Source organism: Zalophus californianus, chromosome 2 (genome assembly GCF_009762305.2).
Source record: "Zalophus californianus isolate mZalCal1 chromosome 2, mZalCal1.pri.v2, whole genome shotgun sequence".
NCBI lineage: Eukaryota > Metazoa > Chordata > Mammalia > Carnivora > Otariidae > Zalophus > Zalophus californianus.
This window is the reverse complement of record NC_045596.1, coordinates 58,862,740-58,934,440: the sequence shown is the minus strand read 5'-3', so window position 1 is coordinate 58,934,440 and position 71,701 is coordinate 58,862,740. Positions and strand designations below refer to the sequence as shown.

Here is a 71,701-nt window from a genome sequence, read left to right as displayed (position 1 = left end):
CACCCTCCTACTGTTCCCCCAGCTTGTGCTCTCTTGCTCTCTCTGTCAAATAAATAAATAAAATCTTAAAAAAAAAAAACAATTGAAACCATTCTAAAATGTTGGCCAAGTGGTAGTGGCAGTGACAGAAATCAAAGCCTTGTAAAAATAAGACCTGGCAACTTTGCATCTCTTAGATTTTTTCATTTCCCAAAACTGGCTCATTCTGTCAACTACATGTTGACAGATTTTTAGAAACATGGACAAAAGAGAGTCCATCTTTTTCAAAACACTTTTTAATATTAACTCTCATGGTTAATGAAATTTCTTAGCAAAGAAAGTATCTTAGCTACGCAAGGGGTCAGGGGACACAGCAGAGAGGTGATGGAATATTTTAGGGACAGACAGCCAAGGGCTTGGAAGACTTAAAGACCACTGAAACAAATATGGCTTGATTGTCTAGGACCAAACACTCGATCTTAGATAAGAAAAACTAGACCCGGGGTGCCTGGGTAGCTCAGTCGGTTAAGCATCTGACTCTTGATTTCAGCTTGAGTCATGGTCTCAGGGTAGTGGGATCGAGCCCTGAGTCCAGCTCTGCACTGAGCATGGAGCCTGCTTAGGATTCTCTCTCCCTCTGCCCCTCCCTTGCCCCCCACTCACTCATGCTCTCTCTTGAAAAAAAAAAAATGTGAGAGAAAAATAATTATAACTTCCTCATAGCGTGGTTGGTTAACTTCCTCATAGGGTGATTGGTTGTGAGCATGATGTAAGGCAAGGTAAGCGAAAGTTCTTTTTACATTGCTATATCCTACAGAATGTTAGTTATTAATGTACTCTAGTGCTCTATGGTTCAGCTACTCTCTGGATTAAATCTCCCTTTATAAATTATGTGGAAAACAAATGCTATTTAAAATGTTTCTATAGAGGAAAGTGCATAGTGTTTCAAGATAGGCTACAGTAGGTCAGGAACTAACTCCCCCAGCTGTGGTGTTGACAGCCAGCCATCTGGCCAACAGAAATATTTCTTCACTGTCTCCCCTCCCTTTCCCAGCTGTAGGGATCGCTGCTTCCCAAAAAGCAATGTCTGTCCGTTCTCCCTCTTTGGTGGGCCCTTGTCCTGTGTTTACCATATTATCCTCCCTATTTTCATAACTTCCATTAAAACTGTCATGAAAGTTTCATAACTCTCTATTCTCTAGTTATTTCATGCATATGAGATTTGTTTCTTCCGTTATTCTAAACCACTGGGAGGCCAAGACCCACCTTCGCATCTGTAGATCAGAGTATCCAGCACAAGTCTAGGCACAAAACTTGTGCTTGGCAAATGCTAAGTAAAGAACAGGAGGGCATTTTTCAGGTGATGAGAATGCTATCATAAAGCCAGAAGGTGAAATGGCCTTGTTGCCTTTAATGGGTATTATCTAGATTATAATGAGCACATTGAGAAAGAAGGAAAGGCAGAAAGATGCAAACCACAGGGATGAGTGGAAAGAACTAACTAAAAGATCTATGAGCAATAGTCAATCCTGAAGGCACTTGAGAAGCAAGTCACTTGATGACAATTTTTAGTATTAGCAATTTCTCAAGAAACAAAGAAGTGCCATTTGTCAGAAGCTTATAAAAAGAAAATCTTTTAAAAAATGGGAAAAGAAGATGAAATTGAGAAGGAAAATCATTTTCAGGAGAGTGACTGTAGGTTAATGGCATACTGAATAAATCTATAGAATTAGATAGTTCAGGCTGCCAGGTAGGTGTCTAACTCATCTTGTCATTTGCACCACCTACAATAGATAGATAATCACCTCTGCCTTCCTTATTGTGAATTGCATTGACTCTGCTAAAATATTAAATCATGATTATAAAAATCAAATATTTTTAACACATACTATATCCCAAATCCATTTCACCTGCTTTAAATAGATTATTATATTTAATTATTGCATTAATGTAATGATTTAGGAGCTACTGGGGAAACCAACTCAGAAGTGTTAAATAACTTGCCCACTGAATTACTGAATTACACTGGCTTACACTGCTCACAAGTGGTGGGTCCAAGGGTTAAACTCAACAATCACTATTCTTAAGCAGCTCTCTTAACCACTTAACACCTCTTAACGGTAATACCCCCCAATATGAAGAAAGCTTATTCACTTGGGGTGGTCTAATTCTGTGTATTTTCATGTGAAAAAAAATACCCCTTCCTCCAAACTAATGTATATGTTGTCCTCTGTCCCAGTGTCATGATGATCATCACTTATACTTTCAACCCCCAACTATCTGTTGGCCCTTCCTTCTTTCCCAATTTTCCGCACTGTATCCAGCCGAAAACATTGCACAATGGTTCATTGGCTCATTAGTGGTCTGTGGTTAATTTCGGTTAGACATCAGTGGGAGTCAGATAGCAAGAGGTCTGGCAAGTGAAGGGGTTGGGTTAGTTTGGTTCTACTTTGTCTTTCTCTGAGACCCATAATTCATGATCCAGAATAGTGATTAATCTTCGGCCTGGCTTGTTGGCCATGATTGTCTTTGAGGCCGAGCATGAGGCTGAGGTCAGAGAGTGTGGCTTTTCCTCTTTCAGGGCAGATGTGGGAGGGAGCTCCAAAAAGACGGGGGTGGGGGGAGGCAATGGCTGGTGTGTGCTTAGTGTGCACCAGTCTAGCTACTTTACATAAATTATTTCTGATCTTCACAGTAACCTTTTGAGATGGGAAGCATTCTGATGATTTTAGTAGGAAACCGGGTGGCCTTCATTGTAGAAAAATGCCCACATTCACGCTGCTTTAAATGACAGAACAAGAATTCATTTCAGGTTCACCTGAAATGAAAGTCTGCTCTCTGCACTCCAAGGGCTGGGAGTTTACCTGGGGCAAGGAGTTATGGGATTATAAGCTCCTTGCACATACTTTCTGATAATGAAACTATCCTTTTGTGAGTGATCACTAGGTGCCAGGCTCTTTGCTGAGCACCTTCCGTGTGTTATCTAATTAATTCCTCACAACTCTATGAAATATGTACTGTTGTTCCTTCTAATTTACAGAGAAGGAACAAGAGTCTTAGGAAGATTAAGAAGTTTACCTGGGATTGGACACCAGGATATCTGGTCACAGACATCTTACTCCCATCTCTCAAGGGCCCTTTATAGGCCTAGCACAAACTAGATGGTTTTTTTTTACCACCTTGTCACCGTTTCTCTCGAAGGTATATGTCGTTGTGTGTATATAAGTATTTATGTAGTGCTTATTAAATGTCAGGCACTGTTTAAACCTTGGGTGGGGATTCCTTAGTTTAATCTTCACAACAATCCTGGGAAGTAGCTATCACTATCGTCCCTGTTTTACAGATGAGGAAAATCAGGCACGGTGTGGGTCAATCATTTGCCCAATGTCACACAGCTATCAAGTGGCAGGGTTCTCTGCAGAGACCATGCTTCCATGCTCACTGAGCTCAGCTGCCCGTTATCATTCATACTGTTGCCAGAGCTCTGTTCCTAACACTTGGATCCAGTCTTGTCCATCCCCATCTTAAAGACCGGCAATTTCCCATTATTTATGACACAAATTCAAAAACATTTTGCTCAGCACTCAAGGCTCTTCGCAATTCGGCTCTCTCTTGCCATTCTGCCTTCATTTCTCCTTTTGATTAGCTTGCTCCATCTACTCTAGATCAATTGCCACCCTTAAACTAGCCTGGCCAATCGTATTCAATGACTCATGATTTTCTTCTCAGACTGGGAGTTTCTTCTTTGCTTTTCAAAATCCAAATCAATCTTCAAATTCTCTTAATAACTCTCTTCTCACTAAGCTTTCCTTGTCTCCTCTTCACAGAGCGATACTTTTTGCCTTCTGGACTTACATACCCCTACATACTATCATGTCTTTCACTCTGTCCTGCTATTATTCTGTGGTGTTTGTTCTTCTCCCATTCAGATGAGACCCTGGATCCCTTTAAGTCAAGGGCTGTGTCTTATTACCATCCCCTAACAGTTCCTTGTATTTCGTGCAGATCGTTGGCATTTGTGAACACTGCTGAATGAGTAAATGTATGTGTAAGTGAATGGAAGTGTTGAACATGTTTTAAGCTTTGAGGGAAAAACAGTAGAACTTTTAAGTGCTGTGGAACTAGATGAACTTTCAGAGTTAATCAAAATTATTTCTGTGTTGCATGCATTTTTCAGATAAGAGTACAGCAATATTTTCTGGTTTCCATAGAACCAGCACATCAGAGTTGCTAACTTGTTCAACAAGACTTTGATGCAAAGGTTGTTCCTTAGTTGGAGAGATGAATAAAGTTGGTCTTCTGATGTTAGGTGGAGATAGAGAGCACTGTTTTTTCAAACTTTTTTTTTAAATATAACTCAAGAAGTTGATACTACATTTTAACCCCATGATTTTTTGTTACCCTCCTTTCTAGCTGCCTTACTACCAGTGTAGGATTTATCTTTGGATCCAATTTAAGAGTAGCAGAGGCAAATGCTTTCTGTTAATGCTTTAAGCCATAACTAACTCTTACCACTCTTAGGAAACACCCTATATATTTCCTGGCTCCTTGCCTTTGCTCTGTCCAAGTGTTCATTTCCCTGCCATGTCCTCACCCATCATCTCACGCCCAAATTCTTAGTCACAGAGGTCCATCTAAAATGTTCCACTCTCCATAAACTGTCTAGAGAAAAATTAATCTACCCCTCTCCCACCAAAACATGGTGTTTTTGCAATTATAATAACATTAATCATGTTTTCTTACTTCTCTCCTAGTGGCTTGTGAGCTGATTGCAAGTGAGGATCCTGGCATTTAGTGTCATGTTACCCCACTTTCTCCAAGCTGTCCTAGCTTCCATCCAGCTCTCTTAGCATGCCAAACTCTTCCCAATGTTAGGGCTTTAGAGTTTTGAGTTTCTCTGCCTGTGTGTTAGACACCTAGGGGAAACCACAATTTCTTTTCTCTTTTACTCAGAATATGCCTACTAAGTAAGAGACTACATTTCTTACTTGGCTTTCATCTAGGTGTGGCCATATTACAAAACCATCTGGCACCAACAGGATATGAGTGTAAGTAATTATCTCCAACATATAGAGAAGGCACTGATATTATCATTATCCCACTTCACAGGGAAGATATAGTCTCACAGAGGTTCAGTAACTCCGTTAATTAAAGGCTTATACTTTCAAGGTGAGACTTTTCTATGCTCATGTATCATGTATCTGTTGTGAGTTTGGTTTGCAAGAGTTGTAGGATATCTGTAATTGCCATCCAGGTCCTAGTGAATGATGACCACACCAAGGCAGGCCAGTTAGTTCCATGATAGCCTATCTGAATACCTGAACATCCAGCCAAACTTCCTGTACAAGCGAAACGTTCCAGTCATCTGTTTAAAGAAGTTCTTCAAGATGGCCATCTCCCCTTCCTTCCTGCTGGCTGGAAGCAACTGTAGAAGTCACAAGGAGGATGACGGAACTGCCCTTCTCAGCCTGGATCCCTAGATGACTTTACAGAGCAGAGTTTGACTGCCAACGCTGGACTGTTATGTGAAAGAGAAATAAACTTTTGTTTTGTTTAGCCATTAAATTTTAGAATCTATGTATTAACCATTACCGCCAACTAATATGCCCCAGAACCCAGAATACCAGTAGTAAATCCTACTGGTATTTCAGGTCTCTGCTTAAATACTCCTTTCTCAAAGAGGTCTTTCCCAGCCTCTCAATAAACAGTTTTCCCTTATATGTCCTATCTTTTGATCCAGCTCTTTTCTAGTAGAAAGATCAGTGTCATCTAGAGCCCTTTTTATTGATGTGGATTGTTGATCTCAGTGATATTGAGATATGATATTTAATGATATTCGCTGTGGGTTTTTCATAGATGGCTTTTATGATATTGAGGTATGTGCCCTCTATCCCTATACTCTGAAGAGTTTTGATCAAGAAAGGATGCTGTACTTTGTCAAATGCTTTTTCTGCATCTATTGAGAGGATCATATGACTCTTGTTCTTTCTTTTGTTAATGTATTGTATCACGTTGATTGATTTGCGGATGTTGAACCAACCTTGCAGCCCAGGGATAAATCCCACTTGGTCGTGGTGAATAATCCTTTTAATGTACTGTTGGATCCTATTGGCTAGTATTTTGGTGAGAATTTTGGCATCCATGTTCATCAAGGATATTGGTCTGTAATTCTCCTTTTGGATGGGGTCTTTGTCTGGTTTTGGGATCAAGGTAATGGTGGCCTCATAAAATGAGTTTGGACATTTTCCTTCCATTTCTATTTTTTGGAACAGTTTCAGAAGAATAGGTATTAAATCTTCTTTAAATGTTTGATAAAATCCCCCTGGGAAGCCATCTGGCCCTGGGCTTTTGTTTGTTGGGAGATTTTTGATGACTGCTTCAATTTCCTTAGGGGTTATAGGTCTGTTCAGGTTTTCTATTTCTTCCTGATTCAGTTTTGGTAGTTGATACATCTCTAGGAATGCACCCGTATCTTCCAGGTTATCTAATTTGCTGGCATAGAGTTGCTCATAATATGTTCTTATAATTGTTTGTATTTCTTGGGTGTTGGTTGTGATCTGTCCTCTTTCATTCATGATTTTGTTGATTTGGGTCATTTCTCTTTTCTTTTTGATAAGTCTGGCCAGCGGTTTATCAATCTTATTAATTCTTTCAAAGAACCAGCTCCTAGTTTCGTTGATCTGTTCTACTGTTCTTTTGGTTCCTGTTTCATTGATTTCTGCTCTGATCTTTATTATTTCTCTTCTCCTGCTGGGTTTAGGCTTTATTTGCTGTTCTTTCTCTAGCTCCTTTAGGTGTAGCGTTAGGTTGTGTATTTGAGACCTTTCTTGTTTCTTGAGAAAGGCTTGTATTGCTATATACTTTCCTCTCAGGACTGCCTTTGCTGTATCCCAAAGATTTTGAACAGTTGTGTGTTCATTTTCATTGGTTTCCATGAATTTTTCAAATTCTTCTTTAATTTCCTGGTTGACCCATTCATTCTTTAGTAGGATGCTCTTTAGCCTCCATGTATTTGAGTTCTTTCTGACTTTTCTCTTGTGATTGAGTTCTAGTTTCAAAGCACTGTGGTCTGAAAATATGCAGGGAATAATCCCAATCTTTTGGTATCATTTGAGACCTGATTTGTGACCTAGGATGTGATCCATTCTGGAGAATGTTCCATGGGCACTAGAGAAGAATGTGTATTCCGTTGCTTTGGGGTGGAATGTTCTGAATATGTCTGTGAAGTCCATTTGGTCCAGTGTGTCATTTAAAGTCTTTATTTCCTTGTTGATCTTTTGCTTAGATGATCTGTCCATTTCAGTCAGGGGGGTGTTAAAGTCCCCCACTATTATTGTATTGTTGTCAATGTGTTTCTTTGCTTTTGTTATTAATTGCCTTATAAAAGTGGCTGCTCCCATGTTAGGGGCATAGATATTTACAATTGTTAGATCTTCTTGTTGGATAGACCCTTTAAGTAAGATATAGTGTCCTTCTGCATCTCTTATTACAGTCTTTGTTTTAAAATCTAATTTGTCTGATATAAGAATTGCCGCCCCAGCTTTCTTTTGGTGTCCATTAGCATGGTAAATTGTTTTCCACCCCCTCACTTTCAATGTGGGGGTGTCTTTGGGTCTAAAATGAGTCTCTTGCAGACAGCATATTGATGGGTCTTGTTTTTTAATCCAATCTGATAGCCTGTGTCTTTTGATTGGGGCATTTAGCCCATTTACATTCAGGGTAACTATTGAAAGATAGGAATTTAGTGCCATTGTATTGCCTGTAAGGTGACTGTGACTGTAAATTGTCTGTGTTCCTTTCTGATCTATGCTGCTTTTAGGCTCTCTCTTTGCTTAGAGGACCCCTTTCAATATTTCTTGTAGGGCTGGTTTCGTGTTTGCAAATTCCTTTAGTTTTTGTTTGTCCTGGAAGGTTTTTACCTCTCCTTCTATTTTCAATGACAGCCTTGCTGGATATAGTATTCTTGGCTGCATATTTTTCTCGTTTAGTGCTCTAAAGATATCATGCCAGTCCTTTCTGGCCTGCCAGGTCTCTGTGGATAGGTCTGTTGCCAATCTTATGTTTCTACCATTGTAGGTTACATATCTCCTCTCACGAGCTGCTTTCAGGATTTTCTCTTTGTCTCTGAGACTCGTAAGTTTTACTATTAGATGTCGGGGTGTTGACCTATTTTTATTGATTTTGAGGGGGGTTCTCTGTGCCTCCTGGATTTTGATGCCTGTTTCCTTCCCCACATTAGGGAAGTTCTCTGCTATAATTTGCTCCAATATACCTTCTGCCCCCCTCTCTCTTTCTTCTTCCTCTGGGATCCCAATTATTCTGTTTCGTCTTATCATATCGCTTATCTCTCGAATTCTGCCCTTGTGATCCTGTAGTTGTTTTTCTCTCTTTTTCTCAGCCTCTTTATTTTCCATCATTTGGTCTTCTATATCGCTGATTCTCTCTTCTGCCTCATTTATCCTAGCAGTTAGTGCCCCCATTTTTTATTGCACCTCATTAATAGCCTTTTTGATTTCGACTTGGTTAGATTTTAGTTCTTTTATTTCTCCAGAAAGGGTTTCTCTAATAACTTCCACGCTTTTTTCAAGCCCAGCTAGTATCTTTAAAGTCATAATTCTGAAGTCTAGGTCCGACATCGTACTAATGTCCGTATTGAGTAGGTCCCTGGCAGACGGTACTACTTCTTGTTCTTTTTGCTGAGGTGATTTTTTTCGTCTTGTCATTTTGTTCAGAGGAGAACAGATAAATGAGAGAACAAAATGCTAACAGGTTAACAACGTCCCCAGCAAATATACTCTATACAAATCAGAAAAGACCTGAAACCAGGGGAAAAGAAAGGGAAAGAAAGAAAAAAGAAAGAGAAAGAAAAGAAAAAGAAAAAGATAAAAACAAACAAAAACGGAACAAAACAACAACAAAAAAACCAGAATATGATCAAATATGATCAGGCTAGTGCCTAGATCAGTGCCACACACTAGATTTTGGGTGTATTTGGTCTGTTAGAAGAAAGTGCCTCCCAAAATTGTAAAGGAAGAAAGACTTATATATGTACAAAATAAGGGTTGATACAATGAAGGGATGGAAGATGACTGTAAAGATGAAACTTATAAAAGCTTTTATAAACAGAATTGTTAAGAAGTTGTTTGAAAGAAGAAAGAAGAAGATTTAAAAAAAAGAAAAAAGAAAAGGAAAAAAATGGGAGAGACTGTGAGCAGGCAGGAGACTAGAACAAAGCCATACACTAGTGATTTAGGGTATATTTTGATCTGTTAGAAGAAACTGTATCTCAAAATTTTAAAGAGAGAAGAACATATATATATGCCAAAAATAAGGGTAACTACTATGAAGGGATAAAATATGACTCTAAAAATGAAAAATAAAAAATGTTTTTTTTAAAAAAGGGATTGATAAGATGTTGGTTGAAAAAGGGAAAAAGAAAAATTCAAAAAAAACAAAACAAAAAACAGTTAAAAAAATTAACTTTGAAAAACTAATGAATCATGGTAAAAAAGCCATGAATTCTATGTTCAGTATTCTCCTAGTGCTGGAGTTCTCCCGTTCTCCTTCATCGGTAAACTTGGTCTTGGCTTGCTGGCTGTTCGCGCTGATCTTCTGGGGGAGGGGCCTGTTGCCGTGGTTCCCAAATGTCTTTGCCGGAGGCGGAATTGCCCCACCCTTGTGGGTCCGGGCTAAGCAAGCTGCTCGGGTTTGCTCTCAGGAGCTTGTGTTCTCTGCAAGCTCTCGGTACAGCTTTGGAGGACCAGGGTGAAAATGGTGGCCTCCCACTCTCTGCCCGGAGGAGCTGAGAACTCGGGGCCCTGCTCCTCAGTGCGCCCCCAGAGAAAAGCAGTCAATCACTCCCGTCTCCCTGGTCTCCGGCCGCACTCCGTGCTCACCCGGCCTGTGACCGAGCGTTTCTATCTCTGGCACCCGACCCTGTGTGGAGTCTCCAAACCCAGCAGATCCCTGCGGAGCGCTCCCGCGCCGCTCCTCCCGGGGGAGGGAGGGGAGTCTCCCCGGCTCTGCCGCTTGCTGTGTCCCTGCTGGAGGCACAGTGGCCCGACTGGCCCGCGGATCACAGTTTATGGCCACCCCGAGCTGCGAGCCCGCCTCTCGGCTCTGTCTCTGCATCCGGCTTCCCCGCTCCGATACTGGGGAACTCTGCCGCACTCAGGCACCCCCGGTCTTTCTGTGACCCCGAGGGTCCTGAGACCACATTGTCCCGCGAGGGTTCCATCCCCCGCTTAGCCACTGGAGCGACGTCCCTCCGCGGAGCCGACTTCTAAAAGTTCCAATTTTGTGCTCCCTGGCTCTAGCACTTGCCAGAAGCGGCCGATGGAGGCCCCCTCCCCCGCCGTCTATCCTCCCGAATTTCGCCTCAGATTCACTTCTCCGCACGTCCTACCTTCCAGAAAGTGGTCGTTTCTCTGTTCAGAGAGTTGTTGCTACTCTCTTCTTCAATCTCCTGTTGAGTTTGTAGGTGTTCAGAATGGTTTGATCCCTATTCAGCTGAATTCCTGAGACCAGACGAAATCCAGGTCTCCTACTCCTCTGCCATCTTGCTCCGTCCCCCAAAACAGGATCTTTTCTGGGAATTTGTTAATCTCCGTTCTGGTAATGATCTGAATTTGGATGGTTTTAATTATAACAACTCAAGAAAGAGTCCATAGATTTTATTAGTATCCATGATCCAAGTTGTCCCTTGTTAGGATGTCTCTTTATGTAAGTGCATGATGTCTGAGATACATAAGGAGAGGAAACAGGAAAGGAACAAATCCCGCTGCAGTGGTAAAATGTAAAACCAGGTTGGTGAAACACATCACCCAGCGAAGTTGTTGCCCCTTGTCCTCTGATGATTCTCTGCTAGTTCTTGACAAGAGAGAAGTTACTCACAAATAATCTCTTTACTCTGTCAGTGACCAATAATCTCTTTTCTCTTCTTTCTAGGTGGTACCAGTTTACCCTTCAAACCCTTCAAAGACATTTTTTAGGTAAGCCGAGTGTGTACTCTGAATAAGTGTGAACTTTGAGGTCACCAAGGCAAGTTTCTTGAGTGTTGCTGTTTGGATGGGCTGCTGGGTTGATGTGCACTTGATCTTTGCCAAAAGGCTGAGAAGCGATGCTGCTGCTGGGTTGATCTGGATTCACATATAGCTACTTTAAGTGCTTGAGCCCGAGTTACCACTGAAGGCATCAGTATGAGGGGACCTTCTTCATATATAACCCGAAGAGAAAGAATCACCTCTGTAGATTCAGAACCGTCTGACTCCTTCTTCACTGTAACCCATCCTCAGATAGAACCAGGAGTAGTCATAATTATTCTGTTATTGATCTGGACCTCATCTAGTTACTTCTCCAACTTTGCTTTGGAAATGTATCACTTCTGAAAACCTCGCAAATGTATACTCTGTTGTGCTTGGCATCATATGGTAGTGTGACCCTTTTGACTTGAAAAGAAAGAGGAGAGGCTTTGTGAATTAAGTTACCTACTGAACAATCATATCACTGCAAATTATAATGTCTAGATAGCACGTTGCAATGGATTAAATCCAAAAGTACTGTAAACATTCTAAAACACTCTAAACCAGTATTTTAAAAATCATTGCAAGTGGAGTCTGCCTTAGGCTAAATTTTGTATTCAGTATGCACTGAGTCTTTCTTTTGCTTCCTAACTGCATTCTCTCTCTCCTTCTGGTGGATGATGATAACATCCTTTTATGTTAAAGAGTTATATAAACATCCTCCCATCAGGGCCAAGGGCCTTTCTCTGTAAATATGTCAGATCAAAGTTAGTACAAACTCATTTGACCATTTCCTGCTGCATTGTTCCAAGTTCACTTGCCCCAAATGCTGGTCTATCCTCTTGGGGAAGTCCATGTTTTATCATGCTCCTTCTGATCTTCAGGGATGGGACCTTTATAGCTTGTTCCAGGTGCAGAGGCAGTGACAGGGCCCAGTGTAGGTGTACCTCAGAATTATCTGCCCTAGGGAAAGAAACAGGGAGAATTCACCACCAGTATCCTCCAGGACCCACTGGTGGCAATGAGAGAGTTAACCATCTCTCACTTCTGGGTGCCCCCATGTCATAAAAGTTCCAGGGTGTAAAGCAAGAGACATGCTGTGTAGCTGAGTCCAAGTATTGTTGGGTAATACCGACTCAGAGCTGTTTACTGCATGAATGCCTGGGTAGAGGGTGAGCCCAGAGGATGTGAGACAGGGCACAACCAAGTAAAATAATTACAAATAGTAATAAGTAATACAAAAGTCTATGGACTGTGTGGGAATGTTTTGTCTTGGTGCAGAAAACAAAACGTAAGCATTCTGGCTGCATTTTTCTGGCAGAAACGTGATTGATTTGTCGGGGAACAGAATATATGCAAGGAAGTCAATTGAGCATAGAGCTGGGCAAGATTCCTCCAGCTCAATGTCCTGACTGTTCTCACATTCTACCTCTTGGTACCCCTGAACAGCTGCCTTTGTTCCCAGTTTGTTGGTCTCTGAGAATGTGGCCAAGCAAAGTAGGTTGTGGTTTTACTGATAAAGTTTCTTATTCTCCTAATCTGGTGGCTCACAATGAGTCAATATGTGCTTTGGCTGGGCCTTTAGGTAATACTGCTGCCACTCTGACAGACTACAGCTGCCCGCACTTTGGTTGGCTTGGATCAGTGTCTGGGTTGCTCCTCTGCTCACTAGTGGTAAAGGGAGGTCAGCCAAGTTCATCATGGGTCAGAAGTAAGGCCCGAGACAGCATTGTTTGATGGGGGGAAGCTAAGAGAAGCCAGAGGAATAGGAGGAGAAAGGAGTGGCCCTCTTCCTGAGAAATAGCACACTCAGATGTGGGCTGGGGTTCTAACCGTGACTGTGCCAAACAGGATGAGGAAGGGCTGGTTACGTGATGAACTGGATTTCCCAATGGCACCTTGATGGGCCAACCTTTATCATAGTTTTGTGTTCTAGTGCAGATGTCTGCTGCTCATCAGAGTCAAGGTCGGGTATGCTAGTTGGTCTTTAAGGGAACCTCCAAGTAGTGCTCCTTACAACTTCCTGGATTATGAGTCTTGATTCAATTAAGGTAAGAAAAAATAAGTTAGATAAAAGACCAAAATACCACCCTTACTACTAATAAAGCTGATATTAAAGTTCACAGTTTATATCTATGGGTAGATGAACTCCTTAATGCTGAACCCCAGAATTAGGCAGATTTATCTATGTAGTCACAAGTCAGGTCGGAAAATTACGGACATCCCCTGTGGGGTAAGCTACTTTCACACATGACAGAGAACAGAGCAGATCACTTACCATAGGTGTGCAGGTGGCTCCCATGAGGAAGGTAAGAGGAAGATGTTATGTTATGCAGATCCACTTGGTTTATTACAAACTCATCCATCTAAATAATCCTTTTTTTTTTTTTTTTGAGAGAGAGAGAGAGAGAGTGCGTGCAAGCAGAGGGAGCAGGGACAGAAGGAGAGGGAGGTAGAGAATCTTAAGCAGGGTCCACAAAGGTGCCCCTCCATCTAAATAACCTTAATCTTCCTCTCAGAAGCAGAGAGACCAGATTAATAAACTTTTTAATACACCGTCTTTTTCCATAGGTAGATATATCATGAGGGAGTAGAAGCAGGTAAGTTTACGGGTAAAATGCCTGCTTTTCCTAAGTGGTACAACCAGCAGGTCAACTTGCACACCCCTCCCCCCTCCCCATCTCTTCTTTGTGGGTAGGCTTGCTGCCGGATCCTTTACCTTCACACTATGGGTCATTCTGCCGCTGTAGATTTTGACTTCCCCGGGTCAATACTGAGACTGATAAAGAAAGATGACAAAGAAACTAAAATGTATGAAGAAAGTCTTTTTATACCCATTTATTTACCCAACAGAGAAAGAAAGCTTCAAAGATAATAAGATACATGCTATTTCAATGATTCTAAGACTCGTATTTGATTACGTTTTAACATCTCTGAAGTCATGATATACTTACCAGTAATGGGGACCACAGATTATTTGACTGATATTTCTCCTTCTAAATGGTATGTAAAATAATGATGACTTACAATCTGTAGTGTCTAAGAATGAATAAGTAGCTAATAAATGATGAACCTCAAATTTGTCACTTGGGTTGTGTGATTTCAAATTTCAGAATATTTTTTGGCCCACACTTTTCCCCCGAAATAGCCAGGCAATTAAGGCAACACACGTGTTTCATGTTCTATGCAAATGATTTCCTTCCTTCCCCACATCATTTCACATATTGTTATGCAGTTTGGCATTCAGTCTTGTTTGACCACATCTGTACAGAATTATGCTCCCGGGGGAGCCAAATTCCTTCTTTTGTGAACGGAGACTTCTCAATGAGTTTTATGAAGTGGACTGATGAAACATGTTCATTATCACAAGTTGAACTAACGGTGATTGAATGTTCCAGCAGCTGGGCCTTGTTAGAAGAATAAACTGGGGCTGACACTCTATGTAAACTCAAGTGGAATGTGAAGGAAAAGGCTAGGGAACTTTTCTTATTGCTCAAGACTCTTCCCTTTTGCAATCAAGAAATGTGGGAAATAACTGTAGTGATTATTTCATAGCTGATTTCTCAAGCAATGCTTTGAAATTTTTTCAATTAAATAAATCTCAAGTGTCTCCTCTGTGCAAAGCATGAACTGGTTGCTTCAGGAGATAAGACACGCCATCTGCCATTGAGAGTCTAACATGACACAAAAAGGGACTGCACTCATGACTAATAGGAGAATGAGAGGGTCAGACAGGTGATATGGGGTTTTGAAGAAGGAAGAAATCACGTATGTATAAGAGAATCAAGAGAAGCATCATTGAAGCAATGGCAGAGCTTCAAAAACTTGGGTGAAATTTTCTCAACTAGAGATGTGATTGAGACTTCTGGTCTCCAATAATCTAGGTCATCTGGAGTCCCACTCTCACAGGAAACAAATAAAAAGGGTAGATAAGATATTTTTTAAAGCTCTTTTAAAAGCTGCAAAGCCAAAGCAATAAAGAATTATTAGTTCAAGATTTGAAGAAAATCAGGAAATCAGATAACTAAGTTGGAGTATAAAAGGGCCCTTTGTCCCTAAGGAGATTCCCTCATTCCCCCAAATCTGAACTCTAATTTTGATGACCCATATATAATGGCCAGTTTAATAGAAGACAGCCATCAATGAGTTCGTAATGCAGGAGACTGCACAGATAGTCTAAAGAAGACCCAGGTGTAAGCCAGCCCTCAAACATATTTCACGCTGAATGGCTAAGTCCAGGTAATATTAAACTTCAAACTTTAAGATTTGAGGTAGTCCTGGCCCGACAGAGATTTGGAACACAAATCAACATGGGGAAAGGCAATGAACAGCACGTGGGCATACACCATCTTCAAATTCAATATACTTTGTTTGCTGCTGGTAAGGATAGGACCACATTGATGCAGACACTGACATTACTAACATTGTGTAAGGGTGTGTGTGTGTGTGTGTGTGTGTGTGTGTGTGTGTGTGTGTTGATTACGCTATAAATTACCACATTTTAAAACTGGTATCTTTAATGACAAAGAATCTTCCTGCATTTGTGATTTTCTCAAATTATGATACTGGGTGAATATTTAAGTAAAGAATATCCAGCTCAATATTTTACCTGGACTACATGTCTTTCTTGCCCACCAGATATTCACATGACTTGCTCCCACATTTTATTTGGTTTCTTGTTCAATTGTCCTCTCCTCAAAAAAATCTTTCTGGGCCATCCTAGCAATTTCCTTGACCACTTATTTTTTTCCTTGTCCTATCTAATTTTTCTGATATAAATCTCGGAATATATAATAATATAACCTGATATTATGTGATATAATTGTTTGTTATTGTTTTGTATCCCACACTATGATATAAGCTCCGTGAAGACAGAGCTTTACTGCATCCTTGGTTTCTGAAAATAAGCCAGGATATGGAGGCACTCAACACGTATCTGTTGAATTATTAAGTGAATGAATGGATGAACACCAGTATGCCAGGCTCTTAGATTACCTGGAAAGGGGTTTACACTTACTAACAGGCTTAAAGATAGCTTGGCCCAAGACAATGAAAGATTCTCCTTACTCTCCATTTTCTAGAATCTGGCCTTGGAAACTGGTTAAATTTAAATAAACAGTTCTTTGTTCATTCCAAATAACAAGATTTTTTTTTTTTAAGAGAGCACGTGTTGTGGGGGAGGAGTAGAGGGAGAGGGAGAGAGAATCTTAAGCAGACTCCAAGCTCAGTGCAGAGCCTGATGCCTAATGGAGCCCGATGTGGGGCTCGAAGTGGGGCTCGATCTCATGACTCTGAGATCATGTGACCTGAGCTGAAATCAAGAGTTGGACACTTAACCAAATGAGCTACCCATGTGTCCCTACATAAGAGGATTATTAAATCTCTTATCCCATTGTATCTGCTTCTGCAGATAGTAACAGTGCTTACATCATAAGATTGTTGTGGAAATTAAATAACTTAAAGAAAAAAGTGTTTTAAGGTGGCTGGCATATAATAAGTGCTCAATAAGTACTATCTGTTGCCATTAATATTATTGTTACTACTTTAGAGTTTCCTTCTTAACCATTAATGAATTATTCTTATTCTCCGTATCCTGCATTCATTAATGTTACTATAATATTTACTGTGTCTGATATAGGCGGTTCTGTCCTCACTTTACACAGAGGTGTAGGGCCCAAAATGACTGTTTAAGAAACTTGTGCATATTGGAACCAGAATCATGCAAATGCAAGAACTGCCAGTACATTAGGCTAATACTTGTGATAGCATTTCCTTTTTTGCCAGAATTGTGAGTCAAAAGAATATATTCCTGTGCTGTACCCATTTTACTCTTCATTGTCTACATGCTACACTTGTTTTTGTGTCAGTATAATTGGGAAAGAGCTTTTTATGGTGTCTGCTTTTTTTTTTTTTGCCTTTGCTATATTACATAAAGATAAAATGATCTTTTTACTTCTCTTCTTTCATTTCTGATTTTATTTGGTTTCTCTTTTTTTCTTGATGAGTCTGGCTGAAGGTTTATCAATTTTGTTTATTTAATTTTTTTGTATTTGCATTCCTTTTTAAAATTTTTTTAAATTTAATTTTATTATGTTATGTTAATCACCATACATTACATCATTAGTTTTTTTCTTTAAATTTTTTATTGTTATGTTAATCACCATACATTACATCATTAGTTTTTGATGTAGTGTTCCATGATTCATTGTTTGCATATAACACCCAGTTCTCCATTCAGTACGTGCCCTCTTTAATACCCATCACCGGGCTAACCCAACCCCCCACCCCCTCCCCTCTAGAACCCTCAGTTTGTTTCTCAGAGGCCATAGTCTCTCATGGTTCATCTCCTCCTCTGACTTCCACCCCCTTCATTTTTCCCTTCCTACTATCTTCTTCTTCTTCTTCTTCTTCTTTTTTTTTTTAACATGTAATGTATTATTTGTTTCAGAGGTACAGGTCCGTGATTCATCAGTCTTACACAATTCACAGCACTCACCATGGCACATACCCTCCCCAATGTCTATCACCCAGCCACCCCATCCCTCCCACTCCCCACCACTCCAGCAACCCTCAGTTTATTTCATGACATTAAGAATTCCTCATATCAGTGAGGTCATATGATACATGTCTTTCTCTGATTGACTTATTTCACTCAGCATAACACCCTCTAGTTCCATTCAGGTCGTCGCAACTTCTTCCTAGTAATGTCACCAAAGGCAAGGGAAGCAAGGGCAAAAATGAACTATTGGGACTTCATCAAGATAAAAAGCTTTTGCACAGCAAAAGAAACAGTCCACAAGACCAAAAGACAACCAACAGAATGGGAGAAGATATTTGCAAATGACATATCTGATAAAGGTTAGTATCCAAAATCTATAAAGAACTTACCAAATTCAACACCCAAAGAACAAATAATCCAATCAAGAAATGGGCAGAAGACATGAACATTTTTCCAAAGAAGACATCCAAATGGCCAACACACACATGAAAAAGTGCTCAACATCGCTTGGCATCAGGGAAATCCAAATCGAAACCTCAATGAGATACCACCTCACACCAATAAGAATGGCTAAAATTAACAAGTCAGGAAATGACAGATGTTGGCTAGGAGGCAGAGAAAGGGGAACCCTCCTACACTGTTGGTGGGAATGCAAACTGGTGCAGCCACTCTGGAAAACAGTATGGAGGTTCCTCAAACAGTTGAAAATAGAGCTACTGTACGACCCAGCAATTGCACTACTGGATATTTTCCCCAAAGATACAAATGTAGTGATCTGAAGGGCTATGTGCACCCCAATGTTTATAGCAGCAATGTGCACAATAGCCAAACTATGGAAAGAGCCAAGGTGTCCATCAACAGATGAATGGATAAAGAAGATGTGGTATATATATGCAATGGAATATTATGCAGCATTCCTTTTATTTTTTAATTATTATTTTTTCTTTTCTTTTCAAATTTTTATTTAAATTCTAGTTAGCTAACATATAGTGTAATATTGGTTTCAGGAGTAGAATTTAGTGATTCATCACTTACATACAACACCCAGTGCTCATTACAACAAGTGCCGTCCTTAATCCCCATCACCATTTAGCCCATCCCCCAAGCCACCTCCAATTTTGTTTATTTTTTTAAAGAACCAGCTCTTGGTTTTATTAAATAATCTCACATTGGAATTTGAGAGAGGCAACTCTCTTGTGCTACTTCTCTGTGAACCTGTTTAGTCCCCCATGAACCCTTTGGGAATATCCCATCAGTATGTCCAACAGTGGGTTTTTGTAAAATGTAAATTAGCTGTGGGAGATTTGGGTATTGGGCACTGATTCTCCATTTTTTGAAGCAGTGGTTCTCAATATTAGTATTACTATGGTTATTATTGCTGAATATTACCTGTTATTATCATCACCCTTCCTTCTGCAAAGAGCATTTTGAAACATGATTTTTCTAATCAATCGCCTCTCCTCCATAAAATTTTAAAACCATAGACATACTGTATATCTGTTCATGTACTGTGGCCCTTTGGAAGGCCAAGAACCAGTGTAATGTCTAAGATTATTCTACTTTCCAAAACCAATATTTTTGTCTCATTAGGGATAATTATCACCCTCACTAAGGATGCAAATCTTCTATAACTCCAGGTTGTATACTCTGTTCTCATTAGTTCTCTCTCTATATAAACTTTAACCAAAGAAAGTAGGTGGTTAAAGAGAGAGTTGCATAAATTTCCATCTAAGCCAGTCTGGGGAAACATTTCCTAACATAAGTGATGTAAAGGGATTTTGTTGTTCTTGGATTTAGAAAATAGCAGAGCATGATTGACTGACTGATTGATTGATTGATCAGATATTTATAAAGTGCTTCCTATGTACCAAGCACTATTTGTGGACTGAGGATGGGCTCAATGTTTTAAGACATATGTCTAGTTGACATATTGACTAGTTGTGTCTAGTTGACACATTGACCCTCAATGCTTATCTGGAAATAAGACCTTTATGGAAGTAATTAGGATTAATGAAGACATAATCCAATCCTAGTTTCCTTCTGCTTGTGTTTCTTTGATCTAACAGGAGACTCCTTTATAGTGTCCCCTAAAGGTGACTTAGCCATTATACTTAGAACTGTATAGAAAACAGACTGAATGGAGATGTACTAAATAATGGCAGTAATTATGTTAATATAGGGGGAATTGAGTAATTACTTTCTCATCTATTATCCAAAATATATTGTAATGTGGTTAAATTTCTTTTTCGGTGAAAAACATATATATATATATATATATATATATATAATTTTTGTATGCAAATATATTAGTATATTGTGTATATAAGTATGTATGTAGTATTTTGTATAATATACAAAATGTTTATGCACATATATTCAATATAAAAATACTATATAGTTTTTACTGAATATTTATACATGCACACACACATACACTTCTCTTTGTGTGTATCAATGTGCACACACGCACACACACACACACACACACACACATATCTATATTTAAAGCTTAAACTTACCTTTGTTCTTTCCAGAAGATGACATTGTTGCAGTGTATTGGTTCATTTTAAGACATGAACTACTTTTAAATATTCTAGATTAACAAGATCTTTTAAATGTAAGTTCATTATTCTTAGCTATGATGTCTGTGACCCACCCATTAAGAAGCCTGTTTTCCAGCAGTCCTAATTTAGAGAATATCTATTTTGGAGAGTGGTTGGTTCAAACCTCTCAATTTGAGCAAACTGAGTTTCAAGATAGAGAAGTGCTATGACAGCAAAACACAAACTCCAGGTACCATTAAGAACAAATTTAGTGAATTAACTACACTAAAATAATACTTTTTCCATGGGGGAAAAGCCAAAAGAAAACAAAAAGACAAATGGAAAATACAAAATAAATACTTTGCAATTTATTTTGCAGAAAAATGTTTATTTTCTTAATGTATACATGTAGCTTAGAAATAAATAAGACCAATAATGAAAAAAATTTTCCAGAAAGCAAAATATAAATGGCTGCAAAAAACAAAAAAAGAAAAGACAAGAAGCCCAACATCACTCTTTTTAGAGAAATATAGACTCAAACAATGAGATAGTACTTTTTGCCCATCAGTCTGGCAAAGATAAAAAAGTTTGACAAAGCACTATCATCACCAGTACATTTCATTTTCTTAGTCTAATAGAGGGAGTTTAAATTAGTGCCAATTCTTTGGAACTGTTTTGACAATGTTTATCAAAATGTAAAATGCACGTACCCTTTGATTCAGGCACTCCTGTTCTATATATTTATACTACAGGTATACATGCATAACTTATATACACAGAAGATAAATACATAAATGTTCACTAAAGCATTATTTCACATAAAACAGAGTCTGGAAAGACCTAAATAGGGGCACCTGGGTAGCTCAGTCTGTTAAGTGTCTGCCTTGGGCTCACGTCATGATCTTCGAGCCCCCCAATTGGGCTTCCCGCTCAGTGGGGAGCCTGGTTCTCCCTCTCCCTCTACTCTTCCTTCTGCTCATGCTCTCTCTCTCTTGCACACTCTCTCTCTCATAAATAAATAAAATCTTAAAATAAAAAAAGACCTAAATGTCCATCAGAAGAGACTGGTAAGCTGAACAATGGTACATACCTGCAATAAAATATTCTATACCCACTCCCCATCCTGAGCAAGTAAATAAATAAGTAAATGTACTGAAATGAGACAATGCTCTCATTTATGTCATCAAATATGCTGGTACATGTAGAGAACATTTCTGGGAATATATACCCACGAAAATTGGTAAAAATCATTATTACACCGAGGGATGGAAACCAGACAACTCAGGATTTGGGGGGGGGGGGGCGGAATTTATTTTTTCCTTGAAAAAAAAGGATATAACCCCTTACGCTGTTTAAATTTTTACCATAAATGTTTTCTTTCAATAAATATAACACACACAGCTATTTGCTGATGTAAACTTTGGCCCATGGGTAAGAAATGATGATTGGCCTGCCTCATAGGTGAGGGATTCTTCTTTTGTGCTGATAGTCGTGTTTTAGAACAGTCACTTTGTGGTGAATCAGACTGTTTGGAATGGAACCGACTGGAGTCATGTATACTAGTTAGAAGGCTGTTTCAGGGAAACTGTTGAAAGTTTGAGAAGGCCAGAACTAAGACATTGGGAAGGGGCAGAGGGAGGAGGGCTGAATGAGGGTGGAAAAAGGGTGGAGAAGGGTCGGGACCTAGAGCCTGGCTGGATGTGGGGCAGAAGGGGGAGGGCAGTCTATGACGATCCCTAAATCCCTGGCTTAGGCGACTGGATGAACGGTGTAATAAAATAGAAAGAGTGTAATAAAATAGAAAAATAGAGGAACAGTGAGTTCGGGGAAAATAACAAATGTCTCTCCTTCACCTTGAACTCCCTGTCCCAGGGGGTAGGGCATAGTCATGGGTAATAAATGTGTGTTTCAGGATAGGAGGGGGGTGCAAGTTAGGGGGACCATTCTTTTTAGCCGTGACAATAATTGAATCTCAAGAGAAGAGAAAAATCCCTGTGTGAATGATGAGTTCTGGAAGGAGGTTTGGCTAAATTCAAAAGATATCATATTTTTGTTGGCACCAAGAAGAAAATGCAGAAACAGGTATCAGTCCAGACCAAGATGATAGCATCTGATGATCCAGTGGGGGAAGGCTGGTTTTGCTGGAGGGAGTAGCCTTCAGGATGTCTTAGATAGCCTGATGAGTTACTGTGTCATGGGGAAGAAATGTTCCTCACCCAGAAACACACAGAGGGTCTCTTTCTGGAGGTTTTATGTCTCAGCATCCCACAGTCTGGATGTAACCAGGGTGGAGCTGGTTCTGCTAACCAAAGCAGAAGTAATGGAGATAATAGAGTAATGGAGGATAAAAATCAGGATTCTTGGTGTACTGCCTTGGGTCTGCCACTATCTGGTTTTATAATCTTTGGCAAGTCAGTTGTTTGTGTTTATTTAAAAGCTTCTCCTGGGGGTGCCTGGGTGGCTCGTTTGCCTTTGGCTCAGGTCATGGTCCCGGGGTCCTGGATCCAGCCCTGCATTGGGCTCCCTGCTCAGCGGGGAGTCTGCTTCTCCCTCTCCTGCTCCCCCTGCTTGTGTTCCCTCTCTCGCTGTCAAATAAATGAATAAATAAAATCTTTAAAAAAATAAACTGTATAAAACAAAATAAATAAAAGCTTCCCCTGTGAAATGAGATAAAGTGCGAAGCAAATGTAATTTTGACAGTTTGTATAGACATGGGGCCACTAACCCAGACTTAAGAGGTATGGGAAGGCCTCCCGGAGGAGGTGATATACAAACTAAGACCATTCCTCAAATCTTAGTTCCTTTATATGTTAGGTCAGGTGAGGAGGAAGGAGGCAGGGCAAGGGGAACCGATTTAGGTGGAGGGAATGGTATGAAAACAAGCTTTAAGCCAAGAAATGGATAGTACCTATGGTGATTAACATAACATAATAAAAAATAAAAATAAATTAAAAAAAGAGAAATGGATAGTACCATCAAAAAGACAATGAGTAATTGAATGTGGCTCCTAGAGCATAAAGAGTTGAAAGGCATTCACTTCTTTAGTTCTTTCACTCACTTTTTAAAGTAAATATGAGTGTTGACATTTTATAGAAGAAACTGAAATTCAGAATTGTTACTTGCCTGAAATCACTTACTCTGTAAATGGTAGAACGAATAGGATCTGTTTGCCTCAAATCCTCTTTTAACCATTACTTTTTACCACTTCCCCACATTAACACGTTAAGATGGGGGGGCAGGGGGGGTGAGGGATGAAGGTATACCTTTCTCAATACATCCAGCACGTTACATTTTGAAAATCCCTTTGAACCTAAAGAAAAGGATCAGAGTGAAAAACGGTAAAATGTGTGAGATGGTTTCAAACCACAAACATAAGGAAGCAAAAGATTTCCAGTAAAATTAGTTAAATAAATAAATGAATCACTAACCCTGGTTTCTTCTTGGTAGCTTACTGTATCCTTTAGAAACTGGCTCGCATTTAGGCATAATTGACGCAAGCTAAATTTGGTGACCTTGATTCTTCGTTATAAATGTGCACAGAAAGCCACAGCAACTTGCTCTTCTTTTACAACTAATTCATCCTCAGCAATTCCATTTTAGAAAAACCACGTATGTATTCCAGAGACCTAACGCAGGTGTGACCTTTTCTTGAGCCCTCCTTCTCAAAGCACTTGCCACACAGTGTAGGTCATGCTTATTCATTCTAAGGTCTTTCTCTGTATTTGGGATCTTGTAGGTTCGTTATGATGTCGTTGGGTATGAATTTTATTTTTCTATCATGCTTAGAATTTGTTGAGCTTCTGAATATGAGGATTTCATCTGTCTACAAAATTCTTAGTCATTATCCTTTAAACATTACTTTTCATCCATTCTCCCTCTTCTTATTGTCTGACATTCCTTTCAGAAATAAGTCAGATATTCTCAATACTATTCTTGAAATCTCAGCCTTCTTTTTGCATATTCTATATTTTCATCTCTTTTTTTTTAAAGATTTTATTTATTTATATATTTTCATCTCTCTGGTGCATCCTAGACTCATCTAAAATGATGATCTCTCTAGCTGAATCTAACCTATTGCTTAAGCCCCATGGAGTTGTCTACCGGCAACTCCGGAAATGGCCTGCTTCATCCTGCGATGGCTGCTGGCCATGTCTCTTTAGGTGTTTCCACCCTCCTGGCCTAGGGTGCTAGACTGTGAGTGGGTGCATGACACAAACTGTGTCAGCTTGATCCCTTTCTCTTGAAATTTGGAAATTTTATATTCTCAAATATTCAGTCTTGTACCTGTGGTCCTGAGAGAGTTTTTGCCTCAAGCCCAAACTCGGAGCTAATTGTTAGTGTATAGCTTAATAACATGTTTTTGCCACCATCCACAGCAGTAAAACTTGCCACCTGCTTCAGACAGCTTAGAGGCTTGTGGGTAGAATTGTGGATAAGACAATGTGAATAAGCATCATAAAATGGCTTTCTTAAGTACTAATTGGGGACTGACTTTATCATTTTAATAATAATAATAATGATAGTACTTTATGATTTTTCATGCTTACTTTCTTTTTTTTTATTTTTAAAGATCTTATTTACTTATTTGACAGAGAGCACAAGCAGGGGGAGAGGGAGAGGGAGAAGCAGACTCCCCGCTGAGCAGAGAGCCCAATGCAGGACTCGACCCCAGGACCCTGGGATCATGACCTGAGCTGAAGGCAGACGCTTAACAAACTGAGCCACCCAGGCACCCCTCACGTTTATTTCAAAGCAATTTTTATCTTATTATCTCCTCTTAACAATTCTGTGAGGAATGCAGGTTCTTTGTTTTCTTTTGTTTTGTTTGCCATGTTTTCACATTTACAAAAGAGTACAGAGAAGTTAAGATACTTGCTCAGAATTGCAGAGCCTAGATCTCTGGACCTTTTGCCAAGAAGGGATCTTTCAATACATGCATGTCACCTCTTGAAAGTACAATAATTTTGGGATGCCTGGGTGGCTCAGATGGTTAAGCACCTGCCTTCGGCTCAGGTCATGATCCCAGGGTCCTGGGATCGAGCCCCACATCGGGCTCTGTGCTCAGCAGGGAGCCGGCTTCTCCCTCTCCCTCTGCCTGCCTGTCTGCCTACTTGTGATCTCTCTCTCTCTCTCTCTGTCAAATAAATAAATAGAATCTTTAAAAAAAAAGTACAATAGTTTCTCCTGAGGAAATACGTTTTCTCTTTCGCCTTTCTTTTCCCATTATCACACGTGAAGACACACATGTAGTGATAGAATCCTTCGAAAGATTCAATTCATAAGAAACTCTCACTTAGCTGTTTCTTCATCCTACAGTGGTAAGTCTCAGATGGCCTTGTCTGTATCCCTTGGCCACAGTTGATGGGACCTGTGTGGACACCTGAATCAATATAGCCTATAAGGTCTTCTCTCCCAGGAATTGGAAATTGAATCTGAGAGAAAGTATGTTACTTTTTGTGGATGACTTGTCACAGAGACCCAAAAATCAGAGAGAAGAGAGAAACCCCAGGTCAACAGAGAGAGACAAAGACACAGCAGATGACAAGAGAAAGTCCTCAGGGCTCCAGTGTCTATGAACTGAATCCCTTTCTGCTACAGATGGAATATTTGTGTCACTCCAAAGTTCATATGTTGAAACCCTAATCCCCATATGATGGTATTTGGAGGGGGGGGACTCTAAAAGTAATTGGGTCATGAGAGAAGAACCCCCATGTATGATATTAGTAGCCATATATATATATAAAGAGACTAGAGAGCTAGCTCATTTTCCACCAAGTGAAGGCACAGCAAGGAAATGGCCATCTATAAACCAGGACCCTCCAAGAACTTGACCATGCTGGCACCCTGACCTTGGACTCCTGGCTTCCAGAACTGTGTTGTTTAAGCCAACAATTTGGTCTAATTTGTTAGCACTTTGGTAATTTGTTAGCAGCCCCAACTGACTAAGACATTTTCTGAAACAGCATTCCTATTCATTGGCTCCATGAGAACATCACTTATCTGTTAACACATTTTTTTTTTTCTTCAGAAACAGTAAAAAAAAAAAAGAGAGAGAGAGATTTTATTCACTCAATATGGTGTTGTTAATGCAAAAATTCTACCTAGGAGAAGTTAAATGATTAGAACACAACTTTAGCTCTGTGTTTTCCATTTCATCTTTCTGAGGCATCATCCTCATGAACCTCCCTGGGTCTTGATGGTCTTAAATTTCCTCCCCTCCTCTTCCAACCCAATGACTTTATAGTTTCCTTGGTTGGATCACTTTTACTCTTGGCTGATGTTATCTACTAGGTTTGCTTAATTTAAGAGTAAAGCCTTAAAGTTTAAGACAATTCTATCATACAACTGTATGAACCCCATTTTCTTCTTGTTAAATGCATAGATCTTATAATGAATGAAAAATTCCTCTAAAAGAAGTATTTTAGTTTTGAAGACTATAGATTACTTTATACTGAGATCCAAAGTTGTGGGTGACTAGTTACAGCCTTTGGAGCTCAAAAATTCAAGCAATTAGGAGGCCGGAGTGTTGATAAGTTAATCAAGAAACATACTGTTAAGAATATGTCAAAGGATAGAGTTCAGTGAAAAGCAGTGATCAAATGCCAGAGTCCACTAGGAGTTAAGTGATAGGGTACAGCATGGAAGATGTGGACTCTGTTAAGGTATACTGAGCCTAACAGGGAAACCTCTCACCTATTATATGAATTTGGGAGATTATTCTCCCAACATAATAGAAATTTCATTACTTCTCCTTCCATTATTCCCACACAAGTAGCCAATCACCTGGCTGAAAACAATGTTTAGGTTGTGAGAATGAGCAAAGAGGGCAGTTCAATGTAGTCATAAATTAGCATAAGTTGGTGCTACCTCCAGAGAAAACTCTGGAGGATGTCCAAGCTCACAATGATACCAAGGGTTCTCGATACCCTTAGGATGTGACGTTCCTTGTGTGACCATCAGTTAGGAGCACTACAACACAATCAGAGCGGCACGTAACTATACAGATACACAGGACTGCCCATGTGTGGTGCCTTGTAAGAAAAAAGAAAAAACCCTGAGGAATAAAGACAAAAGCCCATGTATTTGGTAAGCTGAAGACTAATAATAGCCATAATTAACCACTTTACATGTATTATCTCTACTTCTCCCATGACAGAGCAAAGTAAGAACAAATGAAATCATGTCAATCCCAATGTTCAGTGAATTAACCAAAATGGCATAACTTTTAGCTGTGGATCTGGAACACTAAGCCATAGCTATACAATTCACAAACCCAAGCTCTTCCCACCACTTTATACCCCTCAACTGCCAAGGTGATCCTCTGGTGAATCATAGCTCCGCATACCCTTAATTTGTTTTCCTGTTTATTTTTTAACTAAAAAACCCCACAAAATTTAGTTTTTCCATTATGACTGGTCACCTCTCTCTTCTTACACACTGCTGTGGCTTAAAAATCCCCCCCAAAGCCCTAGTTTGATTTTTTTTTTCCAGAAGTTAATCCAAATACACTCCTGCTTGTCCTTAGTGTATCTTCTCCATTCACCAGTTGGCAAATTCTATTTGGAGTCTAGTTTCTAGAAATGTTGTGCTGGAGATAGATTTTTTTCACAGGGGAATTTTTTTCTTAAAATTTCTTTCATCAAATGTGTCTATTGCCTGCCTACCTGATCTGCATAAGACAGCTTCTAGCAATTTTAGATCATTTTTATATTCATTGGGGATGTTTATAACACAGTTCGATTTGGATGGTATTTAAAATAGAATGCATGCACCGATGGTTCTCAAACTTGGTCATGCATCAGAATCATCTGGGAGGCTTATTAAAACACAGAGTGTTGGGTCCCACCCCCAGAATTTCTGATCCAGTAAGTCTGAGATGAAGCCTAAGAATCTGGATTTCTAACAAGTTCCTAGGTGATGGTAATTCTGCCAGTCTTGTGCCGACACTTTTGGATTTTCTGGCATAGACTTATTCTGATCTTACTGTAATTTTATTCTAACTTACAGCAGAGTCTGTATATATTCATAAATATCTTTAATTAAAAGACAAGAGGGAGTCTGAATATGAGAATCCTTGGCATTAATTATACCTGTTGATAATCTGTTTGATAATAATCATCACCCATTCAGCCTCAGGATCCAAACCAATTAATGTCCCATCTTTCAGTGTGACTCTGAAAAAAAAAAAAAAAAGAGCGTTTTGGTTAAATGATAATTGTATGTAATTCAATAATGCTTTAAATTTATTGATTAAAATTTCAGCAACATGAAATTTAATGCTTAAAATGAACATATGGATTTATTTCTCAAGCTACATTAATCATATTATTGGAATATGACTTTCAGTCATACCAGTGTACACAATGAAATTTTAAAAATCAACTAAAGAATAATTTTTTTTCTTAGAATTTTTGAGATATCAACTAATCAACAAACATTTATTGGACTTAAGCTACCCAGGTGTTAGACTCTGGGAAATGTACATAAAGGTCATATCTTCCGGGCTTCCGGTTATCAACCACTTACTATACGTTCTTTATCATCATACCTGCGCTAACTAGTGGGACTCAGTAAAGCCTCATTTATTATTGGGAGAGGGAAGGAGAACATAAATTGCTTATTTAAATTAATTCTGTAGTTTAAATTACTTCTATAGTTTTCAACTTTACTTCACAGAACCACAAATCTCTACCTCTTTGAAGTTCATTACATGAAGACCAGATCATAATAAAAATGATAATGATAATAATGTAATAATAACCCTTGAGCAAATTGCCAATACAAAGCTGGCCACAAAACATCAAACATAATAGCGAAAACTTGAAAGTATTCCGTCTGAATGCAGAAAAAAGATAAGAGTGCCTGCCATCTCCACAAAGCTAGAGAGATAAAAGGCATAAGCTCCCAAAGAAGGAAACTCAACAGATATTATCGCCAGATGACTGGACCACCCAAGTAAAGAATTGATAGTTGCAAAATCAATGCAAAATTTTATGTCTAAATCCTAATAACAACGGGAACATAAAACTTTATAAAACTGTTCTTTACAATAGCATCAAAAATATAAAGTGACTAGAAATGTGCTTTTTTTTTTTTTTTAGTAATACAAAAGACATGGAAGGTCTTTATGGAGAAAATTACAAAACTTTGTTTAAAGACATTAAGGGAAGCCTTTGATAAATTGAGAGCTATTTTATATTCTTGAAATAACTCATATTCTTGAATATGAAATAACTCATATTCTTGAAATAACTCATGATTATTGACATCATAAAGATGTCAATAATTCACAAATTATAATTTCAAAGAAATTCACTCAAAATTATAATTAAATTAGTGCAAATTTGCAAGCTGCTTCTAATATTTATATGGAAGAGCAAACAGCTCTAAGAAAATCCATTCTGAAGACGATAGCAGAATTTTTCTTTCTTAATGTCAAGAATTAGTTAATTCTAATTAAAAGTCAACAATTAATTAATAAAATTAATAAGGATGGTGTACAAGTATAGACAGTTTGATTAATGGGACAGAATAGAGAGGTCAGAAATATCCTTACACATTGATGGGAGCTCAGTTTATGACAGAAGTAGCAGTGCTGGAATAATTGATGAACCATACAGAAAAATAAAATAAAATTGTATAATTCCCTCACTTGACATACAAAATCAGTTCCGCTTGGGTTAAAGTCTTAAATACAAAGGAAAAAAACTGTAAGAACTTTAGAAGACAATATAAAAATATTTCTGTGAAGTCTGTAGAAGAAAGTTTTTTGAAACAAGACACTGAATGTGCTAACCAGGAAAAAAAAGCATATTGCTTAACTCAGTATATTAAAACACGAGCTTACATTAATTGAAAAGACACCATAGAAAGAAGGAAAATATGAACCACAAATTGGAAAATGAGCTTTGCTATATATAAATCTGACACACGATTAATATCCAGAATATATAAAGAATACCTGTGAGCCAATAGGGAAAAGATAGTATCCAAGTAGGAAAAGAAGTAAAGAAATGAACAGAAATTTCACAAAAGGAGGCACACAAATGCTTATAAACATATGAAAAAAATATTCAACCCCGTTAATCATGGATAAATGCAAATTAAGAAAACAACTAAAGCATACCATTATATACCCATCAGGTTAATACCACCAGATATTGGCCAATATATGAAGCAACAGATGGTTTCATGTAGGAAGGAGTGTTCATTGGTACCTTAATACAGTAATACAATGTGGCATAACCTAGTAAGGTCAAAGGTGTGCAAACCTTAAACCCAGCAAGTAATTCCTAGAGAAACTCTGATATACATGAACCATATATAGAGAATGTTGATAATAGCAAAAATCTGGAAAGAATCCAAATGTGCACCAATAGTGGATTGGAGAAGCAAATTTCGAATTTATTGATTTAGTATTCCTATGACGGGATGCTAAGTGTCATTTAAATTGAATAAACTACAGCTAAACATGTCAGAATGCATGTATTGCAAAATAAAATATTGAATAATAGAAGAGAGTCCCAGAAGAATATATTCAGCATGGTGCCCTGAAGTTCAAAAGCAGGCTGTCTTATAGAGAGAGGCAAACCACGAGAGACTCTTAACTCTAGGAAACAAACTGAGGGTTGCTGGATGGGGTAACTGGGTGATGGGCATTAAGGAGGGCACCTGATGTGATGAGCACTGGGTTCTATGCAACTGATGAATCACTAAACTCTACTCTGAAACTAATAATACACTATACGTTAACTGACTTGAATTTAAGTTAAAAAAAAAAAGCAGGTTGTCTTAGTTCATTTGGGCGCCTATAAACAAACAACAAACAAACAAAAAAAACCCCCACCAGCTGGATGGTTTAAACAACAAACATTATTTCTCACAGTTCTGGAAGTTAGGAAGTCCATGATCGAAGTGTCTGGGGAGAACCTACTCCCTGGCTCATAGAGGGCCACCTTCTTCCTCTGTTGTCTGTCACATGTTGGAAGGTTAGGGAGCTCTCTGTGGTCTCTTTTTTAAGGGCATTAATCCCATTAATGAGCGATGAGGGCCCCACCCTCATGACCTAACCACCTCCCAAAGGCCTCTCTTCTTAATATGGGTTGGGAGCGGGGACACACATTCAGTTCATGACACAGGCAAAATTGTAATTGCTTTAGATTTCATACACAGATGGTAAAACTATTTAAAAAGCAGGAAACAACAGCTCAAATAGTAGTTATTTCTAAGCCTGGGGTGGGTATATGATTTGGGGGGGGGGGGTTCTATTAGTTTGCTAGGTCTGCCATAACAATATAACACAGACTGGGTAGCCTAAACAACAGAAACTTATTATCTCACTATAGAGGCTATAAGTTCAAGTCAAGGTATTGGCTGGTTTGGTTTCTTCTGAGACCTCTCACCTTAGCTTGCAGATGGCCACCTTCTCGCTGTGTCCTCACAGGCCTTTTCCTTGTGTGTGTGTGTGTGCATTCCTGGTGTCTCTCCTTCTTATAAGGACACCAGTCATATTGGATTAGGGCCCAGCCTTGTGACCTCATTTAACTTTAAGCACCTCTTTAAAGGTCCTATCTCCAATTACAGTCACACCCTGAGCTTTTGGGTGTTAGGACTTCGACATAAAAAATTCAGAGAGGACACAAATTCAGCCCATAATAGGTGTTTTACACGTGCAGGCTTCTGATGTACTAAATATGTTCCAGATTTTGGCCTGGGTGGCAAGTGAATGGGTGTTTGTTTTATTACTGATCTTTAAACTGTATGTGGATATATTTATACACTCTTTTGTATGCTTGTTAGGCAGAATTCTAAGAAGAACCACCAAGTTTTCCTCTCTGGTCTCCAGGAACATGATGAGATATTACATCCATGATTATGTCACATTACATGGCAAAGGGATTTTGCAGATGCAGTTACGGTTACTGATGAGTTGACTACATTAATCCAAAGAGAGATGACTCAGGTGGGCCCAGTGTAATCACATGGGTCCTAAAAGCAGAGCGTTATCTCTGGCTGGTAGCAGAAGAGAAAGAGAATTTGAAATGTGAGATCAGTTCAACATGGGGCAGATTCTCAGCTGCTGATACAGAAGGAGCTATGTGGAAAGAACTGAGAGTAGTTTCTAGGAGCTGCAGGTGACCATCAACCAATGGTCAGAAAGAATATGAGTATCTCAATCCTATAACTGCAAAGAACTGAATTCAGCCAACAACATAAATAATCTTGGAAGGGGATTCCCCCCAGAGAGTCCAGATGAGACTTCCATGCTGCTGACACCTTAATTTAAGCCTTATGAAACCCTGAGCAAAGAACCTAGTCAAGCCATTAGACTACTGACTTACAGAACTTTGAGATAAATGGGTTTATTTTATGCCACTAAGTTGTGGTTAATTTGTTACTTAGCATTGAACCGAAACGGTATGTATGATACAGTTCAAAATTTTAAAAAGTTTCAGTAAAATTCAGAAATGTTCCCCACAGCCTCTAAGCTCTATATTTCTAGACTGATGCTTCAGAAAGGTTGTCAAGTCAGCTTCGAGAGCCACTAGGCCATACTGGATTTATTGTGTTCCCCAAGTGTCTAATAGAGAGATCTCTAGACAAGATTCACCCATGTATTACTGAGACCATGTATCTTTGCTTGTTGTACCTGTTCATTGACTTTAAAGGCCACTCAAATCACGTTCCCACGTGAGAGCTTATTCTTTTTGGAGAGGGTACATGATGTTTTCAGAAATGAGAACATAAGCACTGGACAATGATCTTCCCACACTGTACATGAATAATGCTCAGAGCCCTGGTCTCCTGTCTTCTCAGTCTAGCACATTTTTAATACAGATGTCAGCTTTGAAAAGCCCGGTACTGGAGGCTTCAGTTCTCCCCCACAACTTTACTACTTACATGATTTCTTTACTGCTGCAGTAAGCACCTTCAGGTATCAATTGGACATTTGTAAAGAATTTAGGAGAAATAAAGTCAGAATGTGTCTGAACACACTGACATCGCAGCTCTTGGCCCTCACGGGATCGGCTGTGTAAGAAAAGAATGGCAAAACCCTGAGTGAGAACAGAGACAGCCACATGCTTATCCTTTAATTATCAATGCAGCAGGACCCTCAGTTCACAAAATAAGTACTGCAAGGGTTAGAGAGGCAATCACACAAATCTAATCATCTGCTCTATTTATAATCAACACACATTTATGAAGCATCTGCTATGAAGAATGGTTAAGTACACTAGACCAATAATTCATTGTTTCAAATTATGCCTGGCCAATAAAATAACTTATTTCGTGCTAAAAATCAACTTGGTTCCCTCCTATGAAAGTTGTAAACATAAACATTTTAGGTGAATTCTATCAGTTGAAAGTGGCAATTCCCATCTGCCTACCATCCTTAGAATAAACAAATAAATAAGCCTATTTGTAGGAATGCTCCTATGGTTATCTCTAGTAAGACAAGCACAGACCCTTACAGTTACATATTTTCTAAGAAGTTAAAATTTTTAAAATTACCTCAACAAGAAATTCTTTGACACTCCACGATCTAAACATATGTTCTGCTTAGGTTTTAGTTTTACAGCTTCTCCATTTTGCTCAATGCTAAATACAATCTCATAAGATCTGGAATCTTTGCTAAATTTTGCAAAGGAGAGTATAAAAGCTATAGCTCCTTTACCAAAGATGCTCAGGACAAGGACGGCCAGCAGGAGGGTCTGTGGGCTCTTGGCAGCCATGGCTGCACTCAATCTCGACCCTTGTCTGAATGGTGTAAACAACACGGCAGCCCTCTTCTATGTGCCTTCTGTAGCTCTGAGAATTTTTTGTTGTTCGTGCACTCTCTCCCCACTGAAGAATGAAAAGAGCAGCTTATTAAGTAGTGTGCTTGTCACAAGCCGATAAGGAAATGGGGTTTGTTTTTCAAGCTTTGTTTTATTTGGAGGAGGGCTGAGGTTTGGGAGCAGGATACGAAATTTATTGAAAGGAGAGATGAACCTATTATTTCCTGGGGAGAGAAACTGCATAATCCTGAAAAGTTCAATGCCAGTTAGTTAACAGTGACTTAAAGAATGGAGTCAAAGGAATGCCTATACACTTTCTAAACGTCATGCTTGTACACAGTAAGTAATTAAAATGCTTTTTCCTCCTCAAGTATTTGCTTTTGGTGTTTGTACCTCCTTGCATAATTCCACTCAAGGTGATAATAGAATCTGCCAAGCTCCAACTCCACCTTTAAGTAACCTACAAAGAAACTGAAGTTCAGACTACAATAACCCTTGCCCTGTCAAACATAGCAAATGACAGTTTACTCGTGGTTTGAAGGCAGCAGTTGTAATGGGCTTGAAGCTGCAATAAGTAACAGTGAACTATGAACCTTTTCCTTAAGCAGTTTTAAAAAATGGCCTTAATTATTATTCCACACTGACCACATTTTTTTTTTTCATTAACAAATCAAATATCAAAGCATTGACGTTACTCTCCTCATGGTGTCATAATAAAGAGCCACAGACTGGGTGGCTTAAACAAGAAAAATTTTTTGTCTTGAAATTTTGGAGGCTAGAAGCCCACAATCCATTCCAAAGGACCATGGTGTTGGCAGAATTGGTTCTTTCTGGGGCGGGGAGGGAAGGAGCTGTTCCAAGCCTTTCTCCTTGGCTTATAGATAGTTGTCTTCATCTTCACATGGTGTTCTCCCTGTGTGCTTGTCTATCTCCAAATTTTCCCTCTTTATAAAGACACCAGTCATGTTGGATTAGGGCCACGCTAATGATCTCACTTTAATTTGGTGGTCTCTGTAAAGACCCTACTTCCATATGAGGTACTGGAGGTTCGGACTTTAACCTATGAATTTGGGGAGTGACTGTGGGGGGACACAATTCAACCCATAACAGCATTTAACTGAAGAATTAGTGCTTCTTTAAGGGCTGATATAGTCTGAAGGTAAACCTAGCTTAAATAAGGTCTTTTCTTTTGACAATTATCATTGAACATCTGTTACCTGCCAAGGCCTTTGCTGGACATTAAATAGTCAAAGAATAAAAACTGAGTTTCTGCTCTTGAGGAATTCACCGCCTGTTTGGAGACAAACATGTAAATAGACAAAACTAGAAGGTGATCTATGTTAAGTTAGATGTAAACCCGAGGCTCTCTGCATGCGGGGGTGGGGGGAGTTGGAGGGGAGAGTGGGTGGGTGTGGTCGTGGGAGAATTCACTGGGGAAGTCACATTGGAGTTGTTCAAGATGAAAGGAAGTTCATCACAGCTAAAGGCTGATAAATATTCCAGACAGAGAAATGCACAAGAGCACAGGTTCACAAAGCATTGCTATGGTCTGAATGTTTGCTTCTCCTCAAAATTTACAGGTTTGAATCCTTAACCCCAAGGTGATGGTATTAGAAGGTGGGGTAATTAGGTCATGAAGATGGAACCCTCGAATGGCTTAGTGACTTTGTAAAAGAGACACCAGAACCTTGCCCCTTCTGCCAGGTGAGACAAGACCAGTCTATGATGCAGAAGAAGCCCTTCTTTAAACATGGTGGCACCTTGATCTCAGACTTCCAGCTTCCAGAATTGTGAGAAATAAATTTCTGTTGTTTATAAGCTGCAAGTCCATGGTATTTTGTTATAATAACATGGACAGACCAAGACAAGGGTCTTGTCATGTTAAGAAAGAGAAAAAAGTGATTCCAATCTCAAAATCAGGTAAGTTTTAATAATTTGACAACATTCGGGGCTCCTGGGTGGCTCAGATGGTTAAGCGTCTGCCTTTGGCTCAGGTCATGATCCCAGGGTCCTGGGATCGAGTCCCGCATTGCGGTCCCTGCTCAGCGGGAAGCCTGCTTCTCCCTCTGCCTCTGCCTCTCTCTCTCTCTCTCTGACTCTCATGAATGAATAAATAAAACATTTAAAAAAATAAGTTGACAACATTCAATGGACCAATCAGATATTGACCTTTATAGAAACCAAAAAGCTGCAGATCAGTTAGAAACACCATTCAGATGCATCTTGATTTCTTTGAGTTTTATTCTCCATCTGTACCAAGTGAAATGCTGTGTCTAGATATTATGATGAGAATAAGATAATACAAAGATGAAATAATCAACTATTGAAAGATTCAAAATAATTTAGTTTTCCAAAACTTCAAAAACAGGCTTAGGACATCATGGCTGTTAAGGAATTTGTTAAAGAAATAGTGATAAAGATCCAGAGATCTTCCTTATCAAATGTGGGTCTCACGTTCTAGAACTACTAAAATCTCTGCCAGATCTGGAGCACAATTAATGTAGAGTTGGATCTAGATTGTTTAAAATGCTCTGATTGTCAGCTTCTAAAGTTTTATAGACGATCTATTTTATTAGTTGAATTTTCACACACACCTGAGACCTATACACACAGGCAAGTCACCAAAAAAAAAAAAAAATCCCATTTTTAACCATAATCTTATGTTTCTTTCTTCAAAATATTTACCTACCCTAACAGAGGTACAACAAAATGTAGTGGTAGTAACAACCATTTATTGAGTTCTGCTTTTGTGTCAATACAACTCTATGACCTTTTTGCGTATTATCTGGAAACTTGACCAGGGATGTTTCTATCTTACAAATGAGAAAATTGAATATCCCAGGGAGGTTAAATAATTATGAAAGATTAAAAAGAGCTGTAAATTTTTAACAGCTTCTCACTTCAAGCAGTGGAATTTATTTCCCAAACCCCTTGACCCTGTGCTGATACTGCTTTGGGCAGTAGAATGTGGTAAAAGTGATATGGATATTTCAAAACAAAAATTCCAGAACCCTTGAGGGGATATCATGATGAGCACTAAGGAATGTATAGAATTGTTGAATCACTTCATTACTTTATTGTATACCCAAAACTAATATAACACTACATGTTAATTACATTTGAATAAAAAAATAAAGAAGAAGAAAAACATGAGAACGTTAGGAGCTTCCACTCCTGCCCTCCTGGAAAGCTGCTGCACCATAAGAAGAGGGCCAAGCTCATCTACTAGAGACATGAAGCCCAGCCAACAGCCAGCACCAAGCACCAGACAAGCGAGCAAGGCAGTCCTGCTCAAGCCACAGATGACTGCAGCCCCATGAATGACCCAGCAGAGACCATCAGAAGAACACTTCACCCAAACTGATGACCTACAGCGTCATGAACCAGGATGAAATAGTTGTTGCTTTAAGCCACTACATTTCGGGGAGGTAATAGATAACTGAGAGAGTAACCTTGCAGATCACATAATGTGGCTGAACCCGTCTTTTACTTCAAATTGTTTGGCTACAATATTCATCGTGCTTCCTTTAGAATACCTTACAGAAGCTTGTGGTATGAATGGACTACTAGCTATTAATTAGTACCCTGAGACTAGTCCTACACATTTTAGAAAGCCAACCCTAGAACCAAAACTAAAGAAATTTAATAATGATCTAGTTAGTGAAAATAGTCCTATACTAAATATCAGAAAGCTGAGTCTTAACCCATTTTGAAACAGGACAGTTCTGTGACATTTGGGAATTCCTTGATGGTCTCTGAGCCTCCATAGTGTCATCTATAAAATGAAAGAATTGATTTTTTGTGTGATCTCTCAGGGTTTTCTTTTTAATTTTATTTATTTATTTGACAGAGAGAGACACAGCGAAAGAGGGAACACAAGCAGGGGAACGGGAGAGGGAGAGGCAGGCTTCCCACCGAGTGGGGAGCCTGATGCAGGGCTCGATGTGGGGTTCGATGCGGGGCTCGATGCGGGACTCAATGCGGGGCCTGATCCCAGGACCCCGGGATCATGACCTGAGCCAAAGGCAGATGCTTAACGAATGAGCCACCCAGGTGCCCATGATCTCTCAGGTTTTGAACTAAATTCCTACCTGGCTGCTAAAAGATCAGTTCCTGGTTTTAGTGTGTAACTTGTCTGTTCTTCTCCAAACTATGTGGGTTTTTTTCTTTTTTCAGGAAACTATTGAAAGCCAAAAAAAACAATCCCAACTGATTCTCACTTAAAAAAGAAAATGTTTATCAATTTTAATTTTGAGGACAGAATGTCCATAGGCACATCATCCTCTTCACAGGGGAAGATAAGGTCCTGAATGTGGGTTTGGTAGACGTTTTCTTCCCAGACCCATTTTAGGGCCTTACGGATCCAATTTCCAGGTTTTGACTTTTTCCCTGCCCCACTTCACATTTTCCTACCTCCTGATTCTCTGGGAATGTACTCCTTAATAAAAAAGATGTACATGAGCCCTAGCACTGAAATCTAATTCTGGGGAATCCGTCTGGGGAATCCAAGTGACCAAGGTCTCCTGAAAGCAGATACTGATACTGAGACTCGTGTGCAATAGTTTAGCTTGGAAAGAATCATAAGAAGAGCAAGTGAGGGCCACCTGGGTGGCTCAGTTGGTTAAGCATCTGCCTTCAACTCAGGTCATGATCTCAGGGTCCTGGGATCGAGCCCCACGTCGGGCTCCCTGCTCAGCGGGGAGTCTTCTCCCTCTGCCTGTCTTCCCCGGCTTGTGTACTCTCTCTCTGAAATAAATAAATAAAATCTTAAAAAAAAAAAAAAAGAAGAGCAAGTGAGGGAATGGGGGAATGTGGGCTAGGGAAGAAAACAACACTAATAAAGTCTATGTAATAAATGGGCTACCACTATGAGTAACTAGAGATTAATCTTGCTACGGAGCCTCAGAAATCTTGTAAAAATGTTCCTCAGAATGTCCCATGAAGACTTTCACTTCTGGCTGTATTGAAATAAAAGGGAACAGTCCTAGCCTCCTGCCATAAACAACTAGAAAACGCGATAGGAAACGTTGAACGACTGCTTTTAGGCCTTGGAATGACAAGCAGCAGAAGACTAGGATCCCTGAGAAAAGGAAACAAAGAAGATCAGGTTCATGATCACCCTGTTTTTTTTTTTTTTTGCTGGAACAATTCTGGATTGTTGCGCAGGGAGGGAGATCCCAAGCAGAGCACAGCGATTTTGCTGAGTTGAGGAGACAGAGAATTGAATTCAGGTAGGTGGATGTTCAGCTGGAATTTCTGGGTCTTGGAGGGCAGGGAAACTGAGGTGACTACAAGTTATGGAGTAGGGTTGTAGAAAGGAGAAATCCACGGAGGAAAATAGAGCTCTGGAAATCCTCACTGAGGTTCCATTGGGTCTCTCTGATCAATACCGAGTCACATGCATAAGGTGAAAGTCCACCGGGTCAGGCAGAGAGTGGCCAGAGATCTGTAAGCTGAGCAATTCTTAGAGTGCATGGGGTGGGGAGATACTTGAGGTTGGACTTCTTAGAGTGGAGGGATGTTGTAAGCACTCTGGGCATTCAGCAGAGACACAGAAAGGGCATGACTTAGTAGTACGACTAAACAAACCTTGGGGAAAAGAACTCTCTCTAGATCATCCTAATAAATCTTCCAAACAAGCCTACAAAAGATCAAGCTGATTCTCCGGTAACTTAACAGGCTGCCATAACAGAGACCAAGATTCTAAAGGAAGAAAACAAAATCTTGACACTCAACAACATAAGATTCAGAATTTCCTGCATCCAATAAAACATTACTAGATATGCCAGGAAGAAAAACATGATCCATAATGGGGTGGGGGGTGGAGATCAGTCAATAGAAATAAAAAGGACAGAATGATAGAATTAATAGACAAGGATTTTAAACTAGTTATTATAAATATGCTCAAGGATATTTTTTAAGAATTTATTTACTTATTTTAGAGACAGAGAGAGAGAGAAAGCTTGGTGGGAGAGCAGGAAAGAGAGAGAATCTCAAGCCAACTCCCCACTGAATGCAGAGCCCAACGGGGACTGGATCCCATGACCCTGAAATCGAAATCAAGAGTCAGATGCTTAACCTACTAAGCCACCCAGGCACCCCAATATGCTCAAAGATTTAAGAGAAAATGTGAACATAACGAAGAGAGAGGTGGAAAGCATATATATAATAAATATATTTATAAATAAATCATTTAGCAAAGCAATGAAATGAGAGTCCTTGTTAAGGTAGCTATAAAAATGGAAATGTTTTTGAAGAGATAAAGTTGAGTAGCAAGGTAGAAAAGAGTTCCTCTTAAAACACACACACACACGCACACGCACACACACACACACATATAGTGTAACTTCTAGAATTGTCCAACCAAGGGACTGGAAAATAGAATATTCATCCACTAACTCCTGCCTCTCAATGAGCTGGCCTCTGAGGGCATTAAATCACAGGTCATCCTGCCTCTGAGCTAAGCAAACTCTCTCTGCCTTCCCCCCCCCCCCACGCCCAAATGGAGAGAGCCCTCAGGAAGAGGATCAGGATAGGCGCACTTGAGTTGGGAAGTTGTCAGCAAGTATAGATGCTGTCCCACAGCAACTGTGGAAGTCATTGGTAAGTGAAGAAAATATGGAGTGGAGCATCAATGGTGAAGATGAGATAAGACCTTCCCGTTATTATTTGTGTGGGTAGTCAGGAAAAAAGAGAGAAACAGTATCGCCGGTTACTCTGGATTGCCCCATTATACTATCGCAGGTTTGCTACCTCCGCCATCCCCCAATGTCTTTCCATTCATGTCTGGAAATCCTGCGAGGACATCTCAATAGCATTCAAAAGAAGGACTCATAATGACATAATAGGATCAGCCATATTTCCTCCTTTCTGGGTTTAGCTCCTTTGGTAACATTGCTCAAGAGACTTCAGTCAGTGTTGCCATTGCTATTTCCTGTTGATGACTTTTGGAAGTTGGGCTGTGTCACCAAATAACCTTTCCCCACTTCACTTCATGACCACCACCTCACACACCCTTGTGTCCCATTTCCTGCCCTAACACTCTTAGTAAGAGACTGCCTTGTACTTGCCAAGTCTCAGGGCCATATGGTGTGAAAAGTATAGTACATATCCACTTGATCCACAACAGACACCAAGACAATGTCCATGGAATTGGCCTGAGGACCAATGGCAGATTTCTGGAGCCATTGATAAAGTTCAATCCCTGCTAAAATTTCAGCAAGTGTATTATGTCATTATCTCCATTCTATAGCAGGGGAAATGAGGCTGGTGAAGTCAAGAAACGTGCCCAAGAGCACACAGTCAACAAGCTATAGAGCTGGAACTTTTGGAATTCATCCAAAGTCTATCTGATGCTTTGAAACCTATGTCCTTAACCACCATATGAACAGAACATCTCCTTTCTCCTTTCTATGCTGCATGTTCCTTATTGACAAGAGCTCAGTGTCCAGTACAGCAAGCTCAAGCCAGTGTTTGAATGTAAGGACTTCTCTTGGGTGTGAGGGCTTGATTGAGCCCTTGGTGTTCCCCTTATAAATAATTTCCAAGGTCCCTTGACTTGGGGTTAGGTTAGGGAGTGAATGCTAGCATTTGTGGAACTACTAGAATGGCTGACATTTATTTCCTTCTGTACCATTCACAAATTTTCTTCCTTCTTATCTCATTGATAACTAGTAACATTGGAGTTATAAAGAGGTTACCATTTTTAACTTTATGAAAAAAAGCTCACAGAGTTTGTTTCTTGCTACGTGGAGTCCTTATTTACCTAGCTGCTTGGGCAAACTCGAACCTGATCTCAAGTATTGAGGGGGCCAGCCCTGCCTTCTTGCCTCTGCTGAAGGCTTTTACCCAAAGCTCAAGATTTCCTGAATGAGTCCCGACTCAGGGACAAGCACACTCCGCACACCCACAAACATTCTTCCTTTTCAGGTTTGGAGTGTGGTTTCAGATTATAGGGATCTTTCCTCTCTTTACATACAAATTTTGTTTCTGTCTTGGTGTTGGTATCATCCTGGGGCAGTGTTGAATATCAAGTTTCAGAGGACATTCTCAGGCTAGACAATCTATCAGGTTCCGGAAAAATTGTGCTAGGAATGATGAGAACTAAGGCACTCAAATCTTAAAACTATTCTATTTGACAAATTGACATAAAAACTGGAGTAACATTAAACTCAGTGGTAGTTACTTATAAATAAAGGTTAGAAAATTGAACCCAAATGTCAGTTAGATCTTTTCATAAGTGAAGTACTCAGCCACTCACTCTTTGTGTTTCTATGAGTGACACAAATTATTTGAGTTTTGAAGGAAAAATCTACTTTACCACCATTTCACTGCCAGCTTCATTAAATTGTCAGTAACTGAAAAATCATTTAGCAAAAGCAACAAAATGAGAGTCCCTGTTAAGATTGCTATAAGAATGTAAATGTTTTTGAGGAGAGAAGATTGAGTATTAGGGTGGAAAGGAGCTCCTTATCAAAAAACAGCAATATATATCAGTGACTCTCACACTAAGGGGCCAAGGGAAGCCCACACTTCGGAAAAGCACATTCTTGGGTTTGTGAAACTCAAGGGGAGTGACAGCTACCATCAGATAAAGTTAAGCATAAATTATAGTTCCATTTCTCCGTGTAGCAAACTGAATGCCCAGGAAGAAAATTTTTTTTAAAAGGTCAAGAAGTATTGGTGTAAATCATCAGCTTGTCCAGTACAGATAGCCTTTTTCCCCTAAATGAAACAAACATTTTTTTTTTTACTTTGAAGTACTTTATTTTCAAGTTCTCTGCAAAAACAACAATGAATATTTGAACCTCTCTGTTAGAAGACGTAGAGAAACACCACGTAATTAACACTAAACAAGGCATTATGCCCTACAAGAAAGACATAAAATGTCCAAAGGATATTTAGAACATTGTAGTTCCTAAAGCTTCAACATGAGAAATGTTGACCACATACTGTGAAATTATTTCAATAAATAATAGCTGACATTCTTTTAAACAATTACAAAAATAGATGTACACATATATTCCTCAAACTGACAATGACCTCACTCTCTATTTGCTTGAACCCCCCTCTCGCCCCAGCCTCAGTCACAGTGGCTGGCAATGCTGTGGGCCCCTCAGAGTATTAACTTAATGATTGGAGAATATTTGAAAGCCTTTTACCTTCAAATTAAATAAGAATCAGGGTTGAACTAAGTTGGGTTTAACATAAAATAAACAATAAAAATAGTGGTACAGTGCACAAATAGATTCAATTACATCCTAATTATTTTGTATGTAAAATATTAACATTGAAATCTTTGAAAACCAACCAACCAATAAATAAATAAATAAACAGAAGAACTCTCCTAGGAGATGCTCAAATATATTAGGCCCAGCTGAGGTGGCATTGGGAACGGATGATTCCTCTTTTCCTCTTGGGTTCCTGTAAGGACGGGGCCTGATTCAGGTATTCAGCCACCAATCAGTTTCCTCCTTCCTGTGGTCAGTTGGAGCTGCGCAATAATGAGAAAAATGTCATCTTTAGTAGCTGCTCAGGGAATCTGCCTGCACAGCTCCTGTCCCGACCCCGAGGTTCCAGAGTTTTCTGAATCTAGTTTCACTTGCCTGGCATCAAAAGGCTACTCCCTATGTTGTGCAGCAGAGAACTCTAAGCTCTCGGATGCTTTTATTTAGGAATGCAGGTGGGGCCTGTGGGGCCTAACTGAAGCTTTAGATGATGATGATGATGATGATGATGATGATGATGATAATAATTGTCCTTGAGTCACATGGCTAATAGGTGGTAGAATCCAGATTTGTTCCCAGTGTGGTGTCACTACGAAGTGTCTGCTCTTCACCTCCAAGCTTTAGGGCCTACGTTGCAGAAAACCAAGGGTTCTGCTTTTCAGACGTGAAGTCTAGAAGGAATTGGGGGGGTACCTCTGTTTTTTAACAGGTGGAAAACTTTTTAATATAACTGACCAACACCAATAAGAATTTTAATGAAAGCAGGTTTACCCACACTCATTTGCATGGGGATGGAGGGTACTGGAAATATCCTTCTGGCACCAGAACAGATGAATGATCTTACTAGCAGATTTCATTGTGAAATAATAATGATTTTCAGTCCTTCAGCTAAACCCTGGGTTTCCTTGGTAAAACTTTCTGGAGGCATTTGCCAGTATTAGTGACCAATGACTCTAGTCCCACGTGTGAACAAAAAGCACAACTCACTTGTTTAGCATCTTATTGATGATTTTCTTGACCATGGGGGCTTCGGGGTTGAGACAAACCTCCTGCCCATTCTTGAGAGTGGCTCTGCAGGGAGAAGGCAGAATCCGCGTTGACGGGAGGTGGGGCGGGGGGCCGGCGGGCATCAGGGCGCTGGGGGACACCAGGACGCGAGCCGCCGCAGCGGTGTGGGGCATCACTTACATGACTTCGGTTTGGGCACAGTGGGGTCCCGAGGGCGTCACCTTGACGTTCTGGATGTTCTTGAGGTGAATTCCCTGCAAGGTCTGCAAGCATTGGCAGCGCAGCTCGGCGGCCACGGGCGCCCCTGCGGGGAGAACAGACCTGGTTAGCGGGCGGCCCCGCGGTGGGCGCCCAGCGCCCCCTCGTCCCGCCCGTGGGCTGGGGGCGCGCCGAGTCTCACCTGCGGCGCGGCGGCCGGCGGGGACCAGCAGCAGGAGCAGCAGCGCGGCGCCGAGGAGGCGAAGAGCGCGGGGTGCGGCGGCGGTGGCGGCGCGGGCCATGGGGCTCAGCTCGAAGAGTCGGGGCGGCGGGACCTGGAGCTGGCGAGCTGCAGCGCGAGCTGGCGGAGCGGATTCTGTGGCTCCCGGAGCCGGGAGAACCGCTTTTATCCCTGGTGGGCGCGGGGAAGTGAGCAGTCCCGGGGCCAGGGAAATTCCCGGCTCCGCAGGTCGCTTCGGGGTCTGGAAGGACAGCGCGGCCCCGCCCCCGCGGTGAGGGGGGACCCGCCCGGCCACCCGCGTGTCGCTGCGAGTCGGGGCCTTCTCCTTCCTCCAGAATCCCCAAAGGGGGCGTGAGTGGCCGTCACGCTGCAGCTGCCGCCTGCAGGGGGCACCGTGGGTGCCCAGCGACCCCGGTGGCCTGGCCAGGAGCCGGGGGGGGGGGGGGGGGGGGGGGGGGGCGGGTCTGTGAGCCTCCCGACAAAGGTGGCACCACAGCTTCAGAGGGAGAGTTACGTCTCTTTAGTTATCAGTTTTGGGGGGAATTAAGGACGGTGAGGGGGCAAATTTTGCTTAACTGTCTATCCTTTATATATATTCTGTCTCTAAATTTCGTTTTGCATATTCCATACACCTGAAATGAAGTCTGTCAAAAATAGCTTCTCAGATTCCAGAGAATGTTCAATCTGTTTCTCTTGTGTATTCTCAAGTCACACTTGGATCATCTTGGTCATGTTTTCCATTTGGTGGGAACAAGGATCAGTGTCTAAAGTGGATTCTAGTGTTGATTTTTTGAGTGAGAGTTGAGGACCGTAACATGATCTCTTTTTTCTGTATCCTGCTGAACTTCCTTCTCCCCTCTGAAATATTGGAACTCCCCGAATTCTGGGGAGATCTCCTTTTCCAAATGCAGGAGAGATTCAGATTCGATCTATGGAAATACGGGACTGGCGGCCAGTCTAAAGCTGCAGAGGGGCTAGTCCGGCAGGCTCGCGGAATTCTCCCCTTCTGGTCCATCCCTGGACAATATAGCACATGGTCCCCAGAGAGTGGGTACCTACTGTGTAAGCCTTGGTCCTGTTGTGTGCGGATGAAGCATGAACCGCCAAACCCCACTCAAAATCCCGTTCCATTTACTATGGGGCCTTCAGTGTTCGTCCCCCTTTCTCTAGCAACAATGACATGTCTCTGTTTTCTGACTAGGAATTTCAGTCTTTGAACCTGACACCTTTACTATTTTTTCACCCAGAAGCTTTAGAGAACTCTTACTAATTCAATATTAGGTATAGAGGGCTTAAGTGTAATAATTCTCCAGGGTGGATTCAGACCTCTCGAGGCATGGAATCCGATGGGAAGCGTGGAGGGGGGGGGAGGTGGAGGGGGCAGACAGGAATGGCCTCTGGCTGAGGTGTGGGTATCTAGAAACCAGGCTCCAGGCAGCCCAGTTTAGTGAATAAGCCTGCACTTAGTAGCCCGCTACTGGGCGAGCAGCAAAACTGCTTACCTCTGGTTGCCACCTTTCACCTGCAAGTTGTTAAACATTTCTTTGTCTACCCCAAGGTAATTAGTTGAAATGAGTCAACATTGGTGAGAGCCAGCACAGGTTAATCGCTTTATAAATGTTCGCTAAGTGAGATAGCTTTTCCCAGCATTGCCAAACAGAAACTCAACCTGTTGTAAATCCTTCCATAAAGAAAGAAAAAAAAATTGTAATAGAAAGGTTCACTCCCCAGTTTTTCCCTTCACATTTAAAATTTTCTGTATTAGGCTTCCTGAAAGGAAGGCACATCTGTACTCTACCAGGAGACATACTTACATAGGATTTTTTAAAAATTTTACTGTTGAGATCTACCACTGATTTATTTTGTAGTCCTATTTTCTTTTTCTTTCTTTCTTTCTTTTTTCTTTTCTTTTTCTTGTTTTTTTTTTTTTTGTAAGATTTCATTTATTTATTTGACAGAGAGAGAGAGTACAAGCAAGGGGAGAAGCAGAGGGAGAGGGAGAAGCAGACTCCCTGCTGAGCAGGGAGCCCATGCAGGGCTGGATCCCAGGACCTTAGCTGAAGGCAGATGCTTAAGGGACTGAGCCACCCGGGAGCCCCACTGTAGTCCTATTTTCAATCACTTCATCTATAAAAGGAGTTTGACTTACTCTCCATCTCATTGGTTGGAAAAGATTTACAAAATGAATGCCTACCTTTAAAGACATTCTAGCCTTTATCAGATGATCCTGAGAGGGAAAATGAGGGAAATTAAAAGATTAAAATTTGTGTTAAGCAGTAAGAAGTGAGAAAAATTTGTAAATATGTGGCTAGGTTATGAATAATTGAGTCTGTGTGGTTCTCCTCTCATTATAAATTGTTTTCTGGGATTTGATGGGAAACTGGCTCAAAAACCCAAAAATATTCTTTAAAATTTGAAAGATGTGTTGCTTTGTATTTTACTTGTACCTGTAAAACAGGCTCATTTTATGAAGTTTATAGAATCAGAAAGGCATGAAGAGATTATTTTTTCTATAATCTCTCTTTTGTTTGTTCTATAGAACAAACTTTAAGAAAATCACTGAAAATTTGCTGTTTTTTTCAACAAACATAGTAGTTAACAAAGAAGAGTTTACAGGATTTTGAGTAAATATGAAACAGGCCACTTCCTTTATTTAGTTGCCACATACCATGAGCAAATTACTAAGCCAATGCACCCACCCCAAGGCACAGCATGTTTATTTTGTGCAAATTGCAGGTGTTCTTCTAAGAGTTTTACAAATATTGACTCATTCGGTCTTCCAAACAACGCTGTGAAGTAGATATGGAACTTTAAGGTTATCTTCATGGGGCTTTAAGTTTACAAATATAGAAACTAAGGTGAAGAGAGGTGAAGTAACTTTCCCAAAACCACAAGATGTTGAGCCTGAGACTCAAAGAGAATGTCTTTTAACCATTATGCTATGATAAAGATATATGGTTAAAAATTTCTAGAGAGGAGTGATTAAAAAAAAAAAAAAGCTGTTTTGTTTGGACACCTGAGTGGCTCAGTCGGTTAAGCATCAGACTCTAGATTTCTGCTAAGGCCATGATCTCAGGGTGGTGAGATCAAGCCCCACGTCAGGATCTGTGCAGTGCCTGGAGCAGGCTTAAGATTCTTTCCTCCCTCTCCCTCTGCTCTTCCCCTGACCCATGCACTCACTCTCTCTAAAAATAAAATTAATAATAATAATAAATAAAAATAAAAAAATTAAAAACCATTTGTTAATCCCCTAGCTGAATTTTTCTAAAATTCAAACACAGCCAAACAATCTTACAGCTGCATAGCTTTGTTTCACTCTACAGCATAACTCTTCTGTTGTAACTTGTTCATATAGCTTGTTATATTTTCTTAAATTGTCCAATTCTGAGAAACTAGTCACTTGACCATGCAGAAATCTGACGAACATCCCCTTAACTAAAGGATGAAGGTTAATGGTGTTAAGTGGATATCACGTGCCTCCTGATATAATGTGATGAAAGGAGCACTTCAACTCTTTGGTATTTTCCCCCAAAGTTCATAACTCTAGGCTAACCATGAAAAAAACATCCTTCAAACCTAAATTGAGGAATATCAAATAGCTGACTAGAACTCTTCAAAAATGTCAGGGTCATGAAAAATAAGGAAAAACTCAGAAACAGTCATCGTTCAGAGGGAAGTATGAGAGGTGACAACAAACAGTGTGGTAACTTGAGATGGGTCCGGACCAGAAAGAGGACAGTGAGTGGAAAACCTCGTGAAGTCCAGGGGAGTCTGGAGTTTTCATTGATAAGAATGTGCCAATGTTGGTTTCTTCGCTTTGGCAAGGGTACCCTGTTAAGGTAGTGTTTGCAAAAGGGGAAACTGAGTGAAGAGTACAGGAAACTACTATTTTTACCAATTCTGTCAATTTAAAATTACTTCAAAATAAAAAAGTTGTTTTTTAAAGAGTTGCTCTTTCTAAATCCATTAGGAATACCACCCAAATGAAATCAGTGGGCGTGCATGCTTTACTGCTAGCTTCCTAGAAAAAAAAAATGAATTTTTGTTGAGTTCATGTTTGCTCAGATATGAAAATCTGAACTATCCGCTGCTCCAGTTTGGACACTTCGTCATGTTTTATAGGCTTAAAGAGTTTGACTTCAGCACCAATCATGCAGTACAAATCTCTCAATTTCATGTAATTAAAGAAAAACAGGAAGCGTTTGCAGTAATGATCTCTAGACCTAACCCAAAACTGACGTAAATGAGGGTGTTCAGGGAGATCAGAACTCCAGCTTATCTACAGAAGCTGCCAAAAAATGGGACCAAATGAAACACGTTAAGAAGCAGTTAACACTTGCAGATTGTGTAGAATTTGACTTCCCAGGAAGGACTTCACATCTCTTGTTTTTTGGAAATGAAGTAAAAAGGAAAGGTTTCTTGTTTGTTATTTTTTTCTTTAATATGCCACTTGAGTCCATGAAATCTTTCTCAACCAAAATGCAGAAATGTTTATAAGCACAGGACTGCTGTAGCCTACTACAATAAACAAGTTCAATCTCTTGTTTGAACATGTACCTCTCCAAGCTGATTACTTCTGCAAGAGTTAAACACCAAGGTTTTTGTTTGTTTGTTTTTGTTTTTTAAGATTTTATTTATTTATTTGAGAGAGCGAGAAAGAACTTAAGAGGGGAGAGGGTCTGGGGCGCCCGGGTGGCTCAGTCGCTAAGCATCTGCCTTCAGGTCAGGTCATGATCCCAGGGTCCTGGGATCGAGTTCCGCATCAGGCTCCCTGCTCCGGGGGAAGCCTGCTTCTCCCTCTCCCACTCCCCCTGCTTGTGTTCCCTCTCTCGCTGTGTCCCTCTCTGTCAAATAAATAAATAAAATCTTTAAAAAAAAAAAAAGAGGGGAGAGGGTCAGAGGGAGAAGCAGACTCAACACTGAGCAGGGAGCCCCATGCGGGACTCAATCCTGGAACTCCGGGATCATGGCCTGAGCCAAAGGCAGTTGCCCAACCAACTGAACCACCCAAGTGCCCCTAAACACCAAGTTTTTATGCACATTCTTTAAGCCAGTAGAAGCAACAACTCCTAAGGAAATGGAAGAGCCTTTAAAAGGGATGCTTTGGTGGTTAAATTCCATTTACCCCCTGTAATTATTATAAATCTTTCGGAATTGACAATTAATAAAATCCAGGACGTGCACAGCCCCTGGGCTCGCTGCTTTGCCCTGGTCATGACAGCAGCAGCAACCAAGTGCAGGCAGGTGTAAACTTACACCTCCTCCCCTCGGCCGCACCAGGTGACTTCCTCCCCCAAAGTTTCTCTGTCACTGCCCTGGAAAATCTCTTGCCAGTAAGGAAGAAGAAGCAATGATAACTATTTCCTCCTCTGCCAGGTTTTAGGCAGATATTCCGCATGGCTTCTCACAGGAACCCCAGAAGGGCTAAACCCCAGATGCCTACACTCTATTTCACTCTTCCCAGTTCTCCAGTGCCAACTTTGGGAACATTTCCCCTAAATAAATCTGCCTGTATGGCAGGCTGATGACTCAGGTTCTGCTTTTTGGGGGGTACCAAGGCTGAAACACTGCTCCAGCCTGAGAACTACCCATGCTGACTGGCAAGCAGGAAAGGGCAGAGTAGCTCTGCTCTACTCCTAGCTCGCCCCAAATGATCTCTTCTGATGTAATGACTCCAGCTCTGATGAGGGAAGAGTGAAGATGTCTGAACATGACACTAGATTTCTGGATTGATCCGCCTTACAGGCCAAAAGCATTAGGGTGTACCAGGAATAGGTCAGCATCTCTACTGGGTATCCTCAGAAATGGCATGTTGGGCTCCCCTTTCTCTTTTTCCTGGTAACACATCCTAGATTTATCCCCTCTCAGTCCATGAAATTCAGGGGGATGAACTATTTCTTGGCCCACCCTCCAGGCCCACTGGTTGATTCAGAGATGGACAAGTGACCTAAGCCTGTTCGAATGAGAAACAGTCCCTAGAATTTTTGTTAAACAATTGAAAAAGAAGTTCTTAATTCTTCCTAGGGCTGCTAAACTGGTAAAAGGGGATCCGGAGGTGAGCCAGTGCTTGGGGAGAGTCTGCCTGAGAATGAAGCTGGCCCAGAGGAAAGCACATGAAATGGGAAAAAGTTACAAAGGACATTGTTCGGGCACCTATGTCCTCCAGGTGGCTCTGATTTATTCATGGATGCTATGTCAGCCAACAAATTCTCCCTCCCTCCCTCCCTCCCTCTTTCCCTTCCTCCTTCCCTCCCTCCCTCCCTGCCTCCCTTCCTTCTTTTCTTTCTTTTTTCTTTTCTTTCTTTCTTTCTTTCTTTCTTTCTTTCTTTCTTTCTTTCTTTCTTTCTTTCTTTCTTTCTTTTTCTTTCTTTCTTTCTTTCCTTTCTTTCTTTCTTTCTTTTTCTTTCTTTTTCTTCTTTTTTTCTTTCTTTCTCTCTCTCTCTTTCTTTCTTTCATGCCATTTAAATTAGATGTCTGTTTCTTGCCAGTGAATAGTCTGGCTCAACACCTTTCATCTTCCACCTTTCTGCTAAAGATAACTTGCCAACACAAGTAGCTCTACTTCTCTATTTCTAACCCACTTATCCATTCATTCCTTCAACATTTATCTACTACTTATAAGCTAAGAAATAAATTAAGCTACACAGAGGGAAAAGACATTTTCTCTCACCACCAAACTCACAATCTATAAAAGTAAGAAAAAAAAGATGCGGAGTTGTCTGGAGGTCCATGATACTTAGCAATGCATAGAGCTTTTTTTTTTTTAAGATTTTATTTATTTTGAGAGAGAGGGAGAGCAGGAGGAGGGGCAGAGGGAGAGGGAGACAGAGAATCTCAAGCAGACTGTGGGCCAAATGCTAGGATCGATCTCTCAACCAACTGAGCCACCCAGGTGCCCCAAAGCACAGAGCTTTATAGGCACTTAGAGAAAGGGGGCATCTGATTCCCTTTCTTGGAAGGGTGGGAGCTATCAGAGAAAACATTTTGGAGGAGGGTGCCATTTAAGGTGAGTGATTAGGGAACCCATTCCAGAAAAGGAGAACCAAATAAGTGAAGGCATGGAAGCCGGAAGCAGTGTGGTATGACACGACTCCAAAAGTAAACAGTTGATTTTTTAAGTTGGAGCTTACCACTGAAGCAGGGAGTCCAGAGAGATAGAACAGGCAGATAGGCATCGCCTGGCCTCCATGGCTCAGGAGCCATTTCAAACGCTACTTCCATCAGAAAGTTCTTAACAAGAGTTGGCCCTTTGGCTACAGATCGTGTTGTTGGGAACCACTGGTTTACATACTCCCACTCTGAAAAGAAGCTATCATATCTCATTTCTCTTTGTGTCCCCTTCTCCAGTACAAATATCATCCATACAAAGCATTCAACCAATGTTTGTTGAGACAATGCATGAATAAATGGTTCCAGGCCACTGTTGTATGTAACCAATGTGTCCTGAGGTTGGGACATCAGGCAATCATCCTTGAAGGATTGGGAACAGCCTAGATTTCCTTCCATTTGCCTATTTTGACCACTCAGCATCAACCTTTCTGGGGACATAGGGGAATGCAGATGAGCCAGAATTTGAATTACAGTGAAAGAGTTGAGGAAGAGTATCGTACCTGAGGCAGCCAGAGAAATGAGTCTGAACTAAAGTCTCTAGAAAGTTCAGAGGCGATGGTCTGCCGACATGTCCAAAGAACACAAGTAGGACTTACAAATATATTCAAAGCCAGAGCACCCGAACGATATCAGGAATTAAGCAAAGGAAGTCCAGTTTGACTGCCACAGATGGAACCAGATAGTATGTCTGGCCTTTATGGGCCATCTGCTTCATGGTATATGGGCAGGTCCATCTAATCAAAGGTGCAAGATCTGGGCAGGAAGTGAATGGATAATAGCTATTTACCCCATATATTTTTTGGTTCATCTCCGTGTGTAAGGCGCAGTGATAGCTATAATAGAAGAGATGAAATTGGATAAAGTTCAGTTTCTAACATAAATTTATTTAGCCTGTCCACTTTCTTCTGCAATGGAAGATCCAGATCATTTAGTTTTCTGTTCCTCGCATGATCATCTGATGATATAATCAGTCTACAAATACTTAAAATCATTCAGTTAACACTGAGAATCATTTGATATATTAGTTTTTGTCAGTTTTTTTGAGGTTTATTGGATTTTAAAATGTTTTATAAATTGTTTTTTATCTCCATTTTCTAAAATTGTTTCCTGAACTTTCTACTCACTAAATCAATGGCATCGTGATTATATAGTGTAACAGGAAGAAATACAGGATTGCCAAAATTGCAAAAGAATAAGGAAATGAGAAAACTTTTCTTAGAAATAATCACATAAGAAAGCTGTCTTGGAGATGACAACACCCTTATGACCTTATCGTATTATGGAAACCAAATTTAGGAAGCCAAAAATGAATGTATAAACCGCAAAAGAAAATGCCTAGCATCAAGATACAGATTTCAACTAGGAAATATTACTCATCATAAAAACTAGATATTGAGCATGCTGTCCACAGTATTTTCCAATACTCATTATCTCCCAATTTTTTGGCCAGAAATATTTTGTTTTTATTTTTGCCTTCTAGACTATGTCCATATACTCAGGTAATCTTGGAGGCAGAGGATTCTGCATGATACTTCTTTCAAAGGGGTGACTCTATTGGTGTACAACTGAGCTAGTTTGTTGATTGACACTTCTGAAGTAGTTGAGGACATTAAGGAAATATGAGATCCAATTAGATATGGTGGGAATTATGGTAGAAGTGGAGAAAGGATGGCTTGGTTGTCTGTACTTTACATATGTGTATGTTGCACATCGAATGTGAGTATCTGCGGTCAAATCATGTTTAATGAGTACATATTATAGCATCTGTGCATGATGGAAGGCTGTGGATGGACAGATGAGGGGAACTCGTAGCTGTTTCCCTAATAGTTATAGATGTGACTCTAACTAAAAAGTCATAAAAATCATCGAGAGGGTAAATGGCATGAATGTGTTATAATGTCTATGAATAATTTGGTGAAATCTCTGAGCCTAACAAAGTCAGGTGTTGGGAAAATAGAGTCCTTAATGTTCAACCCACTTTCTCTTGACAAGGCGCCTTGTCCAGCCCCCAACTGTACCACTGCATTATGGTACTAACTGCCTTACTGCTTCCCTTCATGTAGTTAATAAATATCAACCAACATTTTTTTTTAAAGATTTATCCATTTATTTTGAGAGAGTGAGAATGAGAGAGAGAGTACGTGAGAGGGGGGAGGGTCAGAGGGACGCGGGACTCGATCCCAGGACTCCGGGATCATGACCTGAGCCGAAGGCAGTCGCTTAACCAACTGAGCCACCCAGGCGCCCAACCAACATTTATTTAACACCCACTCTATTAGGCATTTTTCTGGAAGTGGGAATGAAGAGAAGAGGCAAGACCCTAATTCCCTGATCTAAAGGAAGAAACAGACAAATAATCACAGTGCCGTCTAATCATTATTCTGTTGGAGATAGATATACACTGCTTTATTCCCCCTTTCCCCAATTGATCCTGTCTTCATCCTTAGAATTATTGCAAAGATAATTCACCGATTCTCCAACACAGCTGATAAGTAAGAGCTGACTGCTCCAATCTGCTTGATGACTACTCTGCGGTCAGGACTTACTACCTCTTATCACAACACTGCCTAATAATAGCATAATTCCCATAGCTCTGCCTCAGCAAAGACATAAATATTTCACGAGGTTACATCCAAAGTTCATTCCTTGTCCTTGTTTTCTTTACTAGATAAACAGTTATGCCAGGCCTCCAACCACCAGATCTCCCGAATATTTTATAGATACGCTGTGTGATAAACACTGTGGTTTTGTTATTTGATTTTCTTTTAGTTGTTACCATGAATGGAAAAATGCAACTTGTATCTGTCACGTTAAACTTTTTTTCTTAAACACAGTAGCCCGCCCTTAACCACCAAGCATATGTTCCAGGACCTTCTGTGGTTGCCTGAAATGGCGGATAGTACTGAACCCTATATATACTATGTTTTCCCTAATATATACCTAACTGTGATAAAGTTTAACTTATAAATGAGTCACAGTAAGAGATTAACAACAACAATTAACAAAACAGAAAAATTGGAACAATATATTGTAATAGAAGTTATCTGAATGTGGTCTCTCTCTCAAAATATTGTATTGTACTCATCCTACTTCTTGCGATGATGTGAGACGGTAACATGCCTACATAATGAGATGAAGCAAGGTGAACGGCGTATGCATTGTGACATAGCATTAGGCTACTATGGGCCTTCTCATGCTAAGTCAGAAGTAGGACCATCTGCTTTCGGAGTTTTCAGACCATGGTTGATGGTGGGTAATTACAACCAAGGAACACAAAACTGCAGACATGGGTGACTACCGTAGTTATCTGCACCCACGCTTGGAGTTGTGGTTCTGTTCAGGGGAAGTTCTGGCTTGTCGGCCATGTTCTTAATGCTCACTTGTTAGTTCAAGGATGTGGCTGGCCACTATTGTTAGGAAATGGTATGTGCTTTGGGGGTAAAACTCCCAGAGAAAGAGAAGAAGAGTTACTTTTAGTCATTGCTTTCCAATTCTGAGTCAGACCCATGCTGGGTCCTGTTCTTAGTGAGATTCACCCTTTTCCAGCAAGCCGTGAGGTGGATTTTATTGCCCTGGTTTTTCAGATGAGGAAACGAGGGAACTCAGGTCACACAGAGTCAAAACTCTGTAACCCAAGATTGCCTTATCGAAAGCCCACTGGGCTAAAGCCAGCTACTCAAGGGATAAGGAGAAAAACTGTAAGGGAAAAAAAAAAATAGCTATAAAACCACCAGTTGAATGTACTGAATGTGTTTACTTTTTCCAAGCACCCTAGAAAGCAATGTTTTCTGCCCTCAATTCAATTTACATTAGGACCCAGACAGGATGTGTGTGAATGAAGCTGAATGAGCAGTGAGTATAAGTGGGACCCCCAAGCTGAAAAAGGCAGAGAATCTCAACAGTGTGCAGACAAGTCCCTGTTTGGTGTTGTATCTTCCCCTCAAAAGCTGGCTCCTCCTGGGGTTCCCAAAGATTCCAACCCAAGGTCAGTCTTGCAGATTGAGATTGAAAACGGATCTCAGGCAAGGAGATTTAACTATCCAGCTGGTCCTGAGCATCCTGCCCCTGACTCTCTGAGTATCTTGAGAAGCACTATTTTGGGGTATGGCCTCCAACATGAAATGTGAAAACTCAAATCTTTAATCAGAGAGCTACAGCAAAGTTTTAAAACTATAAGTTATGATCCATTAATGGGTTATGAAATACTTCACAAGCTTGTGGCCAACATTTGCTAAAAAGTGGATAAAGTAGGATAGTATAGAAAATAAAATATCAAAACACACTGAACAAAACAAGTATTGTATTGTGAACTTGTTCTAGGGGTGTGTATAAATACATAAACACACGCACTGTGAATACATATATGCACAAGACCTATAAATGTACAAGTGAATGCTTGATCCCCTAAGTTTGATGTTCTTTCTCTGACCAAGGAATAACTTATTTTATTACCCCAGGACGTGGTTTCCTACCTGCAAAATTGGGACAGGAATGCTCCCTAACAATGAAGTAGTTACTGTTTCCTTTAATTTCCTGTAATTACAGTGATAATTTATTGAAAATTAGCAATTCACCTTATGACCAATATCCAATAATTAATATTTTGAAAAAACAGAATATTTTTGAGTGGCAAACTTACAGTCATTTTAAAATTTTTCCTTATATTTTCCACTGTGTTTTCCATGTTATCCATAATGAGCATATGTTCCTTGTCTTTTACAACCACAAAACACTTGAATGTATCTTTTAAGCCCACTAAACCCTCAATGATCTATGCAATGAGGAGGAAACTGTTTTTACCACAAAGGCCTTCCAAGGGGAAAAAAAGCAATACTTAGAAAAAATGCAGGATGACTTCCAAGAGCAAAATATCCTTTGGTGGTTTTGTTTTGTTGATAAAGTCCATGACTATGCAGTTAGTGATTAGTGTGTGGACATTTTTTGCAGGGAAAAAAAAATGTAAGTACATTCAAACTTTATCACTCCATAAATGTTCAAAGAGCCAGAAGTTGCAACAGGTTGCTGTCTAATTTGGGTTTTCCCCTGGCAAGAAAGTTTCCTCCTGATGCCATTGCTGATAAAGGTGGCCACTTGAAAGTCTTCTCCGGCAATTTTGAAGGAAGGATTTGCAAAGCACCAGCATGGGTTGACTTTTGCAAAATGCACTTGGGCCATTTGAGTCACACCTATATTATGGACTCTAAGTAGGTTGTTTGAGGCAGGCCATAAAAGGAAAGTAAGCAAAGCAAAAAACAATCTTCCCACCCACACTCCACTTCTAATGTTTTGTCTCCCAAAGTTCATGCAATTAAAGGAACTTTTATTCTTATTGCACCAATATGTTGCTACTTCGCACCAAGAGTCATTCTGTTAAATGCCTTAGTCTGCACTCCGGGCTGGCTCGGATGGGGTACTGACAGCAATATTGAGAGCAACAGTAATAATTATGGTTGCTGGTTCTTAAGCACAGTCTTTGCAGGAGGAACGATGCTAAGCGTTTTGCCTATGTCATCTATTTAAGTCCTCATGGACACCGATGAAGTAGACGCTCATACTATTCTCACTTCCCAGATGAGGAGACTCAGGCACAGAGGGGAGGTAAGTGTGGCCCGTCATTGGGCGCCATGCTAAGGATTTTGAACCTTGAAGGTTTTAGGCAAGGAAGTATCTGTATTTTTGGAAAGAGAATTTAGGTGACCTTCATATGGTGGACTGAAGGTGAAAAACACCAAATGGGCGAAAACTAGTTGGAAGACAATCGTTTGCTCCCCATAGACACCTCAGCTCTGCAGAATGATGAACTGCCTTCCAGTCGTGCTGAGGAGTTAATGGTCTTGTGTCTTTCTACTCATTCTTCATCTCATGGCAGTTCCATTATTCCATTTACACGCTGCCCACCCCCCCAGCTCATTCTTACTCCACTTCCACGGGCTATTCATGGGACAGTTCCTTTCTGAAGAATGAGCTAACAGGCCAATGGCCTGGGTGAAAGGCAGCAAACAGGGAGTTGGGGGTCAGATGCATCTGCTCAGCCTCTACCCAGCTATGGCTTTGGGAGGTTCCAGAACCTTTCTGAGACTTACCTCAACTTTGCAATGGGAATAATATTACCCATCATGCAAAGTGGGTGTGGAAATTTAGATGATACTTTGGTACTTCCAAAGCCTCTATAAATAGCGTTTTCTTAAATAGTTTGTCATCTCAGAGGCCCTCCCCCGCCTCCAAGGAGAATGAATTGTTTTAATCCCCATTTTCCCTCAGCAGACCAATCCTACCTCTATGTATGATTGCACTAGGTTGAAATGACATGAAATCACGAGCTGTCTGTAGTGTTCTCCGGCCTCAACCAGATTCTACATCCTTGCCCACAATGGTAGGCTGAATAGTGTCACCCATTCCCAGAAATTTCCCTGGAACGTGTGAAAATGTTACCTTATATGGCAAGAAAATAAAAGGACTTTGCAGATGAGTTAAGGATCTTGAGATGAGAAGATTGTCCCGGACTATCCAAGTGGGCCCAATGTCATCACAAAGGGTTTTTTTTTTTTTTTTTTTTTTGAGACAAGTAGGGTATAAGAAGTAGAAAGGTCAAAGGAGAGAGAGGAAATGTGACAACAGAAACGGAGGTTGGAGTGATGTAGTTTGGAGATGGAGGAAGGAGGCACCAGCCCAGAACTACAGATGGCCTCTAGAAGCTAAGAAAGACAAGGAGACAGATTTTCCCCTAAAGCCTGCAGAAGGAATGCAGCTCTGAAGACACCCTGAGTTTAGCCTGTAAGCCTCATTTTGGACTTGTGACTTCCAGGACCGGAAGATAATAAATTGGTGTTGTTAAAGCTATGGCATGCACGGTACTTTGTTACAGAAGCAATAGGTAACTAACATGCCCATCTTGCAGCACGCTCCTTTCTCCCCAAAATATAGTAGTGTCTTCCTGAAGCATAAATGAGAGTATAACGTGCACCTCTCCTACCTTCCACAGCTGTGTAACATACAATTTTGATTTCTCTAGTGTTAAGGGATTCATGGAATGGTGGTTGACTGCAAATAAACTGTTACCGAACGTGAGACTACCAAGGGAAAAAAAAAGCCCATTCAGAACATTTGCAGGCTTAGAGCAACCCTCAGGGTATATAAATGGAATGGAATAAGAGCCAATTCTGTAGGTTTGCCAAATGTGGTATTCACTAAAGGTAGTAATGTGGATATAGGAACTGTTTTTTAACATTTCACCTTAGTGAAATGTCAACATTATCAAAGCACTAAGAAAGAGTAAAACATTTATGGGGCGCCTGTGTGGCTTAGTAGTTAAACGTCTGCCTTCAGCTCAGGTCATGATCCCAGGGTCCTGGGGTCGAGTCCCACAGGGATTGGATTGGGCTCCCTGCTCGGCGGGAAGACTGCTTCTCCTTCTCCCACTTCTCCTGCTTGTGTTCCCTCTCTGGCTGTGTCTCTCTCTGTCAAATAAATAAAAATCTTAAAAAAAAAAGAGTAAAATATGTGTATGTAATTCTCTGGAAATTAAACACATACTTCTCTTAATATGCATAGAGAGTTTTAGTTTCATTTTTATTAATTCTTCTAATACTGGGGTAGAGTATAAATCTTAAGGGGATAAAAGCAGAATCTGGTGTATTTATTTATTTTAAAAAGCCAGTAACCGGGTCGCCTGGGTGGCTCAGTCGGTTAAGCGGTTAAGGCCTGCCTTCCACTCAGGTCATGATCCCAGGTCATGATCTCAGGGTCCTGGGATCAAGCCAGCCTTGGACTCTCTGCTCTGTGAGGAGATTGCTTCTCCCTCTGCCTGTCACTCCCCCTGCTAGTGCTCTCTGTGTCTCTCTCTCAATTAGATAAATAAAATCTCTTAAAAGAATAAATAAAAATACAAATAAAAAGCCAGTAACTTTCTTTTTTACCAAACAGTTTTTTAATTTAAATTCAATTAGCCATCATATAGTACATTATTAGTTTCAGGTAGGGTGTTAAATAATTCATCAGTTGGATATAACACCCAGTGCTCATCACATCCCGTGCCCTCCTTAACGCCCATCCGCACCCAGTTACCCCAACCCCCACCCACCTCCCCTCCAGCAACCCTCAGTTTGTTTCCAGACTCAGGAGTCTCTCATGGTTTGTCTTCCTCTCTGATTTCTTACCATTCCGTTTTCCCTCCCTTCCCCTATGATCCTCTGTGCTGTTTCTCATATTCCACATGAGTGAAACCATCTGATAATTACCTTTCTTTGATTTAAAAAGCCAATAACGGTTAAGTGTGATTAATATTTACTGGCGAAGCTAATTATAACATTAATATGTAAATAAATGAAGTAACGCAGTTATGTAAATACGTATCAGCCAACGCATAACACCAAGTGAAGCAATCTTTATTAAGCCAAACTTTCCTTCAAATTTATTTTTGCTTAAAATTCTGGAGATTTTTTAAAATGAAACTGTTACATGAGGACACTATTTCTTTGCTCTATTAAGAAATAGTTTGACTATACCACAAGTCGATTTATTGTATTTATTTAGAATTTGAAAGATCATAAAACCAATCAGAAGATTCTTCCACAGTTAGCTTGCAAATGAAAAAACAAAAACAAAAAACATGCTCTGTCGAAAAGGTACAGAGTCAGGCAGCTAAGTAGCTAGCTCTTCAAAAGCTTCCTGATTATTTTCTTGTACAGGGGGGCATTCGGGTCCAGGCATATTTTCCTCCCATCCTTCAGCGAAGCTCTGCCAGGGAAAGAAGAGACGCGCCTTTCAGGGGTTGGTTTGAATTTGGGATTAGACAAGGGGTGAAGGGGGCGCGGAGGCGGGGGGGAGCGGGGTGAGGGGGACGCAGAGGCGGGGAAGGGAAGGCAGAGGAGGCAGGGGGAGGTAGGCAGGCGCCAGAGAGGCAAGTGGCAGGACTCACATCATCTGGGGGGTGGGGCAGTGGTCTGAGACTCCAATCACTTCCAGGCTGCTGATGTGCCTGGAACGGACTAGGGAGGTGGTCTTCATACACACGCAGCGCAGGTCCTCATCTCCTCCTTCCAGGTCCACTGGGGGTTGGGTCCGGGGAAACAGCAGTGAAGGAGAGAGTGGTGACTCCGGCAACCCCCATACTTACCTTAGGGATCTTTCTCACTGCGTTTCGCTTTCATTTCCTCCCCCACAAATCCTACCTCCCTCAGAGAAGCGTTATTGACTAGATGGTGAAGCGCACCCGGCGGCAGCGCTTGGCACAGCGCCCGCACACCTAGAGAGAACTCGAAAGATGCAAGATTCTGCCCCAGGCCTAAGGGTTCCCCAACTCTCCCGCTCTGCTTCCCCGTGTCCCCCAGACGCCTTATTCAGCCCCCACCTGTGCGGAGGGCGACCCCAGCTGGCAGGAGCAGCAGCCCCAGGAGCAGCCGCTGTGCGCCCCGCCAGGGGCTGGGGGCGCGGGAACGCGCTCCGACGCTCATGTCCAGCAGGTGCCGCAGAAGCCGAGCGTGCAAGGGCAGTCGGAGCTGGGGCTTTGCGGGCCAGTGGCTCCCAAGACTCTCCAGGCCCGTTTTATCCCCAGGGTCCGAAGCTTGGGGTGGAGGATGGGGAAGCTGAGCTAATTCTGGGAAGAGCTAGGCTCTGGCCAGCCAAGATTAGGGGGGCGGAAAAAGCCTGAGGTCAGCTGTCCTGTCCACAACCGCAACCTGAATTCATATACATGCACGCGGGCACAGTTAGAAACAACCCTTGAACCTTAGGTGTATGTTGCGTTACGTGTTACGATAGAATTCTCTGCCGCACATGTTGAAGTTTATAGGGCTGGTACCTTCAGACCTGAGACAGTTTCTGTTTCTTCCCAACTCCCAACTTTCAAAGCACGCATACTCCCACCTGCCTTTCCTACATTACCAGTTACACATTATCAGTTGAGTTGGGTGGCTGTGGGTGTTCAGGGTGTGTCCTTAGTAATTGTTTTCTGGCTGGTAGAAAGTTGAATGTGGTCTTTAGAGGATGACTCAGTTTTGAATTTCACTGGAATGTGGAAGACTTCCTCGGTCTCTTGATCTCTCCTGCCCGCCCAGCCTTCATCCAATATACTCTAGGGAGCAAAGTCTGTTATCCTCAGCTATCCTCTTCCTCCGAGAAAAATTGTAGAAGTAATATTTGAACACATTCCTTCTGTAAAAACTCGGTGCCTAGATGTTTCTCTGCTGGGCTGGGCCTAGAAATGAGGTGAAGAAAGAGAGTTTCCAGGCTGCCTTTCCTGAGCCAGTGCCAGTTTCAGGCAGGCTGCCGTGCCGGCCGGAGCAGTGATGCTCTCAGGAGGACACAGGGCATCCAGGAGTGGAGCGTGGAGAAGATACGGAGGGCATGCAACAGAATCCCACGTAGGAAAGGTCAAGAGATCAATATGGACCATCTTCCCTTTCCTGAGAAAGGATGACTTGGGCTCTTGATTAGGGCACAGGATGCCCTCATCTCAAAGCCAGAGGCTTTCTGTCACCCTGATTAACAGCGGTGATGGGCATCAGTAGCCCACTGCAGGGAACTAGCTGGTTCTGAATGCTCAGCAGGAGCAAGACCTCTGCGGAAGTATGCAGCTTACTTCCTGGGCTTCCATGGTTCTTTCTCTTAGGATCCCACACTTGCCTTTCAGCTAAGTCCTATTCGAATTTCTGGTATTACCCTAACATTACTTACTCAGAGAGGTCTTTCCTGACAGTTAACAGCTAATTGTGTTCCCTGTTGGGTTTTTGTAGCACCCTCTGCCTTTGCGATTTCTCACAGATCTTCCAAACATGCACACATGTACATTTTTTGGTAAAGATTTTATTTATTTATTTGAGACACACACACACACACACACACACACACACACACGTGAGTGGGGGGAGGGGCAAAAGGAGAAGGAGATAGAATCTCAAGCAGACTCCCCGCTGAGCATGGAACCCAACATGGCGTTCTATCCCAAGACCCTGAGATCATGACCAGAGCGAAATCAAAAGTCAATCAAGACACTCAACCGATTGAGTCACCCAGGCGCCCTGAACACATGTACATTAGACACACAGATATATATGCATGTGAGTGTGTGTATGTGTGTGTGTGTTTGAAAGTGTTTAAAATGTTTTCTCTCCCCAAATGGAAAGCTCTACGAGGTGAGACATCATAACGTTTATCATTATTCTAGCACATGGGTAGGGACTTGATAAAAAGAACTATATTCATGAAGATAGTAAATGTTGAAAATGATGATTCTGAGGCTTTGACTTATTCACGTGTTGTTTCTTTATTAAGTTAGAGCATGTGTCTATATTAACGTGTGTTCCATATGGTTGTGATGATTTGTCAATCTATCTGCCTCTCCTACCGGACAATGATCTCTTCAAGGACAATTCTGTGTGACTTACATTTTTTTTAATATCCAGCATCCAATGCAATGACTGATACAGAATATGCTGTACCTTAGACCAGTTTATTGCATTAAAACTTGAGATCCCAAATAAGGGTTAGTGGCAGAGGGAATGGATAGAAGGAATGATTTGGGCTATGAATGGGGGCACCCTGGATTTATGCAACCTTACCCCTGGATTTCAGTATTTGCAGGAAGTAGTAAGTGGCGACTAAATGATTCTTCCTGTGCATTAAATGAAATAGTTTAACGTGTGTACACGAAAATAAAAGACATCTGCCTCTGAGGAGGTGCAGTTTAGTGGAAGAATTGTGTCATGTCTCAGGAGCTGGCACTGTTGGATTTCAGTAGGAAGCCACTAGGGAAATGAATGAGACGTCTGAGCTATTTTGAATTACTGGAGAAAAGCCAATGAAAATGACGGCAATCCCCACTTACGGCTTTGATGTATATATATATATAATGTATGTATATATGTATATATATATTTGTAGTTGTTATTAACTATTACTTAATAAATGCATTTATTTTGTAGACAAACCATTTTAAGGCACTGAGCCTATGATGAGGAGATAGTAAAAGGAGATCTTAACATACAAAATTTGTGGACTAAATGCTTACTACGTGAGTGTTCCCCAAAGTCCATGTGCAGGTTGGGCTTGATGAACTTACTTCTTCACCTATAACCATCACAATATGCTACTTATGATCAGGTCCTATTTTGTGTGCCAATAACATTGTGTGATATATAATGTAATCTCTTTATTAGCAAAAGAAGAATCAAGGAAAGCAGTGTGGTGGTTAAAAGCAGAGTTTCAAATCCCCACTCTGTCACCTACTTAGTTATCTGATCTTGGGGCAAATTTCCTAATCTCTTTGAACTTCAGTTTTCTTCTCTATAATGCTGGGGATGCTAATAGAATAATAACAAATAGTGGCTAACATTTATATATGGGTCATTGTGTGACATGCACTACTTCTAGCCCTTTGAATTTATTAACTCTTAATTTTCATATCAACTCTGTGAGATAAGCAATATTATTATCCCATTTTAGAAATGAAGAAACTAATGCATAGAGAGGTTATGCAACCTGCCCAAAGTTACGCAGTTAGCAAATGGTAGAACTATTTACCCAATTATTTTCTCTGCAGAGGCTGTCCTCTTAGAGCTATCTTGTGAGAATTATTTAATTCATACATACAAAACACTCAATATGCCTGGTATATCAAAATTTATCAATAAAGTTTAGCTATTATTTAATAAATTAAAAATGACATAAATTATCAACTAGTGATTTTATTTGCTAGATTGTAGAATACTGAAGTGTAAAAAAAAACCCAAAAAGGTAATTAAGGCGTTTTTCAACCAACAGTTCTGTTAAAATTAATAATATATAACAACAAAACAATAACAAATTTTGATTTCATGTTAATACTTGTGTAAGAATAGTGTGGGTGTAAATTTCAGGGATTAAGAAATACCAGAGCGAGCCGGGGAGAGAACAGGCAAAATGGGTGAAGGGGGATAGGAAGTACAGGCTTCCAGTTATGGAATGAGTAGATCATGGAGATAAAAGGCACGGCATAGAGAATATAGTAAATGATGTTGTAATAACGTTGTAACGAGACAGCTACGCTTCTGGTGCGCACGGCATAAAGTATGGGGAAGTTTAATCACTATGCTGAAATGAACGCAACATATGTGTCAACTATATTCAAATAAAAACAATTTTAAAAAGAATGAAAGTTCTGTTGATTACAAAACAGTACTTAGAAGTCTGATAAAGTTTACATTTTTTATTTTACTCATTCACAGGGTTGGTTCTAATACTAAAATTGTAACCATGCAGATATTAAGTGAATGCAAATATATACAAACATGTCAGGTTAAAACATTTAACACTATATAGAACCTGTATTATTATAATAATAATAATTATTATTATTGAAAATACTGGAGTTTTTGAATAGAGAATGTTAATGCTTTTCATCATATTTTTTAAAGGTTTATTTATTTATTTATTTGACGGAAAGAGAGAGAGAAGCAGCAGAGGGAGAGGGAGAAGCAGACTCCCCTCCGAGCAAGGACCCCAATGTGTGGTTCCAACCCAGGACTCTGGGATCATGACCTGAGCTGAAGCAGCCACTTAACCGCCTGAGCCACCCAGGCAACCCTCATCATATGTTTTTTATTCTACTCATATTAAATATATTCTCTTTAAAATAAATAACCACTGCTTACACGACTCACTTTCTACAACTTTATTATTTTTAGGGTTTGAAGGCTAAAATAAACGCTAGAAATATCTTTCACAAAATGCTTTGAAACAAGACATCCTAAGACTAAGACAATAAAAAACTCCATTAAGCACCTAAATAAATTAGCAAACATTTCTTGAGCAAGTGCTCTATTCTGGGCTCTGTGTAATTCCGAATACCATTGACCATTATGGAATGTATTAATCATCATGGGCATAGCTAGTCTAACAGTTAGGTAGAGCCAGATAGGTTAATGCACATGTAAGTATTTGAAAAGAAAATTTTAAATAAATGAATGCAAAGCAGAGTGCCACATTTAATCAAGAGTTAGGGAATAAACCATACATTATATTTTGAAAGTAAGTTTGCTTATTGTCATCTTCTCTCTGTCATCTACTAACCAGGCTTCTCAGAATACCATGTAACTTTTTGAGGCAGAATGGAAAACATATCCAAAGTTTAACACAATACGAAGAGGAATTTTGGATAAATAAGAACTCCAGAAAGTTAAGCCTTCAAACTCCTCCCATTCTTGGGAGATAAAAAGGTTTGACAAAGTGAACCAATTAAGCTGTTGGCCCATGGCTTTCCAAAATTTTCTGGACTATTCTCTTGATTTTGGGAGCTTCTGGGTCCAGGCAGACTTTCTTCCCATTCTTCAGTGTGGCTCTGCAAGAGGGAATGGAGTTTTGTGTGAGTGCCCTGGCGGGACTCTCAGAAGGGCTGGATACAATAGAGTTGACAGGGAGGGAAGAGTGTTTCCCTAACGCCCAATGAGGCAATGATTACAGAAGCAGAGACTTACATCACTTGAACGTTGGCACAATGGGGTCCTGCTCTGAGCACCTCCAAACTTTGGATGTTACTTGGATGAATGCCAGAGACGGTCTTCAAACACATGCAGTAAAGTTCAAAGAACTTCTTCCTGTCCACACTTTGAGCTAGGGTAGAAAGTGTGGCTCCATTAGCAGTTGCGATTGTTGAGGAGATCTTATCTCTTGACTTGTTTCCTTAGTCTCCTTGTTCATTAACTGTACCTCTCTCATAAAGCCACTGGGTATACGATCATCTTCAAACCTTCAGTAAAGTACCTTAGCAGAGTGCCCACGAAGCATCTCCTTGCCGCTTAGAGTTACTAGTATAATACCTGTCTCCCGCCCCAGGAGAACCAGGGCAGGGTCCTCCTCCCTACCACCTGCCCCCCAAACTACTGCAGGGCAGCAGACGCTCCACCCTCAGTTTTCCCGGAGTTTCTCTTACTTTCTCCTGCGGCCCAGGGAAGCAGCGTGGTCAAGAGCAGAGATAGCACTAGCAGCCCCTGTAGGACCCGGAGAGGGCTGGTGCAGGTACAGGAGGAGGCGGCATTAGGTCTGAGGCTCATGGTGGAGAAGATGAAGCTGGAGTCGTTCCTAGAGACAGGAGACCTCAGCGTGAGGGTGTATTGCTGCCTAGAAGTCTGCAGCAATGTGACTTTTCATGCTCCCCTGATGCCTTTTATACAAGCTCCCTCAAGGCCAGTAAGGAGGAAAAAGATAGGGCAGGAGAGGTGAGGGTATATGGAAATACATGTGGAAGGGTGGTCAGGCTGTGCCCAGCCCAGATAAATGCCAGGCGGGTCAGGGTTCCCGCTCAGTTTCATTTTTACTTCCTTTCACACTCTCCCCCATCCTTATCTTCGTCCCCATCTCCTTTAAACAAATATAACCTCCCACTTGGAGGTAAGAACAAGACTGAAGTCCTACACACATTTTCTCTGTATCACCATGTGATAATGCCCTGATAAGGCAATTTGTAGGCTTAAAAGACACTTTATGAGTATCTGAAAACATAAATATGCAGCCCTTTCCAGTTGCCAAGGAAAGCAGTTGTTCCCAAATTGGCTGTTGACAAATGCTAGGATTTGTTTGTAGGATGTGGATAAAATATGAGCCAAGAACCATAAAAGGCTCACTCTGTGCATTAGCTGCTTTCTGTTTTCCAAATGTATTATTTTTTTTATCATTTCATCCAGAAACTAGAAGAAAAATTCATCTCCCCTTGTGTTATAAAATAAACTGCTTCTTTCTGACACCTGAGTCTACCCTAAAAAGCAAGCCCCAGAATATTTATTTTTTCTCTTATTTTTATTATTACAGGGAAGCATGTAATATAATTTATTGTAAAAGTTTCATACACTGCAGATGTATGTGGAATAAGAAGTGTTATCATCATCATTCTACATCCTCACTCCCCAGTGGTAACCTTTGGTAACAATTTGGCATTAGTTTTCTATGCTACCTGCATTTATATACACACATATACATATGCATAGAGACACACACACATCACTCATAGAGAAGCTCATATATAGATAGAGGTAGACACAGAATTTTTAATAGAAATGGGATCATTATATAGCTTGCTTTTGTCCTTCCCAAATATGTCTTCAGCATCCTTTCATGCTACCCCAATGTAGTTTTGCCCCATCCTTTTTTAATGGCTGCATGACATTCTATGGCATGGGCAATCCTCTGTCCAACCTCTGTCTTATTGGTGACCTCAAGGGTGTTTCCAGTTTTGCAGTATTACAAATTGCAATAAAATCTCTATTCCTCAGTTCTCAGACCCTCCTTATGGGTCTCGATCTCAAACCCCACATGATACAGATAAAGCCCCGCAGAGATGCAGGGCAGACCTACACATCACATGCTGGCTGGTGTGTATTATTGTCTGGATCCCTGTTTCTTCTATACAACTTGCTGCCTGAACTGGTCTGCACACTTTTGAAAGCCGAGGCATGCCCTACGTTTCTTTGAATGCTTTAGGTATCCTTCGGGGTGTAGGATAATGCAATATACAGTGGGTCCTAAACAGTATTAGTCAGTGACTGTGTATCACATGAAGGAAAGTTTCTCTTTCCTTTTTAATCAGACACAATCCTCAAACCAAACTCCATGTGGTCCCAAGTACCTGTGGGTATAGAAAAGGTGATTTAGAAGGCTGGGAATAAAGGATAAAGTTCGGGCCACAAACTCTCTTCCTGTTAAAACTATGCATGAATATTACACATTATTATTTAAACTTCCTTTTTTTGCCTACTTTTTATAACTTTAAAATTCTGGTAAGAAAACACTCAAAATATTCAAATGTTTACTTTTTTATCAAAAGAATGAATACAGTAAATTATTTTTTCCAATCTTTTTTAAAGATTTTATTTATTTGACAGAGAGAGAGAGAGAGAGCGTGCAAGCACAAGCAAGGGGAGCAGCAGAGGAAGAGGGAGAAGCAGGCTCCCCGCCGAGCAGGGAGACCGATGCAGGGCTCGATCCCAGGACCCCGGGATCATGACCATAGCTGCCTAACCCACTGAGCCACCCAGGTGTCCCTTGTTTTAACTTTTAAGCCAATGTCCCCTGTTGTCCCCTGTAGTAGGTGCCAATGACTACTACACCTACTTAAGTTCATAAGCCCTGTTTTATAAGAGTATTTCTTATTTTTCTCACCCCATTTATTTTCCTCTTGTAACTTCCAGTCTAGCAGTAGAATATCTTAAAATGATTTTCCACCTCTCCCAACTCAGAAATTCATTGTCTAAGAAACAGGATCAAGAAAAAGCTGAGATGTGGAGTGAATTGCAGAGAGATTATCAGTAAGAAACAGAGTAAAGAGAATTAACTTCTTTCTAGTTCTTCCTGAGTGATGGCTTTATCGTCTTTCCTCATTGAGACTGAAATGTTATTAATTCTCTGGTCAGATATATTTTTATTCAAATGTAAGCTCAAAACCATTTCCAGAGCAAGATACAAAGATTTTTTTTAAGCATCATAGTATCTTTCTTTTTCCATCCATCATAAGCCCCAACACATATTGTTCGCTATATTTATTGGCTTCACTGGACACTTTTTCCCTCATACATACACTATCCAACTCTCTTTCCTGGTTCATTTAGTATCAGGAAAGAGGTAGGCACGTAGAAGAGTATCATTAAGTCATTGTCTTAATCAACAAATTTGTCACAAAAGACACATACATCGTCAGCAAGGTTCATCAGGAAGCATTAACAAATTTCTTGAGTCATTAAAATTTCACAAGCCTATTAGTTGGCATTTGAGGAAATAACGTTTTGCTAGCTTTCGTTGATTCAATAAATATTAAGTATCTATTATGTACCAGGTGTTTAAAAGTTCTCTTCGTTGTATGACTTGGTCATTTAACTATTTCTTTTTTAGAAGTGAGACCTCAAATATTTGTGCAAAACAATGGGACATCGATACTAATCTGCTACTACTAGAAAAGATACTTTGAAATTAGTTATTCAACCAAAAGAAGTCAGCTTATACAAAATAGTATATTTAAATGAATGCTATGAAATTAGTGTCAGGGTTCTTGGGTTTTAAAATGACAGCCTTTTTATTGATCTGACATTGTCATGCTGTTCATTTTATTTTATTCTGTGGTAAGTTACTTTATCTCTTTTTCCTTTAAGTCATTGTATAAATAGCAGAGTCATAGAGTCATTCAGGAAACGAGCAAGTTTTCTAAGACTCAAAACAACTAATCTGCTAGCTATTTTAAAAGGAAATATCTAGAGGCATTTGAGGAGAATTATCCCTGAAAATTAAGATATATTAACTCTGTCTTACATAAAAGATTTTGAACTGACATCTCCCAAGTATGAAGGAAACAAGCTATCACTTGCAAATTAGTCCTAAAAGCAATTGGTACAGAAAATCTTAGGGCTAATACAATTTTGGGTCCCGTTGTTAAAGCACCTTCAGCAATAAGTTGAAATTCTAGCCAGTAAAAGATTTCTTACATGTGCTGAAACCAAATATGTGTTCTGTATAATTCTGAGTTGACAAGAATGATCCAGACCTTAATTACTCTGTCAGTCAAGTCAATTGAGGCTGTAGACTGCCCAGAGATGAAGTGAGGGGTGGGGGTGGGGGGCAATGGAGAGGAAGGGGGTGAGGGTGAAAGAATTGAGGAGAAATGTCTTCCTGGGTGCTGTTAGACAGAAGCACTCACTGCAAAGTTCAGCAGGCCTGAGAATTTTCACTTTAACTTTATGTTGATGAATAGCATCCACTGAACATCCAATGCATAATGATACTCTTGTGGAACAAGCCAATCCCAAATTTAGTGACCTACAACAATTTATTATTTCTAATAATTCTGTATGTTAATGAGTGGCACTTGGACCTCACTCAGGCAGGTGTAGTCAGAGCACCCCTGGAGGGGCTGAGACCCCCACCACAGCCTCACCCACCTGGGAGGGCTGGGGGCTGGCTGCTAGCGAGGTGCTTGCTGGGGCAGCCCATCTTCCTGCTCCTCCTTTTCCAGTAGCATGATTTTACTTCTCAGGAATACATTAAGAACAGAAGGGAGGTAGAAAGGGAGGAAAGGTGAGAAGGAGGGAGTGAGGAGACAGGAGAGTTGGGAAGGGAAGGGAAGGAAGAAAAAAGAAAAAGAAAAGTGAAGGCACAAGCCCTCCACTCTCCTCCTTTCCCTTCCCCTCACATCTTCTCCTCCTGGTCCCCTCCGCTCTCCTTGCCTTTTCCACCTCCTCTCCTCCCCTCCTTGCCTCTCCTCTTCTGTGATTTTTCCTTCCTCCCCTTCCCTCTCCTCCCCTGCCCCTGAAACCCGACTGCACCTCCTAGATTCATTCCCTTTCAGGAGCCTCCCTCCCAGGGTGGCACACCACAACAGCGTCCCTCGGCTGCTAATGATGGCTGCCCGAGGCCCTCTCTGGGCACGGCCCAGGGCCTAAAGGGACTGTCTTGCCCAAAGTTGTGCCCGCCTCCCAGAGATAGCCCACATCTAGTGACCAGTCGGTGGGGGGAGTACAGAGATCTGCTCTCTTGCCACAATTCAGAATGGCTCTGAAAGGCTACCCCAGCTTCAGAGCTTTGCAGAGCCGGCCCCTGAATCTTCTGGTGTAGCGGCAAGCTCTCCCTCTATCCGACCCTCTCTTCACTTCCTGACTGATGGGCATTCTTAGAGCACTCCTCAGTAAACTTCCGGCACACAAATGTCCTCTTGGAGTTTGATTCCAGGGAATCCCACCTAAGGGACTCTTTCTCTCTCTTTAAAAAAATATCTAGTCCCTTTTCATTCAGCTTTCAAGTAAAGCTTTGTCAGAGAGAACTCAGTATATTGGCCGTCAAAAGGCCCTAACTTAGTCTGAAAGCTTCTCACTTTTGTCATCTCCACATCAGAAGGATCCTGGGCTGGGTCTAGCATGTAACAAGATTATCAGTAAATGGGTGTTGATGGATGAATATTTATAAGAAGGAAAATACACCATACATGTTGATAATGCTAATACAGTAATGACAGAGAATAGAGAGAGAATATGAATACATTGTTTCCAGAAGCTTCCTAAAAAAGACTCCTGGAAACAAATTCTTAGGTGTACTAAACATCCATGCATAGATAGAAAGAATATGGATACGTTTGGGGAAAAAATGATG

General features: G+C 40.6%; 3 protein-coding genes across 3 annotated transcripts; all 3 read right to left on the bottom strand.

Annotated features, from left to right (window-relative positions):
* Positions 1-42,560: 42,560 nt before the first annotated feature.
* Positions 42,561-44,646, bottom strand: LOC113924855 (growth-regulated protein homolog gamma-like). Its single transcript, XM_027599154.2, has 4 exons — positions 44,456-44,646; positions 44,236-44,359; positions 44,035-44,118; positions 42,561-43,313 (listed from the first exon to the last, which is right to left on the bottom strand). Exons 1-4 carry the CDS (start codon positions 44,553-44,555, stop codon positions 43,304-43,306), a joined length of 318 nt encoding a protein of 105 aa, XP_027454955.1. The 5' UTR covers positions 44,556-44,646; the 3' UTR covers positions 42,561-43,303.
* Positions 44,647-59,805: 15,159 nt separating this feature from the next.
* On the bottom strand, positions 59,806-61,266 carry LOC113925106 (platelet factor 4-like). Its single transcript, XM_027599643.1, has 3 exons — positions 60,954-61,266; positions 60,522-60,651; positions 59,806-60,340 (listed from the first exon to the last, which is right to left on the bottom strand). The coding sequence occupies exons 1-3, from the start codon at positions 61,054-61,056 to the stop codon at positions 60,253-60,255; spliced, it is 321 nt and encodes a 106-aa protein (XP_027455444.1). The 5' UTR covers positions 61,057-61,266; the 3' UTR covers positions 59,806-60,252.
* A 4,099-nt stretch (positions 61,267-65,365) lies between these two features.
* On the bottom strand, positions 65,366-66,630 carry LOC113924732 (pro-platelet basic protein). Its single transcript, XM_027598889.2, has 3 exons — positions 66,510-66,630; positions 66,055-66,190; positions 65,366-65,918 (listed from the first exon to the last, which is right to left on the bottom strand). The coding sequence occupies exons 1-3, from the start codon at positions 66,628-66,630 to the stop codon at positions 65,816-65,818; spliced, it is 360 nt and encodes a 119-aa protein (XP_027454690.2). The 3' UTR covers positions 65,366-65,815.
* Between the last annotated feature and the right edge of the window lie 5,071 nt (positions 66,631-71,701).

Excerpts from the sequence above, each read along its gene's own strand:
- LOC113924855 (XM_027599154.2), bottom strand. The coding sequence starts at position 44,555 with ATGGCCCGCGCCGCCACCGCCGCCGCACCCCGCGCTCTTCGCCTCCTC. Across the intron at positions 44,360-44,455 it reads CGCCGGCCGCCGCGCCGCAG|GGGCGCCCGTGGCCGCCGAG; the intron begins GTGAGACTCGGC and ends TTCTCCCCGCAG. Across the intron at positions 44,119-44,235 it reads TGTGCCCAAACCGAAGTCAT|AGCCACTCTCAAGAATGGGC; the intron begins GTAAGTGATGCC and ends TTCTCCCTGCAG.
- LOC113925106 (XM_027599643.1), bottom strand. The coding sequence starts at position 61,056 with ATGAGCGTCGGAGCGCGTTCCCGCGCCCCCAGCCCCTGGCGGGGCGCA. Across the intron at positions 60,652-60,953 it reads TGGGGTCGCCCTCCGCACAG|TGGACCTGGAAGGAGGAGAT; the intron begins GTGGGGGCTGAA and ends CCCAACCCCCAG. Across the intron at positions 60,341-60,521 it reads TGCCCCACCCCCCAGATGAT|AGCTTCGCTGAAGGATGGGA; the intron begins GTGAGTCCTGCC and ends TTTCCCTGGCAG.
- LOC113924732 (XM_027598889.2), bottom strand. The coding sequence starts at position 66,630 with ATGAGCCTCAGACCTAATGCCGCCTCCTCCTGTACCTGCACCAGCCCT. Across the intron at positions 66,191-66,509 it reads TCCCTGGGCCGCAGGAGAAA|CTCAAAGTGTGGACAGGAAG; the intron begins GTAAGAGAAACT and ends TTTCTACCCTAG. Across the intron at positions 65,919-66,054 it reads TGTGCCAACGTTCAAGTGAT|AGCCACACTGAAGAATGGGA; the intron begins GTAAGTCTCTGC and ends TCCCTCTTGCAG.